The following is a 55,677-nucleotide window of genomic DNA, read 5'->3' on the forward strand; positions in this document are numbered from 1 at the left end:
GATGTATCGAGAGACGTTAGAGCTGAGTAAGAAGGTACAAGGGGCGGAGCATCCCTCGACGCTAACGAGCATGAATAACCTAGCTAACGCGCTGAGCGGTCAGGAGAAGTACGCGGAGGCGGAGGAGATACATCGAGAGACGTTAGAGCTGAGGAGGAAGGTGCTCGGGGAGGAGCATCCTAAGACGCTAACGAGCATGAATAACCTGGCATATCTTCTAGCATTACGATCTCGATTTGTGCAAGCTGCGATCTTCTATGAGAGAGCACTGGCTGGACGTCGGCGAGTCCTAGGACCTGATCATCCCGACACGCGGGCGTGTACGGAGGAATATTCTTCGTTCCGGATTTCTAGGGGCAATAAGAAATAGGCGCTGGATTTTCGAACACGGAGGAGATCATCAATGGCTGAATGATGCAGTATCCAGTCTATCCTAATAGTACTCCTGTATGCAGTACAAGCGGTGTTTATCAAGATGGAAGCGTTCTTTAGAAGCGTGTAAGTTAATTGGTGTCCTGAATGGGTCCGGGTACGGATTCGATCTGTTGCTGCTCTTATATTTTCGGTAGACCTTCCGACCTCAACGGAACGATCAGTGAAATATTACGCGTAGGATACGTTAACTGTCGAAACTTGGGGGGCGAAGGCCGCTTTCTATGATTGGTGGCTCGAAAGACTAGACTAGGCTATATATTGTAGTACAGCCGGCCACGAGAACCAGGAGTGGGGCGGAGACAATCTGGAGTAGCTAATGGGGTGAAGGCGATTTTGCAAGCGGCTGTATCGGGGGTGTATTACCCACAACAATCGGGATTGCACCATTATAACGAACGCCACCGAGTAGTCTCCCTTGATTCTAACATCCCCGAGCCCTCTCCCTCAATCTATGGTGCTGGACGACACAAGAGATGGCGACGTCTCCAAAACTCACCCACGTCTTCACCCTCAACATGACCGGTCCCGCTGGGTTTCCGCACATTGAAACAAAACACTCGGATCTGTGTGTCGCTCACGGTACGTCATCCCATCCCCTTCCCCTCCCGGCTGCTTCTTGCTTCCGGGAGCTCCGGGGCCGGCGTCCCCAGTTTCTGTCGTTTTGTGGAAATTGTCAAAAGTCACAAGCGGCGGCGCATCCATTTTACTAACCCGATTCCACACGCGCGGGCGGATTCTCAGTGACGGAAGGCACCCTCGAACTCCCCGACGGCCAAAAAATCGCCAAGGTGGTCACGGCGTCGGACTGGATGAGGATCAAAGGGAACATCGTGTCGATCGACGCGCGGGCCAGTGCTCTCTCGGACGACGGTTCGCTGAACATGGAGTTTGCCTACACCGGAAAGATGCACGTGACGCCAGACGTCTTCAAGACGTTTTCGGGAGAAGAAAAGTGCGAGGTCGACTTTGGTCAGCTGTACTATTACACTATCCCGAGGATCTTTTCCCGGAGTGAGGAATATGCCTGGGTCAACGACACTGTTTTTGTGGGGCAAGGGAAGATTGGTGTGAAGGAGATGGGGAAGGTCACTATCTCGTATCAGATATTCCGTGTAGGCTGAGTAGAAATGAGACTTTGTATTTCAGTTTGTGGATAAGGGACACCTACTCCGTAGAGAGAGTGTGTGTCGGAAGCTGGAATGGCAGAACCTTTGCTCGACGACCTCCTTGCTCGCCACTTACAACCGCGATCACTTGTGTGTATGCCTCTCCCTCTCTCACATACGCATTCCAGACGAAAGAAATGGCAAGGTCAGTAGCGCTCGCTAGTCAAGCTCTTCTGCAGTCTAGCATTTCCGCCTGACCCGACCCCAATGTGGGTTTGTCGACCCAGCCGTCGCACGCAGCCCTCTTTTCCGGCCGTCTCTGAGTGACACCAAGGCCAGAAAGGGATGAAGCGGGTCTGGCGAAGGGGGATTGAAAGCGCTCCGGAACATAACAGTCCCAGTGCATGGGCCCATGACCCTTTGTGGAAGTGAGATGATCCACCGAGCCAGGCTCAACAGCTGCTGTAGGAATAGACTCGTCCTGAAAAGAAGACTTTTAGCGCCTCCCACAAGGTTGGGAAATCATCCGGTGCGGCGGAGCCTTGTTTCCCAGATCCCGACGCCCACTACTTGGCTGGGGACCCCAGGGGGATGGTCTCTGCGGAGCGACCTGCTTGTTATAAGCCGGGGAGACCCCAGTGGCAGGGCCTCTGCTAGAAGAGAGAGATCGTGTGATCCTGCTAGCCTTGACTGACTTTGTTGACTTTACTCTGACAGACAAATCGAGCCATGCAGACCAACAATCAGGCGGAGGAGAAGACCGAGGACTTTCAACATGCCTCCCACGTCGGACACTCTGATATGCAGATCGAACACCTGGATGCCGACTCTGACACCGACTCCATGGCAGAGGAAGCCAAAGGAGTCGAGGACTCGGCGGTCCTGGGACGCCACTACTTTCGCCATTGGCGTCTGGTTGGGTCGATGGCGGTATGTGCAATCGATTCATCGAGATACACTTGATCTCGCGATACTGATAAAGACCCAGGCTATGGTTCTGAGCTATGCCGCAGGGTTTTGGGCATATGTGATGCCTTCATTCTCTCTGAGTGTCATTCTCGCGGATCTTGGTACGCAGACCGGCACGTATTCAGCAGCTTCATGAGTAACAGAAAGCACAGACCCGAGTCCGAATTCAATCTGGATCATCCTCTCTTTGACAATTTGCCAGACCGTTTCCTTCACCATTGTCGGTCGTTTGTCGGACCTGTTTGGTCGTCGTTGGTACCAGATCATCTTCGGCACCATCGCTTTCGTTGGGTACATCGTCGCCAGTCGAGCAAAGACAGTCAACACGCTGATTGGGGCTGTAAGTCTTTGGTGCATCAATCACTTCTCGTATATTTTGGGCTGACTGGTGTGGACAAGGGCGTTCTCATGGGATTTGGATCAGCCACTCAGACCCATTGTGCCGCCATCGGGGCAGAGCTCTTGCCAAACAAATATCGCTATCTGTACTTTGGCGCAGTCGCTTTTCTCTTTGGTCCCCTGTCAGCAATCGCACCTGGTATTGGTATGTACATCTTCCCGAGACAGAATTTATTGGTGCGGGCTGCGATATGCTGATTGATTCTCTTAGCACTGACCTTGGCCACACACACCTCCCAAGGCTGGCGATCAATCTACTATCTCCTGGCCGGCACAACCTTTGCCGCAGTCATTTTGTTCATCATCTGCTATCATCCTCCCAAGTTCGATCAACTGCATACCCGGCATACCAAATGGCAGTTCATCAAATCTCTTGATTACATCGGCTTGATCCTCTTCTGCGGTGGAGTGGTACCGTTCCTCTTCGGAATTTCGTGGGGGGGACAGAGATATCGTATGTATGGCCTTTCTAGGTTGGCACACCAAACACTGACGACTGGTAGCCTGGGAATCGTACAAGGTCATTGTACCTATCGTGGTCGGCGGGGTTGTCATGATCGTTTTCGTCCTATGGGGTGAGACTGAGACTTTAAGAATGACAGTCCAGGAAGGTACTGACCATTTGCCAGAATACTTTGGAAAGCCAGCCCTGCCTCTGCTTCCACTTCGCCTGTTCAGGAGCCGCAACTTTAATTGCCTGCTGGCATGCTCTTGTTTTGGCTCCATGGTCTTCTACGCCTTGTGCATCCTTTACCCACAGCAGCTGGGGTACGTTTTCGGCAGATCACCAAGTCAGGCTGGTTGGTACAGCGTAAGTAGAATGCCTCTTTTGTTTCCCATTCTCTCTCCTGACTTGGAACAGTGCACCATCACGGCCGGCGTGCTAGCTGGACAGGGAATGGCTGGGTTCACGGTGAAATTGTTCAAATACATAAAGTGGCAGCTTCTCCTGTCATGCATTATCTTCACGGCCTTTGTTGGCGCCAGCGCCGCAGCGAGCTTGACTCTTTCAATGGCCGCTGTTTTCAGCATCCTCGTCGGCCTCGGCATCGGATACATGGAAATCATCACGATCAGTGGTGCACCTCTCATGGTTGACACCAAAGACTTTGGAATTGCCATTGGTGCCCTTTTCAGCATCCGGACATGCTTCTCCACAATATCAGGTTTGTTTTTTTTTGTCGATGAGCCTTTATCAGATATGATAAAGCTGACAATGGTCCTAGACGCGGTGTATGTCACAATCCTCAACACTCAAATCACCAAGAACTTACCCAAATACGTCATTCCCGCCGCCATGAAGGCCGGCCTAACTCAGAACGCGGCCATCCAGCTGGTCCAGGACATCGCTGCTGGCGATCAAGCGGCGCTCGCCACGATCCCAGGCATTACTCCGCAGGTCATCCAGAGTGCCACCGATGCTGCTCACACTGCCTTTTTCAAGTCGTTCCAGATGGTGTACTACTCGTCGATCGCTTTTTCTTTTTGTGCTGTGATTGCCGCGCTCTTGGTGGAGGACAAGTTGCTCGAGGATGCCATGACTGACAGAGTCGCTCGAAAACTGCAAGGAATCAAGACTGAGCAGCGCGAAATCAAGGTCGTCGCGGCCTAAATTGGTAACAAATACTATCCTCGGGTCTGACACATGTATTAGGAGGAAGCTACTTGACTTGAACGTGGCAGAAGGTGAAATTCGCAGTGGTATAAAGGAAGGAGAACCAGCTATGGGGACGAGAGGAGTCTATATTGGCACGAAAGTGGGAACAACCCCTTGGCAATCAATCCACTAATAACCCCACAGCGGTACTATAGCGACAAGGCTACTACTCCTTGGCGTTTCCTCACGCGCAGTCGCGTGCTACAGTATGTGGCGATCACAGTCTAACACCTTGACAATCTAATATTCCTCTTCTCTCTTCTCTTCTCTCTCTCTCTCTTGTGCATCTAATTGCGGGCGAACTCCTCCTGTAGCGCAGGCCCGCTAAGAAGGGCAATTAACGACATAATTCTGTTCTCAAGCCCCTGATACGCTGTATAGTACCCGACGAAAAATCAAACCGATGACACACCAAAGAAAGATGGCCGGACGGACAGGTCCGACTATGTACAGTGACATCCAACAATCACCACCAAGTTAGCTGGTGCTTTCTACCCTGAGGCCGCGAGCGGACGAGTGGCAGCAGTACGGCCCGCTCGACGACCACTGAAGAGGGCATCGGCCAGTGCCATCCCACTGACGAATCCGCCCGAACAAACCCCAACGGCTGCTCTCCCGGCGGCGTACAGGCCGGGCACCGCGCTGCCATCCTCGCGCTTGACGTTTCCCGTTTGCTCGTCCACGACCAGTCCGCCCATGGTAATCGACTGCGCCGGGTTGAACTTGTTCCCGAGAGATACGTTGACAGCGTAGAAGGGACCCTTGGCAACCGGCCGGAAAATATCTTTCAACTTGCCCAGCTTGTCCGCCTGGCCTGAGAGGCTGGCGCTATTGTACTCCTCGATCTGCTCTCTCAGTCCCTGCGGAGGGACGCGAATCTTCTTCGCAAGCTTCTCCAGCGATCGAGCTCGTCGAGTACCGCCGAAGAAGATGTTGATGAGTGCCGGGGCCCCCCAGAGCAGGAAGTTCCCTCCCGTGAAGAAAGACTTGTACACGCCGTACCAGAAGTCTCGGGATTCGAGGATCAGATAGCCCCTCCCGTCTGGCTGGTTGAGCATTTCCGTACCAATGAACATCGCATATGCTCCTTCGTTGATGAACCGCTTGCCGTGAGCATTGACCAGTACTCCATTGGCGTAGACGTTGGGAGGTACCATTGTCCTTGCAACACTGATATGGCTCAGCAGTGACGATACCCCCCCTACTGACGCTCCCAAAGCAACGCTGGCTCCATTGTCGCTGATGGAGCCCAGCGGCAACGTCTTTTCGTAATGCTTTGCGAGAACGGGTTGGTATTTCTCAATCAGTGACAGGTTACGATTATAGCCGCCAGAGCACAGCACAACGCCGTGTCGGGCCCTGATTAGCTTCCGCTCGGTCACCTGGGCCTCCATGTCTGTCGCCTCGTGGATGGCCTTCTTAGACCGACCAGCATTGAATGGTACCCACGGGTGCACTATATTGAAGAGTTTATCGTGTTGTTTCCACAGGCTCCGAGGGAGAGTGAGCACCTCGGCACCGACAACACGACGTTCACGGTCGACAACAAGTCGAGTCACTTTTGTATGAGGTAGGAACCTGACTTTTGCCTTTTCCGCAGCGTCGCGGAGGGTCTTGTACAACTTGGAGCCTCCAAAGCCTTTACCCGCCGCCATGTGGCCGCGTGGCGCCGGTTTGGCCTTTTCCGCATACGAGGGCATGGCCTCATTGCCCGAATAGTAGATCTTGTACGGCGCGGGTGGAAATGCTGTCTTTTCGGTAAAGACTGGGCCACCGTACGGCAGGCCATGCTGGACCACCCATTCGACATTGCCAGCACTGTCCTGACAGAATTTTCGCAACGTCTCCGGTCGAACAGGACAACCCTCGGTGTTCAGGTACTTGAACATCTCCTCGGGCGAGTCGTTGACACCATTCTGGCGCTGGGCTTCTGTACCCCCGGCGTAAATAACGCCGCCACTGAAGAATGTCGCACCGCCATTCCCAAAACGGTCGACCGCGATCACCTGGGCGCCGGACTCGCGAGCCTGGAGGGCTGCTGCGGCACCGGCAGCACCAAACCCTACGACCAGGACGTCCGTCGTTTCAGACCACTTTGTTGCTTCGACGTCGTCAATGGTCACAGGGGATGGCACTTCCAACTCAGGTGGCAGGTCGTCCTTGCGAAAGGGAGCAAGGCCTGTATCATGGTCGGTTGCCCGTGCAGGAGATAGAGACCCAACCGATCGCCTAATGACTCTCGGGGCGAAACATTTCGTTGTCATGAGACTCCGGCGACATTGACTTGGGTTATATTTGCAAAGGACATTGTGGAACTTCAGTACCTCCTCGCGAGACAGGACAGGTTGTACCGGTGGATGGAACCTCAGCCTTGTCAAGATACCACGAATAGCCATCCTCGAATGGGGCGCGGAGAGGTCTGCGCCGATCGCGATCTGTCGTGGAGAGAGTAAGAAGAGATCTTTCAATTGCAGAACGAGTCGTCAAAACAAGACCATCAAGGGACAACCCGAGTAGCTACCCCGGGGTTCAATGGGCAAAAGGCCAATTGTGGGGATCAATCCCGGGGTAGAAGGGCCAGCAACCCTATTGGTCGTCGGAGGTCGGAACGTGAAGTATCATAGCGGCAGGTCGTCAGGAGGGAGGCCAACAAACGGCTTCCTGGCGAATATTTCGAGGAGTCGTGTGGGAATATCTCGTGGCAATGCCTGGGCGTATGCCTAAGATCTTGCATTTGGACCTGTTTTTGGCGATCTTGTTCCTGTTAACACTGTGCTGCTGACTCCCCCCCTGATGAAACCAAGCCCCCTTTCTGACCTGATTCACTCGCGATTGACATCGAGGTGTATTCCCTGATCCTCCAGCAAAGGCCCGAGGTGTTGTGGGTGTGAAAGGGAAGCGCAGCGCTATAGGACTCAACCAAGAGAAGATGAAGATCCTATGTCGAGCTAAGTTCGGCAGTCCCCTGGCTGATAGATAAATATATACTCGGTAAAGAGAACAATGGGGGGCCGTGCATAATAATAGTCCTTTTACAAAGTACATTTACAGGGTCGGTCATCCATAGACCAAGAGAACCTGCTCTGTCCCGTCGCTACGCTTTAATCCAAGGACCCAGCGCCGACACCAACTCCCCATCGTCCCACCTCCAACATGGCCTCCTCTCCACCCTCTGCCAGCACTCCCTTCCCTTCGCCGAGTAAGCCCTCGAGGCAGAGCCAGGGATCCCTCCCACCGCCCCATTTGAGGACCTCCTCTTTAAACCTCTCTCCGCTGGCACGGTCAATTGCGCCGCTGTCCCTGCCGCTCCGGAAAACATTTGTCCAGACACGTCGCGCAATCGCCGTGTCAAACAAGTACGAATAGTAACTCGCGCCATAGCCGTGGAGGTGGCCAAAGAATCCTTGCCACGAGGTGCCCCATGGCTCGGGCACGGAGCCGTGCTTGTTCCACACATCGTAATATACAGCCGTAGAGTCGTAGCGCCCGCTTCGGAGAGCTTGGACAGGTCCGTCTCCATGGTACACCTGATCCAGGATACTCATGAGAATCTGGCTCTCGTTGTTCCAGGCGCCCTGTCTCGAAGCTTCCTTTGACCCTTCCTCGGCAAGAATTTGAAGCATCTCCTCGGGCATAGGAGCGTCGGTCTTCCAGTGTCTGGCGAAAAGTTTCAAGACCGCTGGGTCTGTGGCAAAGTTTTCCATCAGAACCGAGGGCAGTTCGGAGAAATCTGTTGCTACTCGTGTTCCCGATATGCCTTGCATGGAGGTGCGGCCGAGAACGCTGTGGATAGCATGGCCCATTTCGTGAAACAGCGAGACGAGGCTATATTGGGAAAGCAACGCAGGTTCGCCGGCTACACTGGATTGTGGGAAGCCGCATACCAGTGCGATGATTGGGATTTGATGATGAGAGGTCACGCCTGACGTCGGGTTGGTGCTGACAAGTGTCGGCATGCCATTGTTCAGTGGCTCATTGCGCTCTGCGCATTCACGGACTTCTTCATCCGAGATTTCTCGTGAGCACAGAAGCGTGAAGTGAGCCGGGTGACTTTGTTTCCCAGGCCGTGAAAACAGATCGCAATACATGGTAGCAATGTGTTCTTGTTTGTCGGTGTACACGTCCAATCGTCTGACGTCTGGATGCCAGACTTCACCTTGCTTGGTCTCCCTGGGCACAAATCGGACTCCATACAGAGATTCAAACAAGCTTGACAGGCCCTGCATGACATGGCCGATTGCAAAATAGAATTTGGCACTTTCCCGTAAGCGCGACTTGGATGTTCGAGGACCTGCAGCTCCCTCCAGTTGGTCTAGCTTCGCCAGGAGATAGTGGTGATCCCATGGATTCAACTCTTCAGCACCTTGGTCCACCTTGCGCTTGAGCTCGAGAAGCGGAGCGAGTTCCTTTTGTACGTGTATCTTGTTTTTCGCATTGACAGATTCTAGAAAGTTGTTCACAGCCTCTGGTGTCTTGGCCATTTTCTCTATCAGAGTCATCTGTGCGAAGTTGTCGAATCCCGTGAGTTTGGCAAGTTGGGCACGACGTAGCAGCAACTTTTCAAGGGTTGTGATGGTCCTTTTGGAAGCGCTTCTCTCAGCAATGTACATTTCCTTCCTCGTCGCAGGATTTTTAGCGGAACCCAGGACCATTTTGGACCATTTACTCGATACAGGAATCTGTACTTTTTCGTGGTTCTTGTAGCCTTGGACCAATGTGGGATCTATACCATCCAATTGGCCAACAGTGAAAGATTCCCAATCCCTCGCATGGCTCATCTGGTTGATGAAATCGGTTCCCAGTTGGACGATATCATTCGACAGAGAGACAAACTGCCGTCTCTGGTTATCGGGAAGGTGAATGCCCGATTTCGCAAAATCTCTCATCAGGAGCACGGCAACCATTTTCTCCTCTTCACTCCACTGAGACTGGACCTCCGGCATATCCCAAGCCCTCTTAAGCTGTTGGTTCAATCCCGTTGTTGTGTTGAGCTCGTTCATGTATTGAAACATGAGCGAATATGAGGCAGAGGCTGAAGCGGCCACATCGTCGCTCGGGTGTATGCTCCTGATGAAGTCGGAGAGATCGATAACTCGGCATAGCAAATCGCTGAGTCTATCTAGGTCTTTTGGTATGGCTCTGTATTGCTCCGGTGTGGAAGCGGCAAGCGTCCTCTCTACCAATCTCTTGCATTGTATCACCGCTGCCTCTGCAAATTTTTGAAAACCCTGAGGGAGAGTGAGGAACGTGTTTCCTATCAAGCCCGACCTTTGCGTGGAAGATGTCTTGGAAAAGGTCTTTTGGTTGAAAACCTCACGCAGGAGGGCATTATCGCTGCTGTTGCCGGAGGAAGACGCGTGAAGCTGGGGAGGGGTGAAGGTGTTATCGTCGGCCACGGCTATGCCGGCGGCGGTAGAATTGAATCTCTGCTGCTTGCGCAGGCATCTGGCACAGGTCCATGGCTGCCGCCGCAGAGCCTTCTGCATCCCTAGAGAGTTGAAGTGAGTGAAATGCGCATGTGCTACCCGTGTAACGCATTGAGTGATGTTACACCACCTAGTGCAAGGAGGATATTTCTATCAACTGAGCCATGCGCTTGGCGAACTCCCGATGACGAAGTTGTGCATGAAAAAGCAAATGCACATGTGCTGTCAATTATTACTCGGCACCGCGCGAGATTCGGCGGCGGGATCGGGTATCGCAGCCCTCGGCTCTTTGTGCCCTTGGCCCCTAGTCAATAAGGATAGTTAGTTGAAACTTGGTGTAGATCAATAAAAGGGGCCAAATATAGGTGCCACGGTTCTCGAACAAACAGTACTTTCAGCTCCTGCTATATACTCTGAGTCTATCACCCTCCAGGTAAGTTCCAATAATGCTGGAAGAATGACTCTGTTCCACCCGGATGAACCGCCGGCAACGGCAAGTTCAGGTCACTGCAACGTTGCCACCCTTGGCGGGTCATTTGTCGAATGCAAAACTATTATTAGATACCTGAGGGACTTTGACCATAAATGACATCTTTTTAATACTCGGACAGCATGGTTTACTTCAAAGCCTTGAAATCTCTCATATCGACACTGCTGCATTCCAGCGGTACCTCTGCAGAGCCTTTACTTCATTACGGCTGCTTAGCTAAACCTCACTCTCAGGACTTCCAGTTCGACATAATCAACGGATGAGTCGCATATTCAGACCCTGATGGCCACTTCTGGAAATGCGGCAAGAAACATCGAAGTCGAAGAAAACCAAAAGAGAATCTCCGAGGACATCACGCAGGAGGGCAAATTTCAAGCCAGCCGCGAGACGGAAAAGTTTCTTCCAGCATCAGATTGGGTCACGTTAACCGAACAACGCGGTCGCTATAGACCATTGCACCCAGGTCGGCTGAGAAACAGTTTACTCGCTGGGGTTGGATTTCTTGAGCTAGGAAATGCAGGAGACTTCGCGGCGAATGTCTGGAACGAGATCCCGGTAAAGAAATGGGTCGCTGTCCTCATGGCCCTTGGGGCAACATTGGCCCTGGTGACCTCCCTATTTGCATTTCGGGATATCACACTCAGCTGGCGCAACATACGGGTCTTAAGGGAGGAGAGATTACACCTAAGGCGAGAACAAGCGCGATGTCGTGACAACACGGCTTGCTTGCGAAGTGTGGAAGCCTTGCTGGGTGTCAACTTCCGTGAGAGTGGCACTGAGCTTCTGGACCGGCTCATCGTGGATGTGCTGTTGGGCTTCGGTGCCCTTCTGGTCAGCATTGGTACTTATATGGCTATTGGTGGAGCCAATCCTTCCGTCTTTGCCGCCAGCAATCTGCTCTCAGGGTACATCGGCAATGCTGCAGGGGCACTTTACGGCCTCATCAATGCAGGATGGTCTACCTACGTTTCAATACGGGCATATCGCCATCGCTCTGCAGGTCTCGTCAAATTGCAGTCAGATGTCGCCAAACGTCTGCTGCGGCGTCGCACGCGCCAAGTACAGACTCACGCGATGGTGCTTGCAATTACGGGTCTTGCAGCGGGCGCAGGAGGTCTTATAACTGCCACGATGTGGTGGGGTTATATCATCCTGGTCCCTTGCATTGTGTCCAACATCTACTGCAACTGGATGTGGCGGCACCAAATCGGATACGAACGACCTATAGCTGCCAACATTGTCGAAATCGACCAACAATCGCTGATCAGAGAGTTGGAACGGGTCAATGCTATGAGCAATTATCTGGGCAACCGGAAGCCGTCAAATTCGCCCAAAGGCGACACGACTCATGATTTCACATCGATCATCTCGATCATCCATTTCATGATCTCCATCGACGTTTTTGAAAGCTTCTGTGTCCGCGTCATGCGGGACCGACGGCTATCTGCAGCTCTATTGCAAGCATCAAAAGGAGATCTTACCATTCATGAACAAACATTCCGGGAGCTAGATCAAAAGCATTTGCCGCTGGTAATAGAGATCGCAAGGTTACACATACAAGAAAAGGGTCCTGTACAGTTGAGATACCGAGAGAGGTACCTCCTGGAGGCTCTGGGGTGTTACCTGCGGGTACAAGGTGACACACCCACTAGCAAAGAGCTGGAGCATCCACTTCCACAAGAATCAGCATAGTATATACATTTTAATAAGACCGATATCTTTCCCTTTCCTCCCCTTTTCGTCGTCCTGGACCGAATTTGCTCTACAACGCGAGGCAAACATGATTATCCGGAGCACCATCTTTCACATGCAGGACTGGACCATCCGTCGCTCAGAAGATAGCAGCAAGTCTAGAGCATACCGTCGAATTTTCTTCCTAAGTTAGCATCAATATGTCAACCGTCTCTTCCCACTGACGAACCTTCGCTTCTGAGGTAGCTCGCTGCTTTGGCTGGGATATTTCGTAGAACGAACGGAGTCTACTGTCATTGTGCCAATTCATCGTATGTATTAATAACCGAATGAACCAAATCCATAAAACATGAGTCCGTCACACTCAATGTAGACGTCATTCATGCATTACTCACGCAAAAGCATCGAAAAAGGCTGAGCAGTGAGCATCTACTGATACCTAGCGGGGGAGGATGTCGACAAGGCGGCGTGGCGGACATGCCCGGGCGCCATCGCGCCCCACATTCTTTGTAAATGTATATATTTTACAATCCCCAAAATTTGCAAGAAAATCATCTCGATTTCCACACGGTTCTATAGTGTAGTGGTGATCACTCCGGATTTTGATCTGATGATGGACACTCGTGTTCGCCATCATCGCTGAATTATCTTCCGGCAACCCCGGTTCGAACGTGAGTCTCATAATGCCAAACCTCGATAACGGTCAACATAAATACTGATAATGTACCAGCCGGGTAGGACCTGTCTTCAAAGCACGCTTTTCTTTTTTTTCTTCGGTTGTATTGTTGTGGTTCAGTGGTTAGTGGTAGTGTGGTAAGCCGAGTTTGGTTTTTTTTCTTCCAGAGAAATACGTTGTGCGCGCCCAACCCATCAAAGTTTTGGGGACCTATGACAGCATGTTATTTTTCCGCTTCGGTGTAACATTAACTACCAAGGCCCCCTTTTTGGCCCTACAATTCCTGGCTGCTAAGAGCACACAAGCATACACCATAGCTAGGATAGATGCAAAACAAGATCTCATCTCCTTAGACTAGCATGTATATCATCTATTCCTAAGTCAATGAATTTGTCTTGTCAGTGTGTGAAGAAAGAGTCTGGCCGTTATATTAAGCTGGATACCGCCTGCCAATCTCCAGTATCTCGTTAATCGACTGACCAGACAATGCCGAAAGCAAAAGGTGCATCTTCGGTGTCAAGACTTCCAACCAGCCTCTTTAGATAAAGTGTAGACTGTCCCGGCTTTCGCCGCCACTGACTATCGTCCAATCCCCTTCCTCCTCGAGACTATCGTTGCCAGGCTCGGGATACTTCTTCAGATGCTCAATGGCCCATCTCGTCTCATCCCCCAGCACGGGCGGACACCTCCCGCGGTCCTCGAGTAAGGGTAGACCAGCCAAATCAAACAGACCTCGAAGCCAGTCCATCGTCTCCCCGTTGTCCCAGGGGATGTCGTGAAACTTTCTTCCCTCCCTGCTCACAAGTCTCCACCTCTCCCGCTCCCATTGCTCCTGTGCCTCGCGCGGCGGGAGCGGCTGGGCGTTTCTGCCCGCAAACAGCCGTGCCAGGGCGATTGCCTGGTACTCAAACGAGCGGAACGTGAGGACACGTGGAACTCCGACAATGCCTAGCGACCTTGGAAAGTCACGGTGGAATGTATGCCAGTAGCTGCCGATCAGACGGTTTTCCTTGTAATCCCACAGCGGCCCACCATTGGCGCGGACATTCCAGAATGGAAATGATGCTTTGTAGCCTGTGCAGTAGAAGACGACGTCGATGTCGCCGAGGACGGAACCATCCTCAAAAACGATGTCGCCACTCGCGAGATACTCCTTCACAACAGGTTTCCATTCAATGCCTGGAGGTGGCTTGTCACCATCCCAACGCGAAGGTGACCTACGAGACTGATAGACGGGAAGCCGCGCAGAAGTGATCAGCGCCGCCGTGATGTCGTGGCCAGATGCAGAGTTGCCGATGACCAGCACCCGTTTGCCGCGATATACCTGTGGATTGCGGAATGATTTGGAGTGAACCACCCGTTCTGGGAACAGATGGATATATGAGTCGAGACCAGCGACTTTGGGGATCTTTAGATCAGGTGGCAATCAGGATATGCAAACTTCAGACTCTTCGAGTGGGGGCCCAAACGACTGGGACAGACTTACGTATGGTATGGAGTAGTGGCCATTTGCGATGATCACAGCGTCGAACCTTTCTTCCCACCAGACATCCACGTGCCGGACTGAATCTCTTCGTCGAAGTGTGAGGTTCCACCCCTCCTTCCCTGGTATTCTGGACAAATCTTCCACCGTGGTGTTCAACACAAGAAACCTGTCTGTTTGGTGTAGCGAAAAGTAGTCCGCTATGTATTGCCTTGGTATCCAGTGAGGTGCAAAGGGTCCATACGCAAATCTATAGTCTGAGAAAGACATAGCAATGTCCGGGACATTGGTCCTGCCATGGTTTATATCAATTGACCATTGCTGAAAGTAGAGGCTTGCCCTACTTACGTTAGACTGTCGTAGATTGGTGTTCTCTCATATCGTTCTTGGAAATTGGGGGGCGTCATCTTAGGAAGTGCATCAGGAATATCCAGAGGAGGGTCGATCTGCGGAGGGATGCCACCAGGTAGCAGCTTGTAGCGAGGCCCTGGGTCAGGATCGTATATCCTAATCGTTGTTTCTGTCATCTGCAAGGCTGCGAGGGCCATTTGGGGATAATCTAAGTCCTACCATGTTCCGCCTGGGGCCTCTCGCCGTTCGAATACGCGGATTTGACTGAAGCATTTTTCCGCTGCAAAAGCCGCCGCCGCCGCAGCTCCTTAATCTCTCAATGTGAGCGACGCATGGCTTGGTAAGGGGTAATAGGGAACCAGAAAACGAGTGGTATTACCTGCTGCACCAGCACCAATAATGGCGACAGACTGAACTGGGAGTGTTTCCATAATTCCTGAACAGGATATCTTGGCCGAAAAGTCAGTGTGTAAGCCTCAAGTCCAGTACATTTAGAAGTCAACATTGTCGATGTTGAATAGTTGGACAAGATTCGCCATCCAGCGCAGGATGGCGTGCTCGAGGCTCAGGGCATGAGGCGAGTTACCGAAATCTAAAGCTAGCCTCTCAGAACCCCTCATAGAGGAGAGATCGTGGCAGCAGAACCTCGACATTACCTTCAGATCGTCAACTGGAGGTGCTTTCCTCGAGGGTCTTTCCGGATATGATTATCCTCGCGTATCCCACATGCAGCGTCTTAACGCCAGATCCAGCAGACCCACAGGCCAAGGGACCATTCAGATGCTTCGAAAGAGGACTATTTGGGGATGTGCCTTTTCGTAGACTTGATACTTATAGTAATTGATACGGAGGGTATTGTGTGGCTGAACATGGTGGATATATCGGTGGAGCCTTGTCGTCGGTCGCACCCATCTCGGTCGTCAACCAGCACGATCTTCCATGGCAAGCTTGAGCATCGTTTTAAAAACAGGACTCGCAATCACGTATGCTTGTAGTCTTTGACGACAAGAAATATTGGTGTCGTGGAAGCGAGAAGTGTGGGCTTGTGCGAGTAGAGGCACAGGGTCCGGTAGGAATTCGACCTCAGAGTCTACTCTTTCGTATCTGTTGCAAATAGATAGCACTTGTTCAGCTCATACGGGCAGTGATGCCACGCGTACGAGGCCTCATGATTCGTTATGAGAGTGAATGCAAGTGGAAGGATCAGGTCACCGAAGACTAGCAGCACGTGAGCTCCGAGTAGTTTTCGCCCATATTTGTTGCCGCCAAGCCCAGTCGCCCGATGCGCATCCCAAGCTCCGGATACAAAGTCGAATCTCGCATGTTTTCGAGGCCAGCGCCAACAGGAACAATTGCTCGACGACCACTCTCAAAATGGCGCGAATAAGGCTCCTGCGAGCTGTAAGTGCCCCTTATCAGACCTCTCCAACAACTCTCTAATCATCATCTAGTCGAGACATGCCGCAGTGTTCGCCCTGGGAGCAACCGCTGCGACCCAAGTCCATGTGCTTCCCTCGCCATTCCGTACGGTCTATGCGGAAGCTCCCTCAAAAGACCAGGTACAAACGACGTGTTTGCACTTGCTTGGATAGCTTTGCTGATGCTACAATAGCTCCCCGACAAGAAGCCATATACTCCGACTTCCCCGTTGCGCCCACCTCTCCCGAACCCTCCCCTACGTCTCCCGTCTCGAAACCAAACCCGCACTCTCCTACACCTACAGACCGACTCGCAGAGCAAGTAAAGAAAGCCCGCCTGTTTCTGTACGACCAATCCCTCGCCGCGGAGACATCCTTCAACAAACTCCTCTCATGGGCCTTCCGTAAGGAAACAGACTTCAGCAACACCATTGCTTCCTTGGCCCCGGCTCCCGAAACCGGAGAACAACTCCTTCCTGGAGCTATCTACGTACTGGTCGCCACACTTACAGGCTCCATTGTAAGCCGAAACAGGGGAATTTTCTTGCGGACCACATTCCCGCTTGCCGTAGGCATTGCAGCGGGCTGGTACCTCATTCCCGTGACGATGCAGAACACCTCGGACTTGATCTGGGAGTATGAGAAAAAGGTGCCCGCAATCAGCGAGACCCATGCTCAGATAAGTGGGTTTGCGAAGGAAGCGTGGAGACAGACGAGGTTGCACACGAAATTCGCGACGGATTGGGCCGACGAGAAGGCGAACGAGGCGAGGAAAACTGTCGAGGACTTGGTTTCAAAGGGCAAATAAAAAGCTTCCTGTTCTGCAGGGCGGGTTCATTAAAAAAAGAGAAACTTGAATTAACTAAGACCAAGATGGGGTATAGCTCCCAGAGGCAAAGCCAGCACTGTTTTACGAGACGTGGTGGTAGGTCGGTTTGCCCAATGTACAGAACAATGGCGTTTCGTCTCTTTCACGTTCCAAGCCTTCCACTGTGCCTGCTCGTGTGACCGTTTGAGGGAGGGGAGGTTCCCTCTGTGAAGCTCCGCCCCTCAAGACTACGCCAGATCCAACGACATTGATTGCGTCCGGAGCCCCTCCACCTTATCATGGCATCGCTACTCTATAGTGTGACTTACAGGACTGGTGAGAATCGGACTCATGGCTCATTCGAAGCTAGAGGGACGACGAACCAGCTCCGGCCCACTCGCGGCCCAAAAGTTTCCAAGGCCGGCGATAAAATATGATAGAGAACAAAAATTAGTCCAGCTTGTGTATTAGAGGGGGCGACATATCGCGTTGTTCAATACGTAGAGTAGGCGAGGCACTAACATGACTGTGTGGATGATATGCACATGTGAGACAAGATTGATAATTCCCAGAGCTCAGTCTGGGATGTATTGGCAACTATCAGCTCAAATGTCTGATGGTGTTGTATATGCCCTCTGTTTTCTTATCTTCTTGTCTTCTTGATTGTGCACGGGACTGGAGAGAAGGCAGCGGCAGGCCAGATCCTCGCCCCTAGGAGAGTGATGACTCCATAAGAGGCACGAGAGACCCAGTCCTTGAGCCAGGTAAACATACAATGGCTCTGTGTAGATAGAGATTTTCCATTTCTTGTGCTGGACTTCGAGTTTCTCGCTCCCTGCACACTCTGGACGCCGTCTCTTCTCATTCCCATACTCGGTATTGTCCCTAATCGACCAATTCACGGCAACAGCCATGGCACATTTCCATTCAGAATACCCCCCAGGTCCAAATTCCAGGTCCATCACATATGCAGACTTCGGCGTACATGCTGCCGCTATCGCCTGCGAACATGGGCATTCCTCTCGAGCATCGATCGACAAGATTATGCATTTGCAGACGGCATCACGCCCGAAGCTGCCCGCGTTCAGCAATACTTGCTTTCGCTTCATGCCGGGGCTGTCCTGAGGTCAGAAGCGAGGATGGTGGCATAGGAGCCGAGTCCCTTGCCATGTCTCCGCTGATGGTATGGGATAATAATAGCCCTCTGCTTGCTGACGGTCCTGGCGAGTCCCCACTGTCCAATATGCTGTAATGAAGACGTCATCTTATTGCTCGACGCTCAAGTCGTGAACAAAGTATCCTCCTCCCTCAGATACTCGCCAACATCACCCTGCCGGAACGCGACAATGCTGGTGGGCTCCAGCTTTCTCGCCTCTGCCGTGCTCCTTGCAGTAACGCCGAAGCCTAGCGGGGTATCGTCCATTGCGAGAATAACGACGCCCGAATGCTCAGGGCAATCTTCACTCCAGCGGCCCACATGCGCTTTTACAACATTCCCGCCATACAAGAACGGCATTTCACCATTCGGCTTGATCCATAGCTTGTAACGAGCGTGCGGAGCAATAACATCCAAGGCGGTGATGTGCAGGCGGAATTTGCCTGTCTTGGTAAATTTTCCAATGCAGGTGCCGAGGGAGAGGAGGTTGTCACGAGCAATAGAGGTGGCTAGATTTGCGATCGAGAGACGGACATAGTAGACGCGCGATTCATGCAGGCGGAAGACATAGCGACCGTCGTTGTCAGAGGAGTCGCTCGGGGCAATGAGTTGGGTCAGGGAGCGGCCAGTGTAGTTTGCCAGTTTGGTGAAGAGAGTCTGCGTCTCGACATCGGTAAGTGGCCTCATCCTGACTCATTAGCCTCAAAGAAGGCGGAAATTTTTCTAACAGTACGTTCAGAAGATATGGAGTGCGCAAAGACTGCGGACATCAAAATTGAGGCCGAAATAATTTTTTGCGGAGCGGCAGATCCTCGGGTCAACTTTTTTCTTTGGTGGCAGTTGACCGAAATTTGATTCTTTGCATACAACATTTGCTGAGAGCACAAGGTCTCTCGAAAGTTTAGCAATGCCTCACGGCCGTCCAGTGAAGCGGAGACGCCTCTCTCCTCCCGTCGATGACAGCAAATCCTCCGAGACTATCAAGGCCTCCGACCTCTTCGTGCGCGCTGCAGATTGGGATCTTGAGCAAGAATACGAAAAGAAGTCGAGGCAGAAAAAGGCCAAAGAATCAACGCGACTGCCAATCAAAACTGCCGAAGGCAGACTTCAAAGGATAGAAGAGAAGGTACCAATCGAGAATGAGGACGACTCGGATAGTTTCCTGGGATCTGGCACAGACGGGGAAGACGAGGAGGGCGACACTCCTCCCACTGAGACAGAGCCTACCGTTCCGCAAGTCCCTTTGAAGCAGCAAATTGTCGCTGCCAAAGAAGAGATCGCACGCATTGCTGGTCTGCTGAACGAGGACCCGGAAGAACATGCGGGCTCCTTCAAAAAGTTGGCACAGGTTTGCAGTCCGACTTCGCCGATTGCGGTCCAAAAACTCGTCCTTGCAGCACAAACAGCGGTCTACAAGGACGTAATCCCAGGCTACCGGATACGGTCTTATAAGGACGAAGAACTGGGGAATAAAATCTCCAAGGACGTGCGACGAACCAGACAATACGAACACGCTCTCGTGACTGGGTATCAAGCATACGTTAAGCAACTGGGCAGTCTTGCAAAGGCCCGTAAGGGTGATGCAGAGATACAGTCCTTGCGGAGTGTAGCGATCAACTGCGCATGCACTCTACTCCTCTCCGTACCACACTTCAATTTCCGGACCGAGATACTGGGTATTCTCGTCCACGAGGTCGCCAGTCGGGAATCGTCACCCGACTTTATCAAATGCGTAGAGACATTTGAAGAGTTCTTCTCCCACGATGAAGACGGCGCACTGTCCCTCGAAGCCGTCAACCTGCTCTCTAAGATGATGAAAGCCAAGGACTACCGAGTAAGGGAAGAAGTGCTGAATACCTTCTTCCATTTGCGTCTCCTCTCAGAGCTGCCACCACCTGGCTCAAACGACAAATCGGATCGGCCAGAACTACCGTCAAAGCTGCACGGACGCAAGGTGAAGCAACAGACCTCGCAGCATATGACCAAACGCGAACGAAAATTGCTCAAACAGCGCCGTGAAGTCGAGAAAGATATGGCCGAAGCCTCTGCGCTGGTAAACCACGAAGAACGCGAGAAGATTCAGTCCGAGACGCTAAAAATGGTGTTTGTCACATATTTCCGAATCTTGAAGGCGAGGGTACCCGAGCTCATGGGTGCCGTATTGGAAGGACTGGCCAAATACGCACATCTGATCAATCAGGATTTGTTTGGAGATCTCTTGGAAGCACTGAAGGAGATTGTGAGCGCAGCTGACGAGGCTGTGAGGGGCGAATTGGATATGGACGGAGTCGAAGCAGAGAGGACACCGACAAACCTGGACCGCGAGGCGATCCGCAACAGGAAACGCGAGGGCCTTCTTGCGACACAAACTGCATTCACGCTGCTCTCCGGCCAGGAGGTTTCCAAGGCCGCCTCGAACTTACATCTCGACCTAAGTTTCTTCACAGCGCATACCTACCGCTCACTGTACCCGCTTTCGCTGGAAGCGGACATTGAACTTGGACCAAAATCGCTGCGTCTCCCCGATCCGCACTCGTCGAAATCAGCAGCATCAGCAGAGAAAAATAGAATCAACATCTCCACGCCCATTCTCCTGCTCACGCGCGTGTTGACGTCTATCCTGCTAACGCCTTCGTCCCCACCACCCACGCAGACGGTACTATCGTTCTTCAAACGTCTCCTGACCGTCTCCCTTCAACTGCCTGAGAAATCCGCGATGGCAGTTTTAGGTTTGATGGCCAAGATCGCAGACAAACACGGCCGCAAGATTGAAGCCTTGTGGTATAGCGACGAAAGGAAAGGAGATGGGGTATATAGGGGAGACAGCGAGAGCGTGGAAGGCACAAATGCGTTGGGGACTGGTAGTGGTGTTTGGGAGGCAGAGTTGCTCAGGAGGCATTACTGCCCCAAGATCAGAGAATCGGTTCAGAGGATGGAGGGGGGTATTAGAAACTTGCACAGATAGCTGCGACGTCCAAAACTCGGCTGAGCGAATGGCACATGCTTCTTCATATCTTGACGTGTGTGTAACCATCAAAATTTCACATGTTCCTCCTGCGCCATGGTTTCGCCCTCCAGTCCAGGGAGAAGAACTTAATAAAGGGTCGTCCACGCTTGTCTGGTCCCTTGTTCCTGTGTGATGTCGTCTCTTCTCCTCTACTCCAATTTCCTCTCTCGGTGAAGGTGAAATTCCACAGGTCCCTCCATGTTACGAAGCCCAGAGACGCCATTCATGCCGCTCACTCGGCCGCAAGAGAAGGCCGTCGAGGTCGATACAGGGGCAGATCACCCAACACATCTTTCTTCGAGAAATCGGCCCTAGGGTTCAACAACCTCAAGAGTTTTGAGTCTGGGATTTCTCTCATCGGCTACCACAACGCCACCTGTGGCTGAGGTTGTGTGTGATGTGATGTCAATGGTCAATGGACGAGGGGCGCAGGCTGTAGGAGGGGGAGAACAAGGCCCAGCTTTCGAACATCCCAACAAAATCCCGGAATTATCATCAAATGCACAATGCACATTTCAACATTCCACGCTTTGACATGTGCGTCTCTTTGCCCGCGCCAATCGACACACATGTCCGCCACCCTGGCGAGATCCAGATTGCTTGCATTGTGTGGCACACACCAACCTTTGCGGGCACCAAGCATGTGTGTTCTCCGGTCCTCAAAAGTTAATGCTCCTCTTCTGCATCACATCATGCCATTGACGCCTCTGATGCGTCCTGTCCCACTCGGCGTGCAAGAAACTGGCGAACTCTCTGGGCCTCAGGATCGTGGGCAGCTAAAAGCTCCCCGGAAAACTGGGGGCTGTGTGTGGTATGACAGGTGGGATTATGTGACGCCTTGATTCTATTTCCAAGGTCAAACAAGGTCAAGGTCATGATCATGATCACATTGACCGCCTACCACCCTTTTCATAAAATGTTCCCAACCTTGTGTTTCTCTGGAGGCATTCTTCAGCTGGCCCTGAATCTATACATTCCATCCATCCCCGTTTCATCCACCGATCTAATCTCACCCACGCGCCTTCGCATGCACTCAAATCTCGGTCCGAGAAAAAACACAAAAGCATCGGAGGATTTTGTGAGGGATCAACCGGGTATTGCCGCTCGTATACACCCTTGAGAGCTGACAATCTCCTGACTCTGCGATAACTCTGTCTTGATCCCGTTCCCATTTCTCGGATTTCAGGGTTTCTATACTTTCTGTGGTAACTCCGTGAATTTGGGATTCAATTGACTGGGTGGCGCAAACGATACTTGAACCCGTAAACCTGGATCTGACAGGTATTCGTCATTGACATTCATCCACGAGGTATGTACGTATAGATAGTTTACTTGGCTTTCCGGAATTTCGTTATCTCTGGCTATCTCTTCGATGGTGACGTCTTCTCAATGGAGGGTTTGGATTCTTGCAACTTTCTGTGTTTTCATCAGTCAACCGATTGCAGCAGCGATGTCCATGAATAACTGGTCAATGAAATTCTAGCTGCAGCTACAACAACGGGAACCGATCTTTATCCTGCAGGGTTGGTGGGATATCAAGAAGTATTGCTTGCTATACCCAGAAAGGAACCACCACGAGCCCCAGGACTATCTCAGTGCAAGTGTCCTGGCCAGAATTCCCTTCATGTGCTCTCTATTGAAAGAGTCTTTGCCTTTGTCGTCTTGGAAGCATGGCAAACAAACCCCTTGTTGATGATTTGCGGCCACATTCTTAGCATCTTCGAGCTCTCGCTGATTATAATCCCTTCGATTCAGTGAAACCCAGACACCTGACCTCTCCAGGCTCTGTTACTCTCCATTCATTGCTTGTCAACTACACCTGTCCAAACAGAACGGCACTTTTCGCGAATCCCCCTGCACACGAACTACATCATTCGCTTCAACTCTTCGCAATGGTGTCAACCACAATCACTTTCAAACAGGAGAACCTCCAACCGCCCGTGTACGTCGCCGGCGCGTTCACGGGCTGGTCGCCGATCGAGATGAGCTTCGAAGTGACCGAATCAGACGGCTCTCCCCAAAACGTCTTCTCCTACAAGGCTGACCTCGAGCCCGGCGATTACCAATACAAATTCAGGCTGGGTCCAGGTGATTGGTGGGTCCTGGATGAATCGAGCCCAACAGGTACGCACTGGTCTCGCTTCACTCTCCTCTACGAGTATTATCAAGCGATGTAATGCTGACGATGACTTGAGTTTTCCAGCAAACGACGACCAAGGAAACGTCAACAACGTCGTTTCCGTCGAGGCACAAGTTCCGGGACCCATTGAACACATCTCCAAGCCCGTCGCCACAATTCTCAACACAAAGGACGCTCAGATTATCGAATATGAGCATGATCGTCAAAACGAGAACGGCCTGGCATCCGCGCCGGAAGCTGTTGAGAATCCGAAAGAGTCTCAAAATTCGAGAGATCATGCCACGAACAGCGGAGAAGATGCCGGAGCCATCGATGCCAAGCAGGTACAAGACGTTAATCACGGCGTGAGGAAAGATTCCATCCCAGATTTCGCTCCACCGCCATACTCGATCGCTACAAATGGGACCGTATCCCCGCCTCCTGTCGTCCCTAACGAGAAACAACCTGTCAGGCCAGCCTCTAGTGGCAAGGAATCATCTATTTCGAGTTTCTTCAATACGAGGTAAGTTGAGCCCTTTACGGTCATCGATATATATGTACCCAGGAAGTATCTGACCCCATCCCTGCAGAAATATCGTGCTGATCGTTGCAATTGTCGTGGTACCTGCCGCCGTGTCGCATTACCTGCGGCGGTAGCGTGTCGAAACTCGGTAGTCTGCAGCAGACGCAGCTTTGAGGTGGTTGGAAAACACTTAATATCTGTTTATCTCATATCCCTCCCACTCTCTCTCTCTCTCTCTTGTTATGATGGATCACGTTGAAAAGGATACGAAGTGCGCGGTCGGCGGTCGGCTGTGGGCGGTGGTATTGAATTGACCTCCTTACATTTGTGGGCTTTGTGTTATGGGCTATAGGTCATGGATTATGACTTTTCGTGACTGTGGATATCTTCGTGTTTAGCGGAAAACGTGCGAAGGTATAAAAATGGACAATCTTTCAATTCATACTACAACTACTCGGTTATTTTGTTGTTGCTGAGAAATCACACTTCGTCTTGGATCAAATCAAGCCAAGTCTGGTAGAGCGGTGTCCTGACAGAAGAGATTCATGCGCGGGTTAGTGAGTGAGTATCTGGGGGTGTTTCTCTTCCCGAGTTACCACCTGAGGAAATGAAAGCAGAAAGCATGGTCCGTAACATAATCACTAGCGTGTTGCAGCTGATGTGGCAGTACCAGAACGTGCCAGAGCCATATTGCTGTGCTGGAAGGAGCTGGGAGGAGGGATTTATCTTTTTTTTTTTTGTTTTTTTTTTGGGGTGATTTTGGTAGTCACCCCCCTTTTTGGGCGTCCTATATATACTGTCACCCTCTGCCCAGCGAATGTCTCTCGTCTCCTTCACTTCTTCGTCCATGTTCATGTACAGTACTTATGTACCTATGTACTTCACGCACTTGTATACTCACTTAGCTAGCTGTCCAGCTGCCCAGCTACTCAGCTACACAGCTTCGCCGCAAGCTACTTGGTGAGCTAGCTACAAGCGACAAAACGTTTCGACAGCCTGGCGCGTCTCCTCCTTTGTCTCCTTGACCAACCCACTAACAGCCTTGAACTTGTCGTCCTTGGCGTCACCGAGCAACTCGAACAGCAGGCTCTCGCTCGTGGTGACGACGGCACCCTCGCGCGCTAGCCGGTGCAGGGCGACGGGTCTCTCGCCGGCGTTGCACGACGAGACGCCATCGGCGATGACGTAGACCTTGTGGCCCGCGGCGAGGAGGTCGAGGGTCGTCTGCGTGACGCAGATGTGCGTCTCGATGCCGACGATCAGCACGGAGAGCTTGTCGCTGGGCGAAGAGGTCAGGGATTGCAGGTGCGTCTGCAGCGCGGGGACGAGCATCGAAAACGCCGTCTTGTCGATCGCCTCGGGCGTGGTCTCGGGAATGAGTGAGGTGAGTTCCGGGACGGTGGCGCCCAGGCGCGAGGCGTTTTGCGTCGTGACGAAGACGGGGATGTTGAGGATTTTGGCTGTTGAGACAGATTAGCTTTGCTAAAGACACCCCCCGGCCGGGGAACCCGGTGGTGGATGAAATGTCTTGATCTTTTCCTTACCTGCTTTAACCAGCTTCTGACTCGTGGCTACCCTGTTATCCATGTCGCGTATCAGTGTGAGTAACGAACACCCAAAGGGGTAACACACGAATGTATAAGGAGGGGGGGGGGAGGGGTTTCAGAGACATACACTTTGGGGAATTCCCAGATGGCATTGCGGAATTTCTCCTGAATGTCGCAGATACTGTATGCAAAGGTCAGCGAGAAAATCCAACATTCTTAGGCATCAATGTGATGAGCTCGATGTTATGGGCACCATTGGACTCAACAGAATGAGCCTCGAAGAAGGATGATTAGGGGAAGTATTTGGATCCTCCTGATATCGACATAGACATCTAGATATCGGTGCCGGTAGGTCTCATGGGTATATGTATGCACATGCATGCATATGCCGAGTTGACTAAACTGGACTGGACTGGACCGGAAAAGATGAAGAAACGTACAACAAAACCGGATTCACTATAAATTTGCCCCGTAGGCAATTGCATGTCAGCAAAGAGTACCAGCGAAGCCATAAAATGCAATGGGTAGGTTCATCATTCGTTCACTCGACTCAATCAACCAAATTCAGTCGTCCCGCTCGTGCCCCTCATGGATACATCGTCATCATCAACATCAATATCAGCTAAAATATCAACGCCAGCTGTCTGTCCGCAGAGTAGACGTGCTCCAAATCCAGGCGATAAACTGCGACGAAATGGTGGAGGGGAACACAGAAGAAGCAGACACGCAGACAGAAAAACTGACCAATTCGTTTACTGTTGACCGACATCTTTCTTCCTAACCTTCTCACTCTAGGGCCTGTGGGGAGATAAATATCTCCCAGGTGGCTTGATTTGAGCCGCTCGATGGCCTCGATGAAGATCCGCAGAGAGAAAAAAAAAAGCTCAGAGCGACCTTGGCCTCTCGTCGTGGTGGTCGTGGTGGTGGTGGTGGCGACAAAAGGAAACGTCGAAATTATGGAATCGCAGCAAGCGTGGAGAATGAGGATCTCTTGGACAGACAGGGACTCGGTCGTAATAGATACCGTTATGGTATGGGCTATGCTATGTCGTTGCGACTATTTCAATAATCAAATACAAGTGTGTTCAAGGTGGTCCATGGTGTCGGTGAAAATCGGGCAAACGGGACAAGTTGGAGCGGCAAATCAAATTCCCACGGTATTACGGCGTCACGGCGTGTGGGGGAGACACTCCATGCACCGGAGGCACTGCACGCACACTGGACACAGCCTTATGCATGCTGTATCCTATCAATATCTGCATTACTTTTGCCTTTTGCAAGATTGGCCTCGTGCGAGGCTCTTCTGGAATCTATCTGCTCTGCAGGTCTTACCTCTCACACCACTCGAGGCGACAAGGCTCTGCAGACCATGGCTTAGAATACACGTCGACGTCAAGTGAAGCCCGTTTTTGAAACCCACCAGCTCCATCCTAGCTCCATCCCAGCTGCATCCCAGCTCCTGGTCCTCCATCACCATCATCATCATGGCGTCAAACCGGGCTTCATGGCCTTCTCAGTTGAACATCGTTAATCCTGGGTCAAGGTGAGAAGTCTTCTGTTGATCCTCAACTCAACTGTTCGCTGTTGTTCTACGTTGTGGCCCCGAATTCAACCAACCGAATGCAGTACCAGAGCCAATTGGGTTGGTCCGTGTTGTCGTGGTTGATGGGGTTCCTTTTGATTCTCCGCCTGAATCTGCTTGAGCTGCAGCCTTTCCAGTGTCATTCAGCGTTGCCTGAGCAACTTCGCCGCCATTCGTGCTGGTTGCCGAGCCCGAGGTGATTCTCGTCGCATTGGCCATTGTCTTGGTGGGTCGCAAAATCTTCATGGGTCGCTGCGTGTGAGGTCGGGCATAACTGGACGAGGTCTTGGAGCTCGCATCGTTCGCGGTGCTAGACGATCCAGAACGCCACGAGTTGGACCATACCCCGGGACCAGATTTCGACATTGGTGCGGTGAATGACTTCTCGCTCCCGGTAGTGGACTTGCTGTCGTCGGCAGGCCTTGGATGAGTCATATCTAGGCTGCGTCGTGTCAATTGATCCAGGTGCGGATCTGCTCTGCGCACATCTCCCGGTTCGGACGGGTTGGCCGATGGCAAGCTACTGGACTGAGCTGCTGTGGGCGACGCTGTATTCTGCGCCGTGTTGAGTCTTTCTGGTTGACCAATGACGCCGACTGGTGACGCTGGAGGTGGCAGAGCTTCCCCTATTGACGACGATCGACGTCGAGAGATTGTGCACAGATCCTTGAAACAGGCATCGTCTTCCGGTCTGCAGAAGGGAATCGAGACCTGATTTCGTTCCTCGTCAAAAATCATCACCTTATCCTGGGAGAACAAAATGTCGGCGTTATGTGATCTCAGAACATCACTACCTAGAATGATCTGGATCGTTGGATCGGTCACCGTCTGTTCGTCGACCACAAACTTGACCATTAGAGTAGGGACGGGTGGCACAGGACTGGCTGATCTGACGGCGGCAGGGCTGTGGATCTTGGCTTCGGTCAGATACACGGGAAGTCGGATAGAGCGAGATCCCCCCTCCCCAAAGATAGACTCTGTCAGTTCAAGCTTGCATAACAATGAATAGCTGACAGATGAAATCGTCGACCCTGTGCACATGGCGGCGTAGAGCAATGAGCTGTTGGAAAAGGATTGTGTTAGCCAGCAACGGATGATGGCTGGGCATGGTCCTAAGATAAAAAGGCCTGGTGGAGGATTGCCTGAAACTCGGGGCGAGTTGTGAATTGAACCAAGCAGGCGGCTCTGTTCAAGACCAAAGCTGTTCGTCCGACCGAAGCCAGTAGGTGCAGGCCTCCCATCCGACCGATGTGAAAGAGATCTTTCCGACAGTGCATGGCCACCAAGTCCACTGCCTGTACGTGCGGGTAATTCCATCGACTGTCTCGAGGAGCCATAGTGGTTGTTGGCACTCTCGTCAAACCGTACCGAGTTGGCTCTTGACGCAGCCACTCTGCGGGAGTCGTCGGTTGGGTCCAAGGTCAAGGAGCTGATCATAGGATCGGCATCAAAATTTCGAAAGGCTTCAGCAGCGGGGTTGAGGGTCGATTCTAAGGACGAGCATTAGTACGAGAGGTTTTCTCGCGGGTCTCGGCTTACCATGATGTGAACCGAGAGGAAAGGGAGAGCTCGCGCCCCACAGACTTCGAGGTCTGCTGCCATCGGGAATCTTCTGCTCCAAACGCATGATGCGATCAGAGTGGGCAGCTTGGGTTGCAGAGAGATCGTTCAGCGTCTCTTGAATGCGCCACAATTCGTCTCTCGTGGCGAACTCGCGGGCGTCCATAGCAAACAAGCTCAATCAAACCCCCAAAGGCATAAGCTCAGTAGGAAGCCGAACAGTAGGGACCGTACTATGCATAGGCAGACACTTGACACGATCCTGGGCGGGGATGCAGGTCTCGTAGAGCGCGGAGAGAAGACGGTAGCCACACCACCAAGCTACAATGCTCTCCTGGCTTGCGCCAGCCTGGCCAAACCCTTCCACCAGCCGGTATGTATTGGCGCAGGCTCTTTACTGTCTCATCGGTTGGTTGCTTTGGGGAGATCCAATATTTGCCCGACGTGGATGGAGCGGAGAAAGGAAGGTCAAAGAATGCGCCGGAGTTTGCACAAGGAGGAGGTCAGGCTGTCCGATGGTGTTCGTGAAGCAGGATGCTCAGAATCCGTAGACGAGTTCACCGAGCTGAGACGGAACACAACGAGGGGTAGGGTGGGCTGCGCAGAAGCGGACCGAGAAAGAGATGAATGTTGGACTAGGAATGGATGTAGGATGCGGAAAGAGTTTTGCAGAGGATTTGACGGCGTTGGAGCCTTGTGCACGCAGCTTTGCAGCGTGTCTCAAACAGGTCAGTAGTGAAAGATAGAGACTTGGTGCGTAAGAGAGTGATAATTCAAAGACCGTGTCTTGGTTTTGAGAGAGACAAACAGCCGTGTTGTAATTCTGGGGCAACGACGACTGTGAATGTCTGCATCTGCATTCCACACGTCGTATAACGCACCGTAAGGTCGCCAAGCGGATTAGCCGTTGCACTGTATATCCGCTTGTGCCACCGTATAGTTATTCGCCACGTGATGGGCATGTGCTGCACGTGGCGAGATAGTGGAGCAAGAAAAAGGGGCGGAGTGATGGAGGTAGTCGGACATTCACATAAACGCCAGAGGTGAACACATGCTCAATGCTAGTATCAAGCCCCATCAATGAATCAACGAGTTTCCGTCAAAATCTTCAAGGTCGTCCTGTAGCGGCATCACTACCTTTTCAAAGATGGCACTTTGCAACGCTTGGTTGTCAAGTTGATCTCCATCAGGGCCAGACCAGAGAAGACACATTTTCACGACCTCACAATATCGATCTCCACTTCTATCCAGCACAAACTTCAAGACCCGAAGCGCAGTTTTGAGGTTAGCTACGGCCTCGATGGGATCGTGGTCTTCGGGCTCGTACAGAGCTTCAAGAGGCTGTCCAAGGGAAAGCTCAACCAGGGCCAGACCAAGTGGGAAAAGAATATTGCTTCTGATAAGCGCCGAACTGGTGCTTTTACCCGGCGTCTTGGTCTCGGCTCTCAATGCGGCCTGAACGAGAGCCTGAGAAAGATAGGGAAGACTGATCATATTGCTCGAATAATAGTCTGCTTGTGAGTGCAGCAGGATATCTTCAAGCCCCCATTGCGGTTTCAGCCAACTGCCGTAGAGCTGGAAAACGCCCGAGGCTAAAATGGCTGCGAGATACCGTCTATTGCGTTGACTGATGGGCGACAGTGGAATGCCACCCAGCTGCGGAGATAAAGAACGGTCCGCGAGAATGTTTTTGATGGACCGAGTGGATTGATCCGTTGGGAGTTTCCTAATGATATAAATATCGTGTCGCCGCCTATTGGGCTCATCGATGAGGAACCCAAGATGTTCACGCCTCGCCTCTTGTGAACAGAGTTGGAGGGCATTGCAGATATCACGAAGCTGTTGACTGGGATCACCCTCTTTCGGCCGCGGGATGGTTTCCAGGGTTGACTTGACAATACTGAAATGGACGCCTTTGGAATCATGGCTCTTTGAAGTTCCCGAAATTTGTGTCTGCACAGATATTTGGGGTGCCGCGCAGTCAGCATCGTCTTGCAGGTCGGCTGCTTCAATCTCGACTTCTTCGCCTGCTGTCAAGACTTCGACCTCGCTACCTTCAGGGTACGAGAATCGATGAACGACAAACTTGGATCTCGTCCGCGCGCCTTTTGATTCTCCAGGGTTGCGTTTGTGTGGCGGGTTTTCCAGACGCAGCTTTAGAATGTGTCTTGCTCTACAGGGACAATTCCAGCAATTGCCACAAACAAAGGTGTCGTATACGCTGCGAGCATGCCGTCTGATCCTAGCATAGTCTTGCAATAACCCTCGGCTCTGCCAACGGGTTTTTCGAGTCTCGGTCAGTTCATGAACTTGTTCGGTGATGGTGGAGAGAGTCTGGTTTGCGGTTCTGATCTTGCTGAGAAGAGCTTCATACACTCCCTTGGAGAAGATGTCATTGAACCTCTTAAAATTGCTCATCGTGCTCGAAGGGGTTGAGCTGGTAGTCAGCTTCTTCTTCAGCCTGTTGAGGAGGTAGGCGAGCTCGGTCATTGTCGCCATATACGCCCCGTAGCTATTCTTCATCATTCTCTGAAGCTCTGCGTTGTACTCGCTGCGTCTCCAGAGCGCACTGTCCGGATCCTGCAGCAAGGTCGCTATGTCTTCCTCGTCGTGCACTATCTGGACAAGTACTCTTTCCAAGGTATTCTGAAATATGGTGCCCTCTGTGCTGAGACCATCTTGATATCGTCTAACTTCTCTTCGATATCGGCGGGTTGATATTATGGACATGATGGTGTCGACGCCTTCTCGATACTCGCCGATGAGGCTAACAACAATGGGCAGTGCCCCAAGTACAAGACCAGCAATCTCGAGGCCTGACATTGCCGTACATGAGAAAAAAGAGCCAAAAAGAGGTTTTCTGGAAGGAGGATAACATGACCACCATGAGGCACAGACATCAAGAGGTAAGTAACGTGTAAGTCGCCTGCATTTGGGGGCCAGAAGAAACTCCCCGCAACACCGCCACCAGCCGCGGGCCGAAACCCCCACTACCACAACCTTCTAGCCAGTCACGCCAGTAATCATCTCTCACAGGTGATGCAGAATCGCGTTCTAACCGCTGATCAGGCCTTGCTAAAACTTTAGGTGATTATGAGAGATGTTCCAGGTTCTCGCCTCCGGTTTCAGCCTCCTAGGCCTCCTTCGCCCCTCACATCCGAAGCCTCCTCTCATCCTAGATACGCTCTGCATCCTATATTTTGTCCTCGAGTTGGTCACCAATATTTCTCCAATCATGGGGTCGACGGTAATTGAGTTGTTGCGGTCGATGTGGTACAAAGCCAATTGAGCTTGATGCTAATTGGGTCAAACTAGATCGACGGGATAGTCTGAGACACGATGGACGCGAATTCTATATCGGCAGAGTTGCTGGAATGCCTAAAGATATTCAACGCCCTTTTGGCAAGAGACGAACTCTTCGGCCCGTCTGGCATACCAAAACATATCTGGAATGACGAGCTTGGAAGACTTAGAATATGGGCTGCAAACATTGGTGCTCATAAGAAAGACCAGTCCTCTCTAGATTACCGACTCAGAAACGCCTCGCATGTCAAATCACAGATTATCAACTTACTACAGAGCCTGAAGATGACGCTACAAGATTTGGAGGAAGTTCTAGTGGAGGTCAATGAGAAACAGTCTGCCACAGAAGAAGGAACTGAAGACGATGAAGGAAAGGCAGAGGTTGCAGAGATATTCGACGACCTGGTACAAGTCATCACAAACCTCTACCGATTGTCCATCCTTGTGCGACAGCCATCGCAGCGAGACCAGTTTCTCCGATACCGAAAAGACGACGCGGTCGGATACGAAAGATTTGACCGGAATCATGTCCAGGAAAAGTTTCGTGATGCCGACCCCAGAGTGATAGACAGACTCGGGACAGCCATTTCGAACAGACGCCGACATCTCAAGGCGCTGGAGCGGCACAGGGCCAAACTGGGAAAAGGTATCAGCCACGCTCATGTGGAAGATCATGACGGGGTGTCCACCGTTATGTCGGGGACTTTGGCCACTGAATACGAGGAGACAGGTGCCGTTGCGAGGCTCGAGGCTACTTCTGTAAGTGGTGAGTCCACGACATCATATGCTGCATCGTTTCTGGCGGGAAAGAAGAATATACAGGTCCCTCCGCCGCCTGTCGGATATGGTAGCGACGAGCCGTTTGAATGTCCATATTGCTTCTTCATCACGACGATAACGAGCAGAAAGTCTTGGGCACGCCACGTCTTCCGGGACCTGATGCCATATGTCTGCATTTTCCCTGACTGCACAACACCGAATCAGATGTATAACAGCCAACGGAACTGGTCCTTGCATCTACAGACACATGGCCATGATCCAGCCAGCCCCTCATCATTAGCGGTGGGTTTCTGCCAGTTGTGCCACAAAAGCGATATTCCTTCCAAAGCATACGAACGCCATGTCGCCGAGCACCTGGAGGAACTGGCTCTGTTCGCACTGCCACGTACCATGCAGGTTGAGGATGAAGATGATGACGAAGATGATGACGATCAGCAGGCGCGTCCAGGCATGGCCAATAGCAGATCCTCTGGTCAGGTCGATGATGAAGATTTGCTACGGAGAGACTCTATAGATTCTACCGAAGAGTTTTGGTCGAGGTCCGTACACCACCACGACGAAAACCTACGAAAGCACGTTCACGAGGTACTTAGTTCGGAGGCACTTGGTTCTGAGCCATCCTCCCTTCTGAAACGTCTACACGCTGGGGCGACAGTTGATTGGAGGACCCCAAATGAAGGGGAAGCAGCTGAAACTGAAACCACGTACGCTGTGAAGATAATTGATCCGAGGAATCAGAGTGGAGAGGAAGCAATGAAGCAGGGTTGGAAGCCACTCAGCCTCCTGGAACGTCTAAAACGAGGAGCAAAGAAGGCAGGCCTAGATGGTACAACGCAGATTGAAGATCAACAGATCCCAGGAGGACCGACTACGAGCGAACAACCGGATATACGAAAAGTGATTCCCCCTCCCAAGAAGCCGAGAGCTTCCATCCACCTGATCACCGAGGATGGGCAAGAACACGAACTCGAGTGGGAGCGATGTTATACCTTTGGTGTAAGTCACTTTCTACTGGCAAATCTTGTGAAATGCTGACTTGTGCAAGGGTATGGAGGCTTCGATCATCCGAAGGTTTGGGGCCCAAGACGCATTATCACGTAACATGGTGAAAGGTCGATGCCAGTTCATCGGCCCTGATAATTGTGTTATTTCCCCTAAGGCGTGGACGGCGACGGTCAAGCCAGACATGACAATTAGAATTGTAGTGTTGCAAGGACCCTCAAGGGCAAGCGACGCACGTCCGACTGCAGCGGCATGGAGCGACCTCACCAGCGACGAATGAAATTTCGGCGGTGCCATTTTGCAGAGAGCTGGCAAATCAGGTCGTCGAGGAGGATAGCGAGCTATCCAATAATTGATAGCCAACCGGATCAAGAGTTGTACAGGGGCGAGTTCGGCAGCGACCGAGGTACAGAGATGAGTTGCTCTAGACCAGCTTCCCCGAAGGCCAGAACTTTAAGAACAGCCAATGTGGAAGATCTGTTCCTACCAGTAAGTCCAAGACTACCTTATCTCGGTCCACTTTGTCCTTTTGGTTCTTTGCCGCCGTTCGTAACCGTGGGGAAGCGGATGTACATGGTCCTGTTCAAGGAATAAGTCCATCAAGCTCACCGGGAATTAGGTAGTATTTCTTTCCCTTACGGCTTCTCAATCGGTGGTTTGCACGGACCTAGTCAAGCCAATACGACTCCTCAATCAGCCAACGTTACACTTGGGTGACTTGCTCTCTAATTAACCAGCCGAGCCAAGACCCCGGAATGGGCCGATCTGCGCCTTGGCAGCGGAAGATCTGGAGTCAAAGGAAGCAATAGAAGCCATCGAAGCCATAGAAGCTGCTTTTTTCTCTAGCCACCCAGCACCCCCCCAGCATCCCAGCCAAGTGGCGAAACCATTGGTGCTGTTGTCGCTGATATCGCCTCTCCTTTTTCTTTTGACGCCATCGGCCTGTCCGCACTACCACCACCTTCCCCTGTCAACGCCTCTCTCATCGAGATGGATGTGCAAAGAAGGTCTGGGCCAAGCTATTTCAGCACCATGCCCGCTCGGTATGACACCATATTCCGTCCGGCAAACAAGCGATCTTGTGGTGGTACTCGGTAGGTCTTACAGCCACTATCAGGATCATCCTATGATAAGGTGGAACGACAGGAAAAACAACTGTTTAAGGGCCTTCAAGCTCAGGCATGGGCACCTTGGTCCGCAAGCTTGGCCCTTGCACCAATCGTTGTCAACTTGTCAAATAAGCCCGCGTGACAATGACAATCCTCCCACTGATCCTTCCAGCTTGACTCGGCTGCGCTCAAGAAAATTGATCCATGTCGCCAAGGCCTTGGGATGCATCACTATTGTGCCACGCTGGGCCTCATTGATAACAATCAACGACACCTTCCTCATTTGGCCGCTTGCTCCGGACCTATGCTCTACTGATGTGCAAGTGAGTGCTTTCGATGGCGAAATGGGATCATGGGATCGAGATATATATCGGTGCAGTGACGACCCTATGCTTCACTGCAACCCCTGCGCAGAGAATACTCTTGCTCCCATCAATATCAATAACTACTTGCCAGTATGAGCGCAATCGCATCCAACGAGGCCCCCATCATTGCCCAGGCTCAGGTAGATGGGGCTGCCCTGGCCGGCACAGCGACGGAGAAGCGCCTAGGTCGTGGTTCCATCGACGTGACCTCTTTTCAGGACACTCACTCTTCAGATGACGACGAAGTGACAGAGGCCGACCTTCACACTCTTCGGCGAGTCTCAGGGAAGATCCCTTGGCCCGCGTTCACTGTCGCCTTTGTCGAGTTGTGCGAGCGATTCTCCTACTATGGCACGACTGTCGTCTGTAAGTCGCCATCACTGGCTCCTCGACCATGAGAACGTCTCTGACTCAAATTCAGTCGTCAATTTTATTCAGCAACCTCTCCCTGAAGGGTCAACGACCGGCGCCGGTCATTCTGGCCAGTCTGGTGCGCTGGGAATGGGCCAGCGAGCCTCGACGGGCCTCGTAACCTTTAACCAATTTTGGGCATATGTGATGCCGTTGCTGGGCGCGTGAGTACCCTTTGGGATGAAATACCATTGATTGCTACAAAATTGCGTTCTTGTCGTGCGGTGTTGACAAACGACGTGCAGATACATCGCCGATGCTCACTGGGGTCGCTACAAAACCATCCATGGCGCCATTGTCTGCGCAATTATAGGCCACGTCATCTTGACAGCTTCGGCAGCTCCCAGCGTCATTTCCCATGGCAGCTCTGCGCTTGCCGCTTTCACCATTGGTCTCATCATTCTGGGTGTTGGAACTGGTGGCTTCAAGTCCAACATCGCTCCACTGTTGGCCGAACAACAAACCGAGACCAAGAAGAGGATCAAAGTGCTCGCCTCCGGAGAACGTGTCATTGTCGATCCCACCGTGACGACGTCTCGAATATTCCTATACTTCTATCTCTGCATCAACATTGGTTCACTGGTCGGACAAATCGTAAGTCCTTAGAAACGTTCAGTTGTGTTTCCAGTCAGGTCTATCCGATGCTAACGACCACTCAAGGGCATGGTTTACTGCGAGAAATATGTCGGTTTCTGGCTCGCCTACATGCTCCCCACATGTTTGTTCTTGTTTGCTCCCGTCGTGCTCATGGTCTGCCGCAAACGATACGTCTTGACTCCCCCCACCGGCTCGGTGGTGGCAAAGTTCTGGCACCTGTGGATCTATGCATCCAAGGGTCGATGGAGCATCAACCCCGTCACCGCGTACAAGAACCTGTCGGCTCCGGATTTCTGGGAGCGCGTCAAGCCTTCAAACATCCCCGCCGCTGAACGACCCGCATGGATGACGTTCGACGACGCCTGGGTTGAAGAAATCCGCCGTGGTCTCAAGGCGTGTGCCGTCTTTTTGTACCTGCCTCTTTACTGGCTTGCGTATGGCCAGATGACAGGCAATCTCACCTCTCAAGCTGCGTAAGTGCCACTCCTGTAAAGTACAGCGATTGACTTTGGACTTACACACATTCTAGTGTTATGGAACTCAATGGCGTCCCCAACGAGTAAGTCTCTCCCTAAGGACCTGCAGAGGCCTCTGCTATTTATGTATACCGTTCACTCGGGCTAACCATTTACCAGCATCATCCAAAATCTCAACCCCATCTCCATCATCATCTTCATCCCTTTGATGGATTTCATCGTCTACCCGGCCCTCCGCAAAGCACGCATCAACTTCACCCCGATCAAGCGTATCGCGTTCGGCTTCGCGCTCGCCAGTCTTGCCATGGTTTCCGCCTGCGTCATCCAAGTGTACATCTACCGCATGTCGCCGTGCGGACACCACGCCTCCGACCCAGACTGCTCCGGCCCGGCGCCCATCAACGTGTGGGTGCAGACGGTGCCGTACGTGCTGATCGGCTTCTCCGAGATCATGGCCAGCATCACATCGCTCGAGTACGCCTTCACCAAGGCGCCGTACAACATGCGCAGCTTCGTCATGGCCATCAACCTCCTGATGAACGCCTTCTCCAGCGCCATCGCCCAAGGCCTCGTCGCCCTGTCTGCCGACCCACTCCTCGTGTGGAACTACGGCGTCGTCGCCGTCCTGGCCGGCATCGGCGGCATCCTGTTCTGGCTCAACTTCAAGAAACTCGATAGCGAAGAAGACAAGCTCAACATGTTGCAGGCCAGCTCGTACGTCGGCAAGAGGAAGAGCATCGCCAGCGTGAGTGGGCCGTCCACGCAGGACACGTTGGAAGAGAAGGACCACGCTTGAGTGAGTGAGAGAGAGAGATATATATACCCATGAACTAGGCTCGTGAGGGAGGGGCACTGGTGTGTGGCGTGTGGCATGTAAAGTGTGGCGCGTTGGATACGTCTCAGAGCAGAGAACGGATACCAGATACCAGATACCAGATACTCAGATACCCAGATACCCAGCCCCGAAAAATATCAAAAAAGATATATATATAAGCAAGACATTGGAAGGGATATGTCGACGACGACGACGACGACGATGACTACGACGACGGACGATGTTTGCTCATGTTGCTGATGAGAGAATATAAGTTATATTTATTCATCTAATTTCATTTCATTTCATTTGATCTGATGCATTTGTATCATGCGTATTGCAACCTCACTCGCGCTTGATTGGGGCCTCTCTTCTCGACCTTTTTTTTTCCCTCAGCCCCCCGGTGTATACTTTCAATATACCCTGTACGTACCGTAACGTGTACATCGTTGTCTAGGTGTTATGTATGTGCTACGTATGTACACTGCATGTACGGTGTACGGCCGCTTTCAGAGCAGAACCCTGCTAAGGCTATAGGTGGCGACAATTCAGTGACTACTAGCCTACAAGACAATGGCATACAAGGAGATGGGGAGAGAGAGAGGGAGTGAGGAAGAAAAGGCAATGTAATACTCAAACCCGTCACGCTCGTTGTTTCTAGCCCAAGACATGCATAAATTCATTACACCCAACCCCGATGCCCATATCCATAAAACAGCTTGCTAGCCCAGCCCAGCCCAGCCCAGCCCATCCCATCCCAGCATGGCCCAGCACAGCACGGTACAGCACAGCACAGCATGCCCACCCATCCAGCCTGGCGCCTTATCTCACTCCATTCCCGCGCCGCTGGCTCCTAATGCACAACTCGGTAACAAATATCATAGTCCGCTGGTAAACAGGCACTTTTTGACCAGTAAACTGACGTGGACGGTCCCCTCCTTGAACTCATTCAGCATTCCACATTCCACATTCCTCAGATGCGTCGTCCACTCTTCAAAGTCATGGTATCAATGATATCCATTCGTTCTGGTCACGCCGGGCCCGCGCTGGGAGTAGGCAGCCGAGCCGGCCGCAAAGTATGGATGATTACATGCCGCCTTGGCCGAAATACGATGTGCAGGGTCGTACTCGAGCATCGCATCTAGCAATTCAAGACCGGCAGGCTCCAGGTTAGGGACGAATTTAGAGGTCGGTTCTCGGCGCCACTTGGGAAAGGAAGTTTTGAAGTCGGGGAAAGATGTGACACCGGGCCAAGTGGTTTCGTCCGGGGTGCCGAGCAGTCTATTTTGTGTTAGCAGAAACACGATGTCGAGGAGCGTTGTGCGGAGGGAAGCTCACTTGAAGATTTTGAAGATTTCATCGATTTCAGAGTCGCCGGGGAATAGAGGCTTGCGGGTACACATTTCAGCGAAGATAGCGCCGACAGACCACATATCTACACCAGTGGAGTATTGTCGTCCACCGAGAAGAATCTCTGGGGCGCGATACCATAGTGTCACAACCTGGGAATTTAGTCAGTCGCCGCAGTAGACAGGTGGTACGAATTGACCGACTTCATGAGTGTATGTTCTCAGGGGCACACCAAAGGCTCTTGCAAGACCGAAATCAGCCAGCTTGAGATTGCCCTCGCGGTCGATCAAAAGGTTTTGAGGTTTAAGGTCTCGGTGCAAGACACGATGGCTGTGACAGTATCGGACGCCTTCAACCAGTTGTGCCATGAACTTCTTGACCATATCCTTGCCCAACCCGAGTCTCTGCATGTCCAAGTTGGAGCCTTCTGGCAAGGCCTTGCCTCGTCCACCCTCTGATACTGGCAATGCCTCCATGTACTTTTTCAAATCCAGGTCAAGGAACTCGCAGACTAGGTAGAGCTTGTGGCCGTCGGCGTGAACGATATTCAGTAAACGCACAATGTTGGGGTCGTTCATTTCTTTCAACAGAGAAATTTCGCGGATGGCAGTGCTGGGGACACCTTCGTCTTCAGCCTCCAGACGGATCTTCTTGAGGGCAACGATTCTGCCGCCATTGGAGAGGTCTCGAGCCTTGTACACAACGCCATATGTGCCTGGTAGCCAAACTGTCAGCCAGGTATAGTAATTGGTGCCTCTGGTAGAATCTGCTCTCACCTTCGCCGACCTTTTCAATCTTCTGATAGTTCTCCATCTTGTCTCAATCTTGTCTCAGCCGCCGCTATTGCTTCATCTACCTGCTGCCAGGAGAGCAGAAGCTCGGCAATCGGAAGGTGGCAATAAAATGGCGTTAAGGGGTCGCCCTCAGACTGCGAGATGGGTGTCTGGCGGTAAGACGACAGCGATTCAGCGGGGATGCGAAGGACCTAGAGGTTGGTATGCCAAAATGGGGGCAGCTGATAGTATGCACGATCCTCGACCTGAAGCTACAATGGAATTTTCTCACAGATTGATCTAAGGTAGTGCTGCATGGCAGTACGATGCGCAATGTTTGTTTAGGCCCAGAGACGCGTCTGATTGGCTGGGGAGAAATCGTGCCTGCCAAGAAACTTCCGCGCCCGCAGTTCGGTTCAATTGCGGGCATGTCTGAAAATTGCCCGCTCACGCCGCCCCCCACCTATTGACTCATTGTCGCAGTCACCACTCTGCAAAGGCCGCCGACTTTGAACTCGAGACACATTTTCGACGCTTGTTCTTAGTTACCACCGCTACCGCACATCTACTCTTGAGGGCAGTGTTCCACGGGCACTGTAGTATCCTCCTGCGCTAGTCCCTCTCCAGCGTACTGCCGTCCTAATCTCACCCTGCCCACCATGGCGAGCAAAGAGTTGTCGCCGCAAGAAAAGCTCGCCTTGATCAAAGACCAATTGCAGGAGGTGCTACATGAAGATATCCTCGAAAATGTCATTCTGAAAGAGCAGAGACCGTTGATAATCTACTGGGGCACAGCCACGACTGGAAGACCACACTGCGGCTACTTTGTGCCAATGATGAAAATTGCACATTTCCTTCGAGCAGGCTGCCGGGTCAAGATTCTCCTTGCGGACATTCACGGGTTTCTCGACAACTTGAAAGCGCCAATTGAACTGGTCAAATTCCGGGCGGAATACTACAAATACATTATTCAATCCCTCCTCAAGGCTGTGGGCGTGAGCTTGGAGAAACTGGAGTTCGTTCTCGGGTCATCCTACCAATTAAGTGCAGATTATACTATGGATGTCTTTCGACTGAGTTCCGTGGTCACCGAACACGATGCTAAGAAGGCCGGTGCTGAGGTGGTCAAACAGGTTGAGAACGCCACGTTATCTGGACTGATCTATCCCTTGATGCAAGCACTGGATGAGCAGCATTTAGGTGTCGATGCACAATTTGGTGGAGTTGATCAACGGAAAATCTTTGCTCTGGCACAAGAAGCTCTTCCTAAGATTGGGTACAAAGAACGTGCACACTTGATGAACCCCATGGTACCCGGTTTGGCTGGAGGCAAGATGTCTGCATCAGACCCTGACTCAAAAATTGACATTCTCGACACAGCAGAGGTTGTCAAAAAGAAGCTTCGCAAAGCCTATGCAGCTGCAGGAGAAGTTGAAGGAAACGGCATAATATCCTTTGTCGAGTATGTGTTGCTGCCCATTAGCTCTCTGCGGGATCCAGAGGGCAAAGGCACGTTCGTGTGCGAGAGGAGGGAAGGGGAAGGAGAGCCGTTGGTTTATCATGATATTGAGGCCTTGAAGGACGACTATCGAGCCGACAAGCTCACTCCACAGCTACTCAAGGCTGGCGCTACTGCGGCTCTTGTAGAGTTACTCGCTCCCATCCAAGCCGAATTCCAGGCGTCCACAGAATGGCAAGAAATTGAAAAGAAAGCCTATCCCCCTCCTGAGCCTGTGAAAAAGAAGAAGCAACCCAAGGACAAGGGCACGAGATACCCTGGTGCCGCAAATATCAGCGCCAAACCAGATGGATCAATCGAAGGCAAGGGGAAGGAAGAGGTGGAGGTGGGAAAGACTGCAGAGCAAGCCATATCGAACCTGGATATCAACGGCCAACCTTCATGAGCAATGGAACAGATGTCATCCATTCACAGAAACTCTTTCGACTTCCTGTTGCCGTCCTCAGTCATGTTTGACCTCCCGGACATGATTCAATGGGTACCCAGTCATGGAAGACGAGGAAGACGAGGTTCCGAGAGACACAGAAAGAGAAAGAGAGAGCGATGGGCCCGACTGATGGACGTCCTGGCGCCAATGTGGCAGGTTACGTCGCTGCAGGAGATGTTTCACTGTGACAAGCGAACGATCAGTTTCTGCAGACTTAGGTATGTAGAAGCGCCAACTGCGGGCTTGGTGGACTCTGGATCGCATGAACAACCGAAACGAGTAGAGATCTCGAATGTCGATAGAATGCCAGCTGTGCTGTGGCCGGAGTAATTGTGGATTGTGCTGAGGAGACGTTGTCTACGAATACTCGTACCTGGTCCCGCTGTGGTTCCTGCGGTCCTGCCTGCGCATCTTGCCCTGCGCTCGGCAAAATTCTCGGCGCTACTTTTCATCATCGTAGCCCAGCATCTTCCTTCTGCCAAACTCATCCCCTTTGTTCTTCCTCCAACACGACAAACGTCCTTCTCGGCGTCTCTGTTGTTGCGACTCAAATCCACCGAATCTCTCCTCTTCGCCTAGGTCGCTGAAACTGCCAGCACCCTTGCCTGGTAGGGCATTTCTTATGCGCCGAGATTACGGGCAATCCTGCTGCTAGCCTTGTTGCATCGCACGGCCGCAACAACTTTCCTGGCAGAGTAAGGGGGCACACTAACCGCCAAAATGGACTCCCCACCCGGCCAAGGAGGTTCCTCTTTGGTGTCCAAATGCAGGGTTTGTAACCTGGCTTGTGCATTTCCGCCTGACCGTGCAGGCCATTACCAACATGAGAGCGATTTAGGGCACAGAGTATCCATTTTCGAGGAAGACATCTTGGTGGCGCATGATGACGGCAGCTTGCATTGAACGAGACCACCCTGAAGTTTTCATGAGCGGGTCTACCTCGACAGCCTCAACGCCGAAGCCACCGATGCTGAAGTGCCCTCTGTCTTGGAGCGAAGGCTGACAGACTTATGCATTAAATCTTCTCTAAGCTTAAATGCAACTGGTGTGAACCATCAGCGGCACAAGAACGAGTCCAAGACGCTGACGCCTCAGGGAACCCGTTTTCCCTCCTCTGATGTTAGAGCCTTGGGCGAAGAAGAGGATGTTGTCATGGCCTCCCTCAAATGCCACCGGTTTCCCCTCCTCAATACGAGGGCCAAGCCACCCACGCAACTCTTGTCCCTAGCCCGACCTGATTCAGTCCTTTGCTGTGTCAGGCTCGGACCACACTGACAGAGTGACGAGGAGATCGTCACTTGATAGACGCAGTGTAAGCGAGAGGCAACATGGGATGTTCGGCAATCATGTACCTACAACATCCTTGACGCAAACCACTGGTACCTTCAGACTAAGTGGTGACGTTTTTCATTTTACCCAGTACAATGCCAAATCTCGATGCAACAAGAGACTTTTCTTCGAGCCTACTGCAGCTAGTCGAGGCTGAAGGTTCGTTCATGTCTCTGGGTGACCAGGGTTGACAGAAAGAGCCCTACTTTCTACCAGGATTACCATTTCGCTGGCGGTGTCTCAGCCTCGGAAGGGAATACAGACTCATGGCTGCCGAGTCATTTGGTTTACAGAGTGTGCATGTCACAATTATCCCATGCGGAAGTCGGCACATCTAGAGGAGTTCTCAATTGCAGATCCTCCAACGCACGTCAGGCGAATCTAAGTCGAAAGAAGGGTATGGTAAAGGTTTGTGGGTAGGCGGAAGCTCACCGAGGAATGTGGGAAAGAGGTGTGATCCCCCAGATCACCCAAAGCGCCCAGCATCTGCCCGCATCAAAATGCTTGGGGAAAAGACTCCCAGAGTCAGATTGGACCGGAAGCATGTTGGAAATCCAGACATTAAAATGCCCCAGCCATCGACATTGTGGAGACGATCTGGGGCTTGACATAAGTGGGCACTTTGGCAAGAAGTGCGGGGTTTGGCTCAACACCAGCAACTGGGACACGTCCGGGAGAGTCTAAACTGGCCATTTTTGGTAAGCATCTCAGGCCCACTGGAGGTGTGTGATCAGGGAGGGTCGCGGTAGCGCCCCCAGAAGGTGAACAAGGTAGGTGGGTGGCACATGGAATTGCGAGGCTGCTTGCAATCTCTCCACTCTTTTGCCGGCTATTTCTGCGATCTCCAGCACCTGGTCCACCGCTAATTCATGTCAGCCAACGACCGCTCGTCGCCTCGTTTTTCCTTTTGGTCTGCCTTTCTACCTGCGTTTAAGGGAAGGCTCTGGAGACCATCCAAGCCTCTTGGTACCATTTGCTCTTGGATCGATTGGTCTGTGAGCCGGCAACAGCTGACCCGTCTGACCTTGACAAGCTCGCTTAGCCTTGCTGAAGAAGCTCTTGGACAAGCCAATGGTGGATTCTCAACAACGTTGTTTGGGTAACTCGTACCTCGATCATGCGAGCACCCAACTGATTTGGGTTGCGCTGATTGGGAATTTCTCCGGATGTCCCCTTTACTATTGGCAAGCATCGATACGACTGAGAGCTATGGTTTACTGCTGTCCTAGCTGTCTAGAGAAATCAGTGCGTCATTGGGTTCACCAGAGGGAGGGAAGCTCGATCACCCAGGCACAGCAGTATATATCTGCCTGAGTGAACCCTTTCTCCATGGACTCGTCTCCCTCAACCACAGGCCAGGTACTTCGGTGACCAAACTATTCGATTGTTTGAACGGCAACCACCGAGGTTGCGTGCTTCACAAGCCTATTCCCTTGACTGAACCTTACCACCTCTCACGATGAGCTTCGCGCATGACGAAGAGAGTGGCGGCGGCCGTGCTGGTCGCCACATGAGTGTCTCCCACTATGCCAGCAATATGGGGGCACCAACCTACGACACAACCAGACGAAGGTCTTCTATTGTGCCGGCTGCCGCTGTAGCAGCACAACAAGAAGAGGCAGTTTTCAACCAGAAGGATGAAACACTCCGCAAGATGTCAGTGGCAGTGCCCAACTTGGCTGAGCTCTCTGCCGATGCCAAAGCTGCCGCAGAATTGGAACACAAGATGGGCTTTCGTGAGGGCTGCCGGTTGTATCCTAAAGCCATCATGTTCTCCTTCTGTCTTTCTCTCGCCGTCATCATGGAGGGATACGATACATACCTCCTCGGCAATTTCTTCGGGTTGACCACATTTTCTCGCAAGTATGGGTCGCCCGCCGGGATCGTCGATGGCGTCCAAACCTACCAGGTTTCGGCGACATGGCAGTCGGCACTCACAAATGGCACTGCTGCCGCTCAAATCATCGGACTGTTTCTCAACGGCATCATCTCCGAGCGCATCGGATACCGCTGGACCATGATCGGCGCACTGGCCTTTATTACTGCCACCATCTTCATCACCTTCTTCGCCGTCGATGTGCAGATGTTACTCGCCGGCTACATCTTGTCCGGTCTCCCATGGGGGGTGAGTTTGAATTCCCTGCTGATACTTCTAGTGTCATTCTCGCCATGGGGCCACCGTGCTTCGAGGCAACAATTGCTGACCTACTTCCCTCAGGTTTTCCAAACTCTCACTACCACGTATGCCGCGGAGGTGACACCAGTTCCGTTGAGGCCGTACTTGACTACCTACGTCAACCTCTGCTGGGTCATTGGACAGCTCATTGCTGCTGGAGTGCTTAAGGGCTTCGTAAACCAGTCCGATCAATGGGCTTATCGAGTGCCCTATGCGATCCAGTGGATATGGCCGTTGCCAATTGCCACGGCTGCGTTCTTTGCACCCGAGAGCCCATGGTGGTTAGTCCGCCATGGCAAATTGGACCAAGCTCGGGCCGCCCTGCTCAAATTGACGTCGAAAAAGAACACCGAGTTCAACGTGGAAGATACATTGGCCATGATGATCCACACCAACGAGCTGGAGATCCAGCAGACTGCGGGTACTAATTATTGGGATTGCTTCAAGGGCGTTGACCTGCGACGAACTGAAGTGACGTGCATCACGTGGCTGATTCAACAGACATCTGGATCTCCTATGATCGGATGGGGAACCTATTTCATGATCCAAGCCGGCCTGAGCGAAAGCAATGCATATTCTCTCGGCGTTGGTCAGAGTGCCATGGGGTTCCTGGGGACTGTCTTCTCCTGGTTCTTGATGCCGCACTTTGGTCGTCGCACTCTGTATCTCGCCGGTCAACTCGCCATGTTTGTCATATTGATGATTATTGGTGGTCTTGGAGTTCCAAGCCTGTCTACCTCGATCGGTTGGGCTTCGGGTGCCTTGATTCTCATCCTCACCTTCATCTACGATTTTACGGTTGGCCCAGTCTGCTATTCGCTGGTGGCTGAGCTTCCGTCCACTCGACTTCGGATCAAGACTGTCGTCCTGTCCCGAAACGTGTACAATATCATGGGTATTGTGGTCGGGACGCTTCAGCCTCGCATGATGAACCCGACAGCCTGGGGCTGGCGTGGAAAGACTTGTTTCTTTTGGGGCGGTCTTAACCTGCTGGGCTTGATCTGGACCTATTTCCGTCTACCAGAACCAAAGGTACGTTGCTAATCCTGTTTGCCAGCCAGACTACTCACATTTCCCTCCCAGGGTCTCACCTACGCCGAGCTCGATGTCTTGTTTGAGAATAAAGTCTCTGCCCGCAAATTCAGGCAAGTCAAGGTGGATCCGTATCGCTCGGACAACTTGGTTATTGTCCCCGACGAGTTTGGCGACTATGATGTGGCCGAGAAGAAGGGATTCTAGAGTGATTTGGGGGTGGAGGTGTTGGTCAACATGTGATTGTTGGGCTTATACTTCCCATTTCCTACGATGGCATGTTGTTGGTGGGATGTAATGCTGGCTTCGTGTCTAGGCAACTGTATATAGACACCAAGTTTAGCTGGATGAAGGGGTGTAAAGACGCAGAGTTTATCCAAATATACTTGCTGATTTTAGGTTATTTATTCTCTGTTATGTCAACCACCAGAGCCGTCACTTATCAATATATGTACCGAGTAGTGAGTGGGCTACGTGGCTATTCACACGTGCTACATGTGCCACACGTGCCACATATTATCACTCAGTCAGACAAATTTTCATTCAACTCAACCACCCACTTCTAATGTACCACTCGCGGCATCAACATGCACGAGTATTCGTCCCTATTGGCCACACAATGTCTTTTTAAAATGCACGGACAGTTTCTCGCTGGCCTGTTCGCGGGGGCCACAGACTCTGCCTGATGCGAGCTCCAGCCACTCACTGACAAGTTCGTGTCATGCGCCCAGCAACAAGTGAGGCTAACCAAGGCGTCAACTCAGGGCAAATAATTTCCACCATTTCGTGTCCATTGCCAGCCACTGCCTGCCGAAAAGACAAGGTGGACCACCTTTTGGTCAGGGTCGTGGCTCTTTTGATGCACCGCGTTGCACAAAAGTCCCGGGGCCTTTTTGGCAGCGTCTCAGCCGTAGACCGTCACCACCACCACTTCCACTGATACCCATGACTAGTTCATCCAATGATCTAGAGCCGAGATCCCCCCCTGTGCGACTGGGCTGGCCTTGAACACAAAGCTACAGCTGGGGTAGGACTAAACTCAGGTGCAAAATGTTGTCCTTTGGTATTTGCTGTTGCGGGACAACCTCTTATGTAGCCTAGTGAGGTCGCTACCAAAAAAGTGAGACTTTGAGATTCTTGGCGCTATATCTCGACTTCTCCCCCTCTTATTTTATGCTACGACTGGAAAACAAGAGCGATAATTTACAATCTAGAATGCTGTTGCTATAGCCCAATATACTATGGCGAAAACTGACCTGTGCAGAGTTTCCGTTTCCGGAACTGAGCAACTCGCCATTTGACCTGAGCGATGACCAAGTCACTCTGAGGGGTGGCTATACCATCCTGACATTGGCCTGGCCAGCCCGAGGAGTGCCCTCAACATCGTGAGCACGGCCCTGAGTCTGTGAGGGGTTCCCACAAGTACACCCCTCGGTTTCAATTTTCAGTGTTTCACATACTTGAAGGGCTATTTTCCGGGCTCCCTCTTGATCATTCTTGCTAGCAAAAGCCCTGCTTCTCAGCGCTGCTGCCTGGAGGTGATTTTCAAATCCCTTGCCGTGAGTCAGCCTCTAAGCCGATACAATCAAGGGCGAAAGTGTCGCTCCTGGAACGAGATGTCGAACACTACCTCATCGCTCGATGTTTTGAAATGGCATCATATGTAGAGCCATCCCCTGACATCAAAGGTCTTCAACATAAATACACCATTCGCTCCCTGGTCCGGGCTTTCTCCCAGAATTTCTTTTCTAGTTGGTATAATCCTACTCGGCGAGAAATCCCTGTGCGATCTGTGTCGATGAGAAATGTTACGACCCTTGGTGTTCGGTGTAGATCGTCCCCGAGTATTCCACCTCCAAATGGACCTTTGTTGCCTCTGGGGCAAACCTTTGTGGTTGCCATCGCAACAAATTCGACTTCTTCTGGCTGACTTTCGCGCCATTTTTGGCATAGGTCTATCGTTTCGAAGCCAATATCTGGGGATATTATGCGGTATTTCCTGAGATCTCCGCTATCATTGGAGATCTTAGCGTTTTTGTTAGCTATGCTATTGTCGTTGTCATCGTCGTTGTCATCGTCATCATCGTCGTCATCGTCGTCGTCATCGTCGTCGTCGTCATCGTCGTCATCGTCGTCATCGTCGTCATCGTCGTCATCGTCGTCATCGTCGTCATCGTCGTCATCGTCGTCCTCATCGTCCTCATCGTCGTCGTCATTATGGTCATGGTCTGCGCTATCGCTGTCAAATACCTCTCCACTACCCACATCCACAGGCTCGCGTGCGACCTGTACAAGCAGTGTCTCGCTCTTGAAAACCAGCATGTACTTTAACTTGTCTCTCCATCCCTCTCTGTTGCCCACCGGGAGAAGGAGCTTGGCTTGCGGATCTCCAATTGCGATGAACGAACAAGCGTCCCCACCGAAGCTAGTCAAACTGTTCACAAGGTCAAATCGGTAAAACTGTGTGATTGGAGCGAGCCATCCGATGTATAAAGGGTTCCAAAATTCGATAGAAGATTTGCCCTTGGTATCCCAACCGCTCCAGCTCCAGCTCGGAAAAGTTGTGCGACGGTATCGGAGATGAATTAGAGACATATCAAAAAGAATGCTCTCAAGGAAAAAGTCCAACATAAATCCATAGAAGAATGTGCAGCCAGTGGCTAGTTTGAGCTTCGACATGATACCCTCAAAGGCCCTCAAGGAATCTGATTCAAGCGTCGTGGCTCGATGCAGGTACTCAGATAACAGCCAGAGATATTGCTCGTGGACTCTGCTGGACGGCCGTCTCGCATCGTCCAATTCACCATGTACGTCACCACCACTGGCAGTTGACGAACCAGTTGACGAACTATCGGTGACATCCTTCAGACGCCGCTTAAAGGGTGATTCAAGGTTAGGAATTGAGACATATCCATGAAGACGGGGGTGCTCTCCGATTATGCTCTCGCGATAAGCCCGGTTATCATCGCACAGGTATATGACCTCTTTGGGAGTGAACACGAGTAGTCGTTTTGATAGAACCGCCTCCTGGTACGTCCATGCTCTAGTATTCCATATCGTATTGCGGATGCGATCTTCGATAGGACCTCTATAGAGTGCCAATCGCACTCCGTCGACTAGCTCTTCAACGTCGGAATTTGGACGCTCGCGGATGCCTTGAAGTCCAGCCCATGAATCTTCTCCAGCTGCAGCGACAATGGTCAAGTGAGCGGATGCATAGATCGTACCCATGGCGTCAAATGGGTCGGGCACTCCATGGTCGGGTTTGATAGCATCCTGGTCAAGACAGATGGCGTCCACCCAGAGAAAGGGGATGGAAAGTTGGTGACATAGCGTCATGGCATCTTTGATCGTGTACGGTATGTCGTCCCAGTCATCTGATAAGCCCCCGTCTGATTTGAGTCGGCTCGACATGTTTTGGTCTCTGGTATTTTTGATCTGTCGTACATCTTTCCCACCCCAACGATAACTTAGTGCAGCGAACCTCGGTAAGTCGCCAGTCTCGTCGGAAAGCGAGACCACTTTCCTCCTCTCCACATCAATCAGTAATATTGATGGCTGAAGCGACAATGGTAATGGGGCGGGAAGACATTGCTTGCCGTGGGTAGTACAGAAGTCAATCCAGGTTCTGATGAGTTCTATAGGAACCTTTGTCTTCACTGGTCGACCTTTCAAGAAATTGAGAGCCTCTAGGCACGGGGACAGCTGATTGAGATAGTGTCTATCTTCATTGGTCGACATTCTCATCAATGATCTGATGAATTGTAAGTCAGCTTTCCCAACCCTGGTGGACTTTTTCGGAGGTTCAATAGTGAGCCGAAAGAGATTGCCAGGCACGGGAGAACTGCTGTGCATTGAAATGTGAATTTGTGCGACAACAAGGGAACGATCGCAGACCACCTCTAAAAGCAGACTCTCAAGCGTCAGTTCTCCAACACCAGTGCTCGAGGGTTCTAGTGCCTTCGTGGTAACCGATATTTCGAACTTGTCTCTTGACTTGATGAAATTTTGAGGCCGCACATATCTGTAGATCAGTCTGGCGGACATCTGCTCTGTCTCGGTACGCCGACGAAAATCAAGGCCCTTATGCTCGATCGCACGAAAGACAAGGCGGCAAAGTGGGCATGTCTCCCTCCTCTCCAGCATATCAGCGAAAGATCGATCAGCTCTGGGGTAAACGGCCTTGTCAATATCGAGATGAACAAACAAACGCCTCAAATAAAACGTGGGATTGAGATCGGCGCAGTAATGGCAAAGTTGATCGTCTTGAGTCATCCTGATCCTTTTTGTCCTTACTTGGACGATGATTCTTTCTGCATGAGTTGTGATAATACTGTTCTCTGAACTGGCAGAACGTCAACAAAGGAGCGTAAGGCATAATATCAACATTCGGTAGCAACTGTTGCCTAACAAGTGTTGGGGCGAATCGTTGCTCAATGACTGCTGCCTAATGATTTCTGCTCTTTGAAGTTGACAGCGCACCATGGCATGTGCTTCGCCACAATCGCAACCCCTACAAGAATGATGCACATATCATTTTCCTCCACGTTTTACCCTTTGGCCAAATTACCCTTTGGCTAGCAAGCTTACACTTGTAGCATGACGCAACCGTAACTGCACAAACTGCTATTAAGATACAGCACGTTGATAACCTTGCATGTTGATACGCAGGAACACTTTTGTCCTCACAAATGAATGCAATCAACCATCAGTCGTATTGGATAAGTACGGTGTGGCAGTGTAGCAGTTGGGCAGCGAGGCAATGCAGAAGAACGCTGTGTGACAAAAGTTCTTTGCAGGTGCAACTCAGCTCGCATAGGCAACCGAGCAGTTTTGTCTAAAGTTGCCGAAGATGCCGTAAAAGTAGCTCGCAGAAGAGACGGATCTTGTCCAGAGAATGATAGAAAATTTATAAATATCACTTGAATCTCGAATAACCTACCTCTTGCTAAACTGGAAAGTCAACAACTCAACTTTCCCACCAGCGAATCGCCCTCACTTGTTTTTACCAATGCTATAACTGTCAATAATATCGATATATCTCTGCTCATAATCCAACAGGCTCCCCAGTTACAAGGCTGATTATGCCAGGTGCGTACCACTTAGACAAGTCCTTTTCAAGCGCCTAATTTTCTACAGACGCAATTCTGATGACACAAAATCATCCGGAAGCTGCTTCAAAATTTGACGAGGCAGTGACATCGTCACAGCGGCTAAGCCACAAATCGTCTCAACAATATTCAAAAAACCCGCTGCCGCTGCCGGACTGGTTCCTCGACAACAATACAATACTAGCGAACGAGTCGGTCAAGTCACTGCCAGTGACCAGATGTTGTTGCCTGAAGGAGAGAGGCCTCGAAAGCGAAACGCAAATCAATGGCAATAATAATGTCTCGGTCAAAGGGGCCGAGAGTGAATTGAATAAAAGAGATGAGTATTCAATGGGTGGAACGACACCGGCTGAATGTCTAATGGCTTTCGCAAATGACTATGAAATCAGCTGCGACCTGTACTCCGAGACCTACGACACAATCCTCTCAGGGTTCATTGATGCACACAGTATTGGGGACCCGTCAGGCACGTGGCTGAACACAACTGCATTCCTCCTTCACTCAGCTAAACAAGAATATTTGACCTTCTTGGACAATCTCGTGCTCCACCTCTCCCGAGAACTCGGGGCTGACCTTGTAACACTAGATGTACAAGATCTCGATGACCTGTGCCAACATTTCTGTCCAGAAGAGCATCCAGAGCCCGAAAAGCATACCGACTATCCACATCAATTCATAGAGTGGTATTTCAAGGATGATGAAGACAGGAATAGATCGTCGAAACCTTCCATGGAAGACATCGTCAATGCTATAATTAGTGCCGCCGAAATGAAAACCACTCGCGGTCATTCCCAGTCATCATCTAAAGCGCCTCGACTCATCGTACATCTAACGAACCTCGAGAAACTAGGGCAACGTCTCAGCCAATCCCCTTCTTTTTGGAGACACTTGCACGAAGTTATAGAGCAACGGCGGAGCGAAAACAAGGCAACCGTCGTGATAGCCACCAGAGTCCCTGCCGTACCGAGGCACACAATCAAAGAACTGGATTTCATGGATACTGTGCTGGATAGCCTCTACTTGAGGGGTGAAAGCACTATTCCTTTAGTTCCCAAGGCAACTGAAAAGGCGAGGGTCGCTTCCGAACGAGATAGGAACGCGCATGTTTGGACCAGCAAGTCGAGGGAATTACGTCGAGCTTTAAGGTGGACCCTTAGGCACAAGCTCGACAGCGACAAACTATTGCCACACGCCATGTGGGAGCTACCTGACTCAGAAGACATAAAAATTGACGCTCAAAAATGGTCAAATACGACTATCGGAAGACTTACGAGGCAGATTTGTGCCCGTATCAGCTCTTTGTCCGGGATCGAGATGGACTACGTTTTTGAGATTATCGCCCGACATGCCAGGAATCAAACAACGCTCACGAAATATGCCTCTGCTTGGCAAAATAATAAATTCGAGGACATCTCTACTGCAAATTTGGATCAGAGCGACGACGATAGGTGGAGCGAGGGAGGTGAGGGCTCCGGAGATGAGAGTGAGGAAAGCACAGAGGAGGGTAAGTCAGGGGTACCAGGGATATTGGATCGCATATCACCAAGTTGTAGTATGGTCGAAAGGGACCTCTTTCACTGCGTTGTCGACCCAGGTATGTCAGAACTTCAGGAATGTTACTGAGGTATACTAAAACAAATTATGATGATAAGAATATGCTGACTCTTTTTTAGAACATCTCACCACCGGTTCTGAGAGTCTCTGGATCGATCAAGAGCTCAAAGAGAGTCTACATCAGCTCCTATCGCTGCGCGGTAGTAGGAGGACTTATGGTCTCCTGGCGAAGGCGTCTATCTCTGGGGCAATAATTTACGGCCCACCCGGAACAGGAAAAACCCACTTTGCCAGAACCATAGCAAAAGAATCCGCATCCAATTTTATTGCGGTTACTCCAGCAGATCTGGAGAGTTCAGCTATTGGCGAGACCGAAAAACAAATACAGGCCGTCTTTGCTCTGGCTCGTAAGCTTGATCCATGTGTGATCTTCTTGGATGAAGGAGATTCACTTCTCCGCCGGCGACAATCGAATGATCGGCATTGGGTGCGCAGCCAAATGGCCCAATTCCTTACAGAGATCGATGGGCTGCAACAAAGAGGGGGGAACCCATTTCTCCTGGTTGCAACGAACCGACCCGGCGACCTAGATGATGCAATCTGCAGGCGGCTGCCTCACACTGTCCACGTCGGCCTTCCAGATGAAGAAGGCAGGAAGGCCATTCTGGATATATATCTTAAGGAGGAACAGGTTGCTGAAGACGTCGACGTTACTACCCTAGCGGCTATCCACACAAAGGGTTTTTCTGGTGCCGACCTGCGCTCGCTTTGCATCCAGGCTGCAATGATCGCCCAAGCCGAGGTGGATAAGAATCAAACGCCGTCGACTGAAGAGGAAGTATGCGAGGAGCCTAGGAAGATAATACTGACAGAAGGACACATTCACAAGGCCTTACAGAGAACAAGACCATCGGTTACACCAAAAATGCTGAAAGCGCTTCAAAAATTTAGGAATCGGCGGGGGGATTGAGGAAAAGCATACCTACTATTATGAGGCCCAGAACACTATTACACGAACCCCGCTTTCTTAACGGACAACGTTAGGTACGTTCTACTCAAGAAACTCTCCTGCCCTTTCTCAGACTTATATTTACTAGCATTTTGTATATCCCACTGGGATGGGAAGAAAAATGGTCACGTTGGATACGTCGTTGATGATTTGCGCCGAACTGTTACGTGCATGAATTTGGGCGTCTAGAAATCGCGAGGGTGGGCCAGTTAATGCACTGTGGTTGCAGCTGTCGTCGAAGCTCTGGGGTAGTTCGAGCGCTTGGCAGGGTATAAACCACGCCGTTGGTGCAGTTGACTGCCGGCGCATCTGAACGACTCTTTTGACTGTTGCCGGACCAGAAAGTGACAGCGGACGAACATGCATTTCCGCGAGCAATCACTATCCGGGTTTTGTTCTCAGAAGAATCGGCGTCATCGGGCTGGGGGAGTGCTTCGATATACTGGAACGCGTCGGCGTTGAATGAGTGATGGACGCCTACCAGGACATGGTAGGTCAAGAGCGCCTCGGAGACATTGGTGACTCCATTGAATGCAGAAGTTTTGGGTACTAGAAGCGTGATGTTGTCGCTGGCGAGCGTTTTTGATAAATTTGGATATTTGGCCAAGTATGAGGCGAAGGTAGAGGTGCCGTCATTGTCGTTCAGGTAGTCAATAATTGAGGAAGCGTTTCCTGCGGCGCATGTAAGGGCCGCAAAGAATAGAAGCAATATCAACGCCATGGTCGACACGGTCGCTGGAGTCTACTTGGCTGAGCATGTGGCAGGAGGAAAAGAGAAGAATGTGGGAGCAGTGGTAGGTTCACGAATAAACCCGCCTCTCATGAAACGAAGACACTTATTTAGGGCCGGTAACTCTGCTTGTACTCGAATCATCTGCGGTCCTTGAATCTAAATTGAGTACTGCGACGATGGTCTTGTGGACGGGACTACTTTGGCGGCAACATAGGGTGCTTGAGCAAGCGAAGTTGTGATCACTTACAGCAACGGGGGAGAGCTGGATCACTTTGCTGTCGTACATTCGCTTGCGCCACTATCTCCCCCTCATTCCAAGTGGGCTTGTCGTGGCGGAGGCGGAGATTGGTGAGCACCTTTTACAAAAATCTGCTCAACAATCTGCCAGTGCCACATCCTCGAAGAAACTTGCTCCCTTCGCGTGCATCACTATAGTGGTCATGGAGTATAGGACCAAGTTAACAAAGGGAGGTTTATATGTAGTCAAGTCAAAGGTTCGAACACCCTAGCGCGCGGAGGGGGCCTACAGCGCCCTCGAATTGTCTTTCCTCTGCCCTGTCTGGTACCGAACGAAGCGGTTAAGCTTGAAGAGGTCAAGCACTTGGAATTTTGATGGTTGGGTTGTAGTCCAGGCTGCTTGATCAGGTTTGCCGGGAGATAGTTCTTTTGCATATTCTTGCAGAGCCTCATTCAGATTGGTAATGTGGGTATTGTGACAGCGGTTGTAATGAAAGTGCATAATCTGAACCGTATTGGAGGTTACAGTTCCTCTTCCAGCGCATCTACACTGTCAGTCTTCGTCTTGTATGGAACCGACTTTGAAAAATTCACCAATCTGCATTCTGCCAGCTGGGACTAGACTTTGTGGTACAACCGCTGGGAAGGGATGGCCTCTGAACTCAAAGTAGTATGGGAACACTCGGATAGAGAGTATTTGATCCTGGGCAGGGCGTGACTTTCCACGGCCATCTGCGGATACATCCTCGAGTGTACTCCAATGACTCTCTCAGCGTGATCCATATCTTGTTGATTCCATAAAGAAAGCTGAAGACTCGGAGAAATAATAACGATTCTCTGCGAATGCAGGAAGAAAGACGGACTGGCGTGTTCATGTCCTCCGGAAAGAATACAACGGAGGAATCGTGCTGCGCCAAGAAGGCCACCAATTATATTAACCTGATTCGGTCTGGGGGTGGGTCTTGCAATAGCGTCATACATCTTGATTGGTTGATTAAGTGGTGAGCATGTTTTTGGGGATTATCCTTGGCCCTTAATATAAGTCGGACCACCTTGTAATGCGCCAACCGTGTAACGCGTCACCGTGGAACGCGCCATCCATTACCCACTACCTTTCATTCCATTCATTCGTACGTACCCAATTACTCTCCTTTTCTTCTGTAGTT

The 55,677-nt window shown here is 51.5% G+C and overlaps 20 protein-coding genes across 20 annotated transcripts; 10 read left to right on the top strand and 10 right to left on the bottom strand.

The window, feature by feature from the left end:
* Positions 1 to 908: 908 nt before the first annotated feature.
* On the top strand, positions 909 to 4,521 carry AYO21_11345 (hypothetical protein; the record flags this gene model as incomplete). The annotated part of the gene is made up of 11 exons (XM_022661240.1): positions 909 to 1,014; positions 1,177 to 1,547; positions 2,259 to 2,471; positions 2,530 to 2,611; positions 2,663 to 2,850; positions 2,910 to 3,054; positions 3,121 to 3,363; positions 3,413 to 3,484; positions 3,539 to 3,720; positions 3,772 to 4,075; positions 4,136 to 4,521. 11 exons carry the CDS (start codon positions 909 to 911, stop codon positions 4,519 to 4,521), a joined length of 2,292 nt encoding a protein of 763 aa, XP_022506431.1.
* A 536-nt stretch (positions 4,522 to 5,057) lies between these two features.
* Positions 5,058 to 6,962, bottom strand: AYO21_11346 (hypothetical protein; the record flags this gene model as incomplete). Its single annotated transcript, XM_022661241.1, has 1 exon — positions 5,058 to 6,962. One exon carries the CDS (start codon positions 6,960 to 6,962, stop codon positions 5,058 to 5,060), a length of 1,905 nt encoding a protein of 634 aa, XP_022506432.1.
* A 705-nt stretch (positions 6,963 to 7,667) lies between these two features.
* AYO21_11347 (hypothetical protein) lies at positions 7,668 to 10,052 on the bottom strand (the record flags this gene model as incomplete). The annotated part of the gene is made up of 1 exon (XM_022661242.1): positions 7,668 to 10,052. The coding sequence occupies one exon, from the start codon at positions 10,050 to 10,052 to the stop codon at positions 7,668 to 7,670; it is 2,385 nt and encodes a 794-aa protein (XP_022506433.1).
* Positions 10,053 to 10,764: 712 nt separating this feature from the next.
* On the top strand, positions 10,765 to 12,174 carry AYO21_11348 (hypothetical protein; the record flags this gene model as incomplete). The annotated part of the gene is made up of 1 exon (XM_022661243.1): positions 10,765 to 12,174. One exon carries the CDS (start codon positions 10,765 to 10,767, stop codon positions 12,172 to 12,174), a length of 1,410 nt encoding a protein of 469 aa, XP_022506434.1.
* Positions 12,175 to 13,388: 1,214 nt separating this feature from the next.
* AYO21_11349 (hypothetical protein) lies at positions 13,389 to 14,881 on the bottom strand (the record flags this gene model as incomplete). Its single annotated transcript, XM_022661244.1, has 3 exons — positions 13,389 to 14,258; positions 14,337 to 14,625; positions 14,682 to 14,881. The coding sequence occupies 3 exons, from the start codon at positions 14,879 to 14,881 to the stop codon at positions 13,389 to 13,391; spliced, it is 1,359 nt and encodes a 452-aa protein (XP_022506435.1).
* Positions 14,882 to 16,058: 1,177 nt separating this feature from the next.
* AYO21_11350 (hypothetical protein) lies at positions 16,059 to 16,910 on the top strand (the record flags this gene model as incomplete). Its single annotated transcript, XM_022661245.1, has 3 exons — positions 16,059 to 16,085; positions 16,136 to 16,208; positions 16,297 to 16,910. The coding sequence occupies 3 exons, from the start codon at positions 16,059 to 16,061 to the stop codon at positions 16,908 to 16,910; spliced, it is 714 nt and encodes a 237-aa protein (XP_022506436.1).
* Positions 16,911 to 18,189: 1,279 nt separating this feature from the next.
* AYO21_11351 (hypothetical protein) lies at positions 18,190 to 18,753 on the bottom strand (the record flags this gene model as incomplete). Its single annotated transcript, XM_022661246.1, has 1 exon — positions 18,190 to 18,753. One exon carries the CDS (start codon positions 18,751 to 18,753, stop codon positions 18,190 to 18,192), a length of 564 nt encoding a protein of 187 aa, XP_022506437.1.
* A 220-nt stretch (positions 18,754 to 18,973) lies between these two features.
* Positions 18,974 to 21,031, top strand: AYO21_11352 (hypothetical protein; the record flags this gene model as incomplete). The annotated part of the gene is made up of 1 exon (XM_022661247.1): positions 18,974 to 21,031. One exon carries the CDS (start codon positions 18,974 to 18,976, stop codon positions 21,029 to 21,031), a length of 2,058 nt encoding a protein of 685 aa, XP_022506438.1.
* Positions 21,032 to 22,965: 1,934 nt separating this feature from the next.
* Positions 22,966 to 23,849, top strand: AYO21_11353 (hypothetical protein; the record flags this gene model as incomplete). Its single annotated transcript, XM_022661248.1, has 3 exons — positions 22,966 to 23,197; positions 23,277 to 23,715; positions 23,783 to 23,849. 3 exons carry the CDS (start codon positions 22,966 to 22,968, stop codon positions 23,847 to 23,849), a joined length of 738 nt encoding a protein of 245 aa, XP_022506439.1.
* Positions 23,850 to 24,684: 835 nt separating this feature from the next.
* Positions 24,685 to 25,302, bottom strand: AYO21_11354 (hypothetical protein; the record flags this gene model as incomplete). Its single annotated transcript, XM_022661249.1, has 2 exons — positions 24,685 to 25,175; positions 25,260 to 25,302. 2 exons carry the CDS (start codon positions 25,300 to 25,302, stop codon positions 24,685 to 24,687), a joined length of 534 nt encoding a protein of 177 aa, XP_022506440.1.
* A 1,530-nt stretch (positions 25,303 to 26,832) lies between these two features.
* Positions 26,833 to 28,570, bottom strand: AYO21_11355 (hypothetical protein; the record flags this gene model as incomplete). The annotated part of the gene is made up of 2 exons (XM_022661250.1): positions 26,833 to 28,334; positions 28,384 to 28,570. The coding sequence occupies 2 exons, from the start codon at positions 28,568 to 28,570 to the stop codon at positions 26,833 to 26,835; spliced, it is 1,689 nt and encodes a 562-aa protein (XP_022506441.1).
* Positions 28,571 to 29,481: 911 nt separating this feature from the next.
* On the bottom strand, positions 29,482 to 31,227 carry AYO21_11356 (hypothetical protein; the record flags this gene model as incomplete). Its single annotated transcript, XM_022661251.1, has 1 exon — positions 29,482 to 31,227. One exon carries the CDS (start codon positions 31,225 to 31,227, stop codon positions 29,482 to 29,484), a length of 1,746 nt encoding a protein of 581 aa, XP_022506442.1.
* Positions 31,228 to 31,743: 516 nt separating this feature from the next.
* AYO21_11357 (hypothetical protein) lies at positions 31,744 to 33,769 on the top strand (the record flags this gene model as incomplete). Its single annotated transcript, XM_022661252.1, has 2 exons — positions 31,744 to 33,483; positions 33,533 to 33,769. The coding sequence occupies 2 exons, from the start codon at positions 31,744 to 31,746 to the stop codon at positions 33,767 to 33,769; spliced, it is 1,977 nt and encodes a 658-aa protein (XP_022506443.1).
* Positions 33,770 to 35,055: 1,286 nt separating this feature from the next.
* AYO21_11358 (hypothetical protein) lies at positions 35,056 to 37,243 on the top strand (the record flags this gene model as incomplete). Its single annotated transcript, XM_022661253.1, has 6 exons — positions 35,056 to 35,329; positions 35,385 to 35,538; positions 35,620 to 35,968; positions 36,035 to 36,444; positions 36,501 to 36,530; positions 36,607 to 37,243. The coding sequence occupies 6 exons, from the start codon at positions 35,056 to 35,058 to the stop codon at positions 37,241 to 37,243; spliced, it is 1,854 nt and encodes a 617-aa protein (XP_022506444.1).
* A 1,025-nt stretch (positions 37,244 to 38,268) lies between these two features.
* AYO21_11359 (cyclin-dependent kinase 1) lies at positions 38,269 to 39,424 on the bottom strand (the record flags this gene model as incomplete). Its single annotated transcript, XM_022661254.1, has 4 exons — positions 38,269 to 38,542; positions 38,600 to 38,763; positions 38,815 to 39,338; positions 39,388 to 39,424. 4 exons carry the CDS (start codon positions 39,422 to 39,424, stop codon positions 38,269 to 38,271), a joined length of 999 nt encoding a protein of 332 aa, XP_022506445.1.
* A 619-nt stretch (positions 39,425 to 40,043) lies between these two features.
* On the top strand, positions 40,044 to 41,288 carry AYO21_11360 (hypothetical protein; the record flags this gene model as incomplete). Its single annotated transcript, XM_022661255.1, has 1 exon — positions 40,044 to 41,288. The coding sequence occupies one exon, from the start codon at positions 40,044 to 40,046 to the stop codon at positions 41,286 to 41,288; it is 1,245 nt and encodes a 414-aa protein (XP_022506446.1).
* A 2,830-nt stretch (positions 41,289 to 44,118) lies between these two features.
* On the top strand, positions 44,119 to 46,074 carry AYO21_11361 (hypothetical protein; the record flags this gene model as incomplete). The annotated part of the gene is made up of 3 exons (XM_022661256.1): positions 44,119 to 44,784; positions 44,878 to 45,867; positions 45,919 to 46,074. The coding sequence occupies 3 exons, from the start codon at positions 44,119 to 44,121 to the stop codon at positions 46,072 to 46,074; spliced, it is 1,812 nt and encodes a 603-aa protein (XP_022506447.1).
* Positions 46,075 to 47,559: 1,485 nt separating this feature from the next.
* Positions 47,560 to 49,281, bottom strand: AYO21_11362 (hypothetical protein; the record flags this gene model as incomplete). Its single annotated transcript, XM_022661257.1, has 1 exon — positions 47,560 to 49,281. The coding sequence occupies one exon, from the start codon at positions 49,279 to 49,281 to the stop codon at positions 47,560 to 47,562; it is 1,722 nt and encodes a 573-aa protein (XP_022506448.1).
* Positions 49,282 to 51,338: 2,057 nt separating this feature from the next.
* Positions 51,339 to 53,502, top strand: AYO21_11363 (hypothetical protein; the record flags this gene model as incomplete). The annotated part of the gene is made up of 2 exons (XM_022661258.1): positions 51,339 to 52,482; positions 52,652 to 53,502. The coding sequence occupies 2 exons, from the start codon at positions 51,339 to 51,341 to the stop codon at positions 53,500 to 53,502; spliced, it is 1,995 nt and encodes a 664-aa protein (XP_022506449.1).
* Positions 53,503 to 53,704: 202 nt separating this feature from the next.
* On the bottom strand, positions 53,705 to 54,262 carry AYO21_11364 (hypothetical protein; the record flags this gene model as incomplete). Its single annotated transcript, XM_022661259.1, has 1 exon — positions 53,705 to 54,262. The coding sequence occupies one exon, from the start codon at positions 54,260 to 54,262 to the stop codon at positions 53,705 to 53,707; it is 558 nt and encodes a 185-aa protein (XP_022506450.1).
* Between the last annotated feature and the right edge of the window lie 1,415 nt (positions 54,263 to 55,677).

The sequence above is a fragment of the Fonsecaea monophora genome (assembly GCF_001642475.1).
Source record: "Fonsecaea monophora strain CBS 269.37 chromosome Unknown Scaff155, whole genome shotgun sequence".
Classification (NCBI taxonomy): domain Eukaryota; kingdom Fungi; phylum Ascomycota; class Eurotiomycetes; order Chaetothyriales; family Herpotrichiellaceae; genus Fonsecaea; species Fonsecaea monophora.